This window comes from Coregonus lavaretus, assembly GCF_964263955.1.
Source record: "Coregonus lavaretus genome assembly, contig: HAP1_SCAFFOLD_316, whole genome shotgun sequence".
In the NCBI taxonomy this organism is placed as follows: Eukaryota; Metazoa; Chordata; class Actinopteri; order Salmoniformes; family Salmonidae; genus Coregonus; species Coregonus lavaretus.
The window spans coordinates 233,912-299,234 of record NW_028156444.1 but is presented as its reverse complement, the minus strand read 5'-3'; the positions used below and the strand labels follow the sequence as shown (position 1 = coordinate 299,234).

At 43.5% G+C, this 65,323-nt stretch overlaps 1 protein-coding gene and 1 pseudogene across 2 annotated transcripts; one reads left to right on the top strand and one right to left on the bottom strand.

Moving 5' to 3' along the window:
- Window positions 1-13,857: 13,857 nt before the first annotated feature.
- LOC311126329 (ferritin, lower subunit-like) lies at window positions 13,858-30,136 on the bottom strand (annotated as a pseudogene). Its single transcript has 5 exons — window positions 30,077-30,136; window positions 25,844-25,947; window positions 25,474-25,619; window positions 14,397-14,522; window positions 13,858-14,106 (listed from the first exon to the last, which is right to left on the bottom strand). The product of its transcript is annotated as a ferritin, lower subunit-like (transcript).
- Window positions 30,137-46,440: 16,304 nt separating this feature from the next.
- LOC311126323 (rho-related GTP-binding protein RhoN-like) lies at window positions 46,441-49,917 on the top strand. Its single transcript, XM_084200331.1, has 3 exons — window positions 46,441-46,787; window positions 47,244-47,331; window positions 49,045-49,917. Exons 1-3 carry the CDS (start codon window positions 46,686-46,688, stop codon window positions 49,146-49,148), a joined length of 294 nt encoding a protein of 97 aa, XP_084056457.1. The 5' UTR covers window positions 46,441-46,685; the 3' UTR covers window positions 49,149-49,917.
- The last annotated feature ends 15,406 nt before the right edge of the window (window positions 49,918-65,323 follow it).

Sequence of the window (65,323 nt, the reverse complement as noted above, 5' to 3'; positions counted from 1 at the left end):
CTATTCAATGTTTGGAACCACGATTCTCCAAGTGGGTAGCTGCAGCCCAATATGGCAACTGGAGTATGGGCAAGTGGGTGTGTCGAAAGGAGTGGGTGTATGGAAAGCGAATCAGACAATTGGGCAGGTTTGTTGCCACTCAAGACAGTTTGGCGTGGCTGATTGGGCTGCACGACGAAATAAGCCGGTGACCAGTGCACTGGTGTTGTATAGACGTGCCTGCCGACTTGAAGTGCTTCTTACTGGGTATCAGGGTCGTGTCGCTGGCGGTAGCTAACGTGGCCATTTATTTTTCTCTCACATGATTTTATTTCAAGTAGGATAGCAGCCTACACAATAAATAACTAATATTGGTAACCAAGGTGATAGTCACCTTGATCCATACAGTCTACTACTCAATGGGGAGGGCATGAAAGGCAACAACACCAGGACACTGTGCCCTTCGCTCACGCTTGACAAGCACTACTGTCCGGCAACGGCGTGGGAAATAGCTACCTAGTAGCCAATATCAGGGTGACAGTCACAGTAAGCATACGCATACAACGCATGAAGCAACAGTACACCCATCATAAATACTTTTAATCAAAACAAACAATCGTCAGTTTTATAACAGAAAATGTACAATTATTTGTGTAAAACTAACAGTGAAATTTGACTCAAGATTCATCCTCTCGCTTAAAAACAGAAGTACAAACTCTCGCGGTATGGTAGCTCAATGTACGGTAGTTGCCAGGTAAGAAATTGAAGAAAAACAACACCACTCAATAAAAACTGCCTAACCTACAGCAGAGCGCTTTCGACACACCCACTCCTTTCCACACGCCTACTACTTTCCTTACGACACACCCCGGTCGCCATATTGGGATGCAGCCTCCGATTACCAGCGTGTTCTTCTTTGTCTTCGGTGAGGTTTATCGGCGGTTGGCATCCAACGTTATGGTGCATTACCGCCACCTACTGTACTGGAGTGTGGGCCAGAGACAGGGAGAAACTAAATCCTACCTGCCAGCCCCGTTTCTCTTAAAAAATAACAAAATATTTGACGTTTTACTCAATATACTCTTTAAACTAATTGCCTGTATCCCCTTCTCCCTCATACTCGATCTCATCCTCTCTCTTTCCCTCTGATACTGCCCACACTGTAGCAATACATGCTCCACGGTCTCTGTTTCCTGAGAATAATCACACTTTCCTGTTGGATGCTTTCCTATCACATTTAATGTTTTATTCAACTGGCTGTGTCCCACCCTTAATCTTGTAAAAATAGCCTCCTCTCTTCTTTTTATTTATTTTTTATTTCACCTTTATTTAACCAGGTAAGCCAGTTGAGAACAAGTTCTCATTTACAACTACGACCTGGCCAAGATAAAGCAAAGCAGTGCGATAAAAACAACACAGAGTTACATATGGGGTAAAACAAAACAAAGTCAAAAATACAACAGAAAATAAATATACAGTGTGTGCAAATGTAGCAAGTTATGGAGGTAAGGCAATAAATAGGCCATAGTAAAAAATAATTACAATTAGTATTAACACTGGAATGATAGATGTGCAAGAGATGATGTGCAAATAGAGATACTGGGGTGCAAATGAGCAAATAACAATATGGGGATGAGGTAGTTGGGTGGGCTAATTTCAGATGGGCTGTGTACAGGTGCAGTGATCAGTAAGGTGCTCTGACAACTGACACTTAAAGTTAGTGAGGGAGATAAGAGTCTCCAGCTTCAGAGATTTTTGCAGTTCGTTCCAGTCATTGACAGCAGGGAACTGGAAGGAATGGCGGCCAAAGGTGGTGTTGGCTTTGGGGATGACCAGTGAGATATACCCGCTGGAGCGCATACTACGGGTGGGTGTTGCTATGGTGACCAATGAGCTAAGATAAGGCGGGGATTTGCCTAGCAGTGATTTATAGATGGCCTGGAGCCAGTGGGTTTGGCGACGAATATGTAGTGAGGACCAGCCAACAAGAGCGTACAGGTCACAGTGGTGGGTAGTATATGGGGCTTTGGTGACAAAACGGATGGCACTGTGATAGACTACATCCAATTTGCTGAGTAGAGTGTTGGAGGCTATTTTGTAAATGACATCGCCGAAGTCAAGGATCGGTAGGATAGTCAGTTTTACGAGGGCATGTTTGGCAGCATGAGTGAAGGAGGCTTTGTTGCGAAATAGGAAGCAGATTCTAGATTTAACTTTGGATTGGAGATGCTTAATGTGAGTCTGGAAGGAGAGTTTACAGTCTAACCAGACACCTAGGTATTTGTAGTTGTCCACATACTCTAGGTCAGACCCGTGGAGAGTAGTGATTCTAGTCGGGTGGGCGGGTGCCAGCAGCGTTCGATTGAAGAGCATGCATTTAGCTTTACTAGTGTTTAAGAGCAGTTGGAGGCTACGGAAGGAGTGTTGTATGGCATTGAAACTCGTTTGGAGGTTTGTTAACACAGTGTGCAATGAAGGGCCAGATGTATACAAAATGGTGTCGTCTGCGTAGAGGTGGATCTGAAAGTCACCAGCAGCAAGAGCGACATCATTGATATACACGGAGAAAAGAGTTGGCCCAAGAATTGAACCCTGTGGCACCCCCATAGAGACTGCCATAGGTCCAGACAACAGGCCCTCCGATTTGACACATTGAACTCTATCTGAGAAGTAGTTGGTGAACCAGGCGAGGCAGTCATTTGAGAAAGCAAGGCTATTTAGTCTGCCAATAAGAATGCGGTGGTTGACAGAGTCGAATGCCTTGGCCAGGTCGATGAAGACGGCTGCACAGTCCTGTCTTTTATCGATCGCGGTTATAATATCGTTTAGGACCTTGAGCGTGGCTGAGGTGCACGCATGACCAGCTCGGAAACCGGATTGCATAGCGGAGAAGGTACGGTGTGATTCAAAATGGTCAGTGATCTGTTGGTTAACTTGGCTTTCAAATACTTTCGAAAGGCAGGGCAGGATGGATATAGGTTTGTAACAGTTTGGATCTAGAGTGTCACCCCCTTTGAAGAGGGGGATGACTGCGGCAGCTTTCCAATCTCTGGGGATCTCAGACGTTCCGAAAGAGATGTTGAACAGGCTAGTAATAGGGGTTGCGACAATTTCGACGGCTATTTTTAGAAAGAAAGGGTCCAGATTGTCTAGCCCAGATGATTTGTAGGGGTCCAGATTTTGCAGCTCTTTCAGAACATCAGCTGTCTGAATTTGTGTGAAGGAGAAGCGGGGGGGGGGGGGCATGGGCAAGTTGCAGCGGAATGTGCAGAGCTGGTGGCTGGGGTAGTGGTAGCCAGGTGGAAAGCATGGCCAGCCGTAGCAAAATGCTTGTTGAAATTCTTGATTATTGTAGATTTATCGGTGGTGATAGTGTTTCCCAGCCTCATTGCAGTGGGCAGCTGGGAGGAGGTGCTCTTATTCTCCATGGACTTTACAGTGTCCCAAAACTTTTTGGAATTAGTGCTACAGGATGCACATTTCTGTTTGAAAAAGCTAGCCTTTGCTTTCCTAACTGCTTGTGTAAATTGGTTCCTAACTTCCCTGAAAAGTTGCATATCGCGGGGGCTATTCGATGCTAATGCAGTACGCCACAGGATGTTTTTGTGCTGGTCAAGGGCAGTCAAGTCTGAGGAGAACCAGGGGCTATATCTGTTCTTAGTTCTGAATTTTTTGAATGGGGCATGCTTATTTAAGATTGAGAGGAAAGCACTTTTAAAGAACAACCAGGCATCCTCTACTGACGGAATGAGATCGATATCCATCCAGGATACCTGGGCCAGGTCAATTAGGAAGGCCTGCTCTCTAAAGTGTTTTAGGGAGCGTTTGACAGTGATGAGGGGTGGTCGTTTGACCGCGGACCCGTTACGGACACAGGCAATAAGGCAGTGATCGCTGAGATCCTAGTTGAAGACAGCGGAGGTGTATTTAGAGGGTATGTTAGTCAGGATGATATCTATGAGGGTGCCCATGTTTACGGATTTAGGGTTGTACCTGGTAGGTTCCTTGATAATTTGTGTGAGATTGAGGGCATCTAGTTTGGATTGTAGGATGGCCGGGGTGTTAAGCATATCCCAGTTTAGGTCACCAAGCAGTACGAAATCTGAGGATAGATGGGGAGCAATCAATTCACATATGGTGTCCAGGGCACAGCTGGGGGCTGAGGGGGGGCTGTAGCAAGCGGCAACAGTGAGAGACTTATTTCTGGAAAGGTGGATTTTTAGAAGTAGGAGCTCAAACTGTTTGGGCACAGACCTGAATAGTATGATAGAGCTCTGCAGGCTCTCTACAGTAGATTGCAACTCCACCCCCTTTGGCAGTTCTATCTAGACGGAAAAAAGTTGTAGTTGGGTATGGACATTTCTGAATTTTTGGTGGCCTTCCTAAGCCAGGATTCAGACACTGCTAGAACATCAGGGTTGGCGGAGTGTGCTAACGCAGTGAATAACTAAAACTTAGGAAGGAGGCTTCTGATGTTAACGTTCAGAAAACCAAGGCTTTTACGGTTACAGAAGTCAACAAATGATAGCTCCTGGGGAGTAGGAGTGATACTGGGGGCTGCAGGGCCTGGGTTAGCCTCTACATCACCAGAGGAACAGAGGAGGACTAGAATAAGGATACGGCTAAAGGCTTTAAGAACTGGTCTTCTAGTGCGTTGGGTACAGAGAATAAAGGGGGCAGATTTCCGGGCATTGTAGAATAGATTCAGGGATATAGTAATAATAATAATAAGCCATTTAGCAGACGCTTTTATAATATGGAAGGATATGAGTACAGTGGAGGTAAACCTAAGCGATGGGCAACATTGAAAGAGATAGCATCACTGGAGGCACCGATTGAGCCGGTCTCGGTGTGTATGGGGGGTGGAACAAAGGAGCTATTTGAGGCAGTTTGAGAGGGACTTGGGGTTCTACAGTGAAATTGTATAATAAGAACTAACTGGAACAGCAATAGGCAAGGCATATTGACATAGGAGAGAGGCATAAAGCAATCACAGGTGTGATTAGAGAGAGCTAAGACAACAACTGGTAATGGCGATGAAAGTTTGGGCTGAGGCTAAACAGATAAACAGGACAGGGTACCGTGTAAAGGAACAGTCCAGCAGGCATCAGCTGTGCAGCTGAGTGATCATAAGGTCCAGTGAACAGCAATATGTGAGTTCGAGAGCAGTTCGAATTGGTGCTACAGCACAGCGAGCAGGAAGTACGGCTGTTGTTTGCGTGTGCTAGCGGTCTGGGGCTAGCAGATGGATCTTCGTGGTCGTCGCAACGGGAAGCCTGTTGAAACCACAGACGATTACGTCGGCAGACCAGTCGTGATGGATCCGCGGGGCTCCTTGTCGACTCTAGGAGGTCCCGTCCGGTTGACAGAGAGGTAGATAGCCGGGAGATGTGCCTGACTCGAGGCTAGCTCAAGGCTGATTAGCCAACAACAACATCCATTTGGTTGCAGCTAGCTAGTTGCGATGATCCAGTGTTAAAGGTCCAGTGATTCAGTGATTCCGGCAGAAAATCCAATATGTTCTGGGTCGATAACGCGCTGTGCAGACAGTGCAGACTGGCCGATAATAGTCCAGGCTAGAGCTGGCTGGTAGGTAGTGCAGGCCACGGACAATGGTGAAAAACCGCTAACGGTAGCTAATAGCAAGTAGCTAGTTAGCTGGCTACTCCCGTCCGGTAGACAAAGAGGTAGATAGCCGGGATATGGGCCTGGCTCGAGGCTAGCTCAAGGCTAACTGGTGCTTGCTTCGGGGGCAGTGGTGATTAGCCTACAGCAACATCCATTCGGTTGCGGCTAGCTAGTTGCGATCCGGTGAGCTAGTTGATGTCCAGTGATTCAGTTATTCCGGCAGAAAATCCGATGTTCTGGGTGAAAACCGCCAACAGTGGCTAATAGCAAGTAGCTAGTTATCTAGTTAGCTGGCTAGCTATTTTCAACTGGAGATTCTAGATTCAGTGATTCCGGCAGAAAATCCTAAATGCTCTGGGTCGATAGCACGCTGTGCAGACTGGCCGATAATTGTCCAGGCTAAAGCTGGCTGGTAGGTAGTGCAGGCCACGGACAGTGGTGAAGACCGCTAACGGTGGCTAATAGCAATAGCTAATAGCAAGTAGCTAGTTAGCTGGCTAGTTTCAGCCGTGGGTTCTTGATAAAAGGTATGAAGAAATAATAGAATCTGTTCCACATTGGGTGAGGCGGGTTGCTGGAAAGTATATTTAGTTAAGGATGGAAAGTGAGAGAGGATGGAAAGCAAGGAAGCAAGGAAGCAAGGAATTCCCTACAAGATGATAGGCAAAGGTATTGAACAGGAATATATGATGGTGGAGGTGTGGCTGAGAGGAGGGGTGCTAGTGGTTGTGAACTACTATAATCCGTGTCAGATATTGGACATGGAAGTGCTGGAGAGGGTGGAGGGCCAGGAAAGAAGTAAGGTAATGTGGTGTGGGTATTTTAACGCCCACAACACGCTTTGGGGGTGGAAATGGGTGGATGGAAATGGCCAAGTGATGGAAAATTTGATAGAAAATAAAGATCTGGTGTGCCTGAATGATGGCAGAGGGACCAGGATTGATGTAGCCACAGGGAAAGAGTCTGCCCTGGACCTCACTTTGGTATCTAGTGCGATGGCAGGAAATGTGTGTGGGAGGTATGAGAGGAGTCGAAAGTAGGGAGTGATCATTACCCCATAGTATGCACAGTATGCTGGAGGGAGGAGGAGGTGTCAGTGGATGGAGTAGGCAGGTGGGTGTTTGGAAGGGCAAAGTGGGATCAGTTTCAGGAGCTGAGTGAGCAGGTGATGGCTTGGGTGGATATAAGAGGGGATGCGGATAGTATGAATAACTGGGTGAGAACAGCGTTAGTGGGGGCAGCTACTGAGGCTATACCTAAGAGTTCAGGGAGGAGGAGGAAAGCAGTCCCATGGTGGATGGAGGAATGTGGGGCAATGGTGAGGAGTAGGAACAGGGCATTTAGAGTACTGAAAAGGACACATAACTTCCAACATCTGATTCAGTATAAGCAGGCCCAGGCCATAGTGAGGAGAACTATCCGTCGACCTCCACAAGTCTGGTTCAGAACCAAGTCTGGTTCATCCTTGGGAGCAATTTCCAAATGCCTGAAGGTACCACGTTCATCTGTACAAACAATAGTATGCAAGTATAAACACCATGGGACCATGCAGCCGTCATACGCTCAGGAAGGAGACGCGTTCAGTCTCCTAGAGATGAACGTACTTTGGTGCGAAAAGTGCAAATCAATCTCAGAACAACAGCAAAGGACCTTGTGAAGATGCTGGAGGAAACAGGTACTAAAGTATCTATATCCACAGTAAAACAAGTCCTATATCGACATAACCTGAAAGGCCGCTCAGCAAGGAAGAAGCCACTGCCTTAAAACCGCCATAAAAAAGCCAGACTACGGTTTGCAACTGCACATTGGGACAAAGATCGTACTTTTTGGAGAAATGTCCTCTGGTCTGATGAAACAAAAATAGAACTGTTTGCCATAATGACCATCGTTATGTTTGGAGGAAAAAGGGGGTTGCTTGCAAGCAGAAGAACACCATCCCAACCGTGAAACACGGGGGTGGCAGCATCATGCTGTGGGGGTGCTTTGCTGCAGGAGGGACTGGTGCACTTCACAGAATAGATGGCATCATGAGGAAGGAAAATTATGTGGATATATGAAGCAACATCTCAAGACATCAGTCAGGAAGTTAAAGCTTGGTCGCAAATGGGTCTTCCAAATGGACAATGACCCCAAGCATACTTCCAATGTTGTGGCAAAATGGCTTAAGGACAACAATGTCAAGGTATTGGAGTGGCCATCACAAAGCCCTGACCTCAATCCTATAGCAAATTTGTGGGCAGAACTGAAAAAGCGTGTGCGATCAAGGAGGCCTTCAAACCTTACTCAGTTACACCAGCTCTGCCAGGAGGAATGTGCCAAAATTCACCCAACTTATTGTGGGAAGCTTGTGGAAGGCTACCCGAAACGTTTGACCCAAGTTAAACAATTTAAAGGCAATGCTACCAAATACTAATTGAGTGTATGTAAACTTCTGACCCACTGGAAATGTGATGAAATAAATAAAAGCTTAAATAAATCACTCTCTAGTATTATTCTGACATTTCACATTCTTAAAATAAAGTGGTGATCCTAACTGACCTAAAACAGGGTATTTTCACTAGGATTAAATGTCAGGAATTGTGAAAAACTTAGTTTAAATGTATTTGGCTAAGGTGTATGTAAACTTCCGACTTCAACTGTACATGACTCCACCATCGGCTGATTGAGGTCATCACGAACCTCTTCCCATGTCAACCCTGTCATACTCAAATGTCTCCCAGCAGCTTTCACTATTAGCTTAATCCTCTGTTTTAGACTACTTTATCAGTGCTACTGATAGTTCCTGCTTTGAACGTCACCAGCTTTCTCTTTTCTTTCTATACCATATCGCTGCCCACCTGCCCCGTAATCCCCGGTCTAGATGCTCCTACCCATCTCTCCCTTGAACCTGTATCTCCCTGGACCTGGACCACCCTCACTGCCTCAGCATATGACACCCTTCTCTCCACTCTCACTTGTTGCACCTCCACTGCCTGCTTCATAGCCTCACACACACTATATGCCACACTATGAGCACCCCCACAGTTGAAGCACTTTGGTTGTACACCATCTCCACACTTCCCATACTCATGCTCCCCTCCACACCTGGCACACCTCTTTTTCTCTTTACAGACTGGTGCCACATGCCCAAACCTCTGGCATTTATAACATCTTAAAGGCTTCTGTACATAAGCCCTCACATAATAACTAATATATCCTATTGTTACTTTATTTGGCAGTACCCGGTCCTTGAAATGTAACAGAATAGACGTGCTATCTACCCTAACTCCACCCCTTGTTGCTTGCAATCTTTGTACATTCACTAGAACGCCTCCTCTCAAATTGTCCCTTACCTCTTTAGTGCTAACACTCACAGACCATCCTGTTATCACCCCTTTAATCCACTGATTCCCTGCTTGATCAGTCCAGCTGCTCGACCTTACACTTCCCTATTTGCTTCACTCAGAGCTTTTTCCCTCTGCGCCATGTCCTTACAGAACACCAACAAGCTCCCATCTCTTAACACTTTAGCATTGACAACTTCCCCAATCAACTCTTTTATCACAGCCGTCAACCTAATCGGACTCATCGCCCCAACTCCACCTTCCTCCCTAAACTTCAGAATCACTTTATGCTCCTCCTCACCTCCATGCTCCCCTTGCATCTTATCTTGCCATTCCTCTGCACATTCTACCTCCGAACTTCCGCTAGCGTTGGAAGCTAAGTTGCGCTCCTCAAACATCCTTTTCTGCCTCCATAGACCTCTCGCTCCCCTTCATACCCCTACTCCCGTTCTCTCCCGCTTTCTTTTTCTCTTTCTTACTCCCTCCTTTATTTGTACCGCTATGTTCCATACTTGCTTCACTTTCTTCTCCATCACTATATCCTACCATCTCTGACCCATTCACAGCACAGCCGTGCCGAACCACCGCCACAGAGTAAAGTTAGTTTGTTTTTCAACGATTTATCCCACCTACTCTTGTAACCTTCTCCAAACACAACCTTCTTCGACCGCGCAAGCTAGCCTGAACCTGAAGTTACGACCTTGTCAACAGCCAGACTGTCTGGTTAGCTGTGCTGTTTTTCAGACAGACAAATACCTCCTAGAAAAATCGACCCTACCAGCATGTTGCAGAAATGTGTATGCTAAAACTGAGTGGGGTGTCAGTTACGGAACCATAACTGTGGGAAGATGGGCGCGGCCCGTCGGAGCCCTATTGGCCATCATTTAATTTGAGCAAATCACACGAATGAGAGGCGTGGCTCCAAATGGAGGCAGGACCCGGGCAAGAACTTGTTGTGTGCTAGCAAAAACATTCTTCCTGACCTCAAAGGGAGAAAAAAACAATACCTTCCAGCTAGCTAATGGCTTCCCGAGAAGAAAAAAGCCTGATACACCTGTAAAATCTGTGGTCGATGTGTGTCGCCCTTTTGGTGAAAACTATCCCATAAGAAGTACAAACGCCATCTCTTTATTGTTGCCAAGACGTCGGCCTGATACGATTATACTATAGGGCACTAAAGGAGATAACTGGTCCCATCGCTGAGGTGGATGATCTCGCTAAATCAGTCAGTTAACAAGGCACTACAAAAGTAGTGGCGAGACTTGGGAGTTTATTTCGGGAGAGAGCCAATACTGTGCCGAAAATACGACAGACGAGGTGCTCCCTCACAACGGGCATACAGGAGGAACGTAAACAGAGGTGCACAAGACATGTACGGGGAGGGTCATTTCCGACTTGAAAACTCGTTGTAGGAAAATGAGCTCAGTTGCCCACTTGGAAAATATCAGAAATTACCAATAGGAAGCTCTATGCAAAAAACGTATGTAAATTTTAACTCAGATGTTCCGAGTTGTCTTGAAAGCACCATATGGCAAGTTACACGCTCCTACGTCATATTTCAGTGTTTATGTTCCTGGTCTTTTGGATGGGCTTCAAGATTATTTCAAATTCATGAAAATGCCCTCATAAGATATACACAATTATGTTTGCGTTTGAATTTACTTCTGCCAGATGCCTTTTATTACGTTTTTGCCATTAAAAGCCTACAAAAGTTAAACTACAAGGCTACTTGCCGAGTCACTTGCATGGCGTATTAAACTGGCATACGAAATGCAGTGTATGTAAATTAACGCTCATACGCACATTTCACACTGATGTCTCCTCCCCGTGTAATTTGGGTTTTAGGGGGAAGGTGTTGTGGGAGATGATTGGTTGGTAGATTAAGCCAATGAGGGAATTCTATTAAGCTGCCCTGGGTTGAACCGGGCTATGGCCTGTCACGTGACCAGGCGAAGTCAATGAGGGAGGCGCGCCCTGCTCAAATCGAACTGTAATGAGCGCCGCTCGTTCATATTGGTCGTGTTCCCCTGCTCAGACGTTGCTGACGCATGCCAGATGTTACAACGTTTGGATTTGTATTTTACGTATCAGCTAACAACATGTTATAGCAATGTGGATTATGTGGCACGCAACCATTGGTTGATGCATGGGACAAGACCATCATCAACAATGCAGCATGGTGCATCATTCAGAAACATCTCTTTTCCATAAAACATGTTTGAATTTTCAAAATAGTTTTCATTAGGGAGGCAGAAAGCGATCACTTTTGCATGTGAAAACACAGATTCCTACGTCACTTTTGTTTTGGGACGACTGCTGTCAGCCAGAACAGGCACCTGACTCAGCGGCCGGGAGGCAGGCCGGTTCGAAATAGAATACAATCAACGCTAACTCTGTTCACCGGGGGCATTAATAGAATCCCCTCACTGCCTATGCGTCGGGTAGATCCTCACAATCTTTTTTATTGGCTAACGAAGGCCAAGTTTGACACGTTGGTCCACCAGACCTTTCGGGCATTTGGGCAGAATTAGCTGGGAACGAGATTAGTGCATAGTTGGAACTTAAGGTGATCTTCTTGTCAAAAATTGTGCTGAATAGGTTTTGACTCACAATTTTCCAGACCTACAGTACCAGTCAAATGTTTGGACAAACCTATTCATTCCAGGGTTTTTCTTTATTTTTACTATTTTCTACATTGTAGAATAATAGTGAAGACATCAAAACTATGAAATAACACATATGGAATCATGTCGTAACCAAAAAAGTGTTGGCACTCTTGCCATTCTCTTAACCAGCTTCACTTGGAATGCTTTTCCAACAGTCTTGAAGGAGTTCCCACATATATTAGCACTTGTTGGCTGCTTTTCCTTCACTCTGCGTTCCGACTCATCCCAAACCATCTCAATTGGGATAGAGGTCGGGGGATTGTGCAGGCCAGGTCATCTGATGCAGCACTCCATCACTCTCCTTCTTGGTAAAATAGCCCTTACACTAGCCCTTACACAGCCTGGAGGTGTGTTGGGTCAATGTCCTGTTGAAAAACAAATGATAGTCCCACTAAGCCCAAACCAGATGGGATGGCGTATCACTGCAGAATGCTGTGGTAGCCATGCTGGTTAAGTGTGCCTTGAATTCTAAATGAATCACAGTGTCACCAGCAAAGCACCCCCACACCATAACACCACCTCCTCCATGCTTCACGATAGGAAATACACATGCAGAGATCATCCGTTCACCCACACCACGTCTCACAAAGACACGGCGGTTGGAACCAAAAATCTCTCCACCGGTCTAATGTCCATTGCTCGTGTTTCTTGGCCCAAGCAAGTATTTTCCTATTATTGGTGTCCTTTAGTAGTGGTTTCTTTGCAGCAACTCGACCATGAAGGCCTGATTCACACAGTCTCCTCTGAACAGTTGATGTTGAGATGTGTCTGTTACTTGAAATCTGTGAAGCATTTATTTGGGCTGCGATTTCTGAGGCTGGTAACTCTAATGAACTTATCCTCTGCAGCAGAGGTAACTCTCGGTCTTCCATTCCTGTGGCGGTCCTCATGACAGCCAGTTTCATCATAGCGCTTGATGGTTTTTGTGACTGAAATTGAAATGTTCCATATTGACTGCCCTTCATGTCTTAAAGTAATGATGGACGTTTCTCTTTGCTTATTTGAGCTGTTCTTGCCCTAATATGGACTTGGTCTTTTACCAAATAGGGCTATCTTCTGTATACCACCCCTACCTTGTCACAACACAACTGATTGGCTCAAACGCATTAAGGAAAGAAATTCCACAAATTAACTTTTAAGAAGACACACCTGTTAATTGAAATGCATTCCAGGTGACTACCTCATGAAGCTGGTTGAGAGAATGCCAAGAGTGTGCAAAGCTGTCATCAAGGCAAAGGGTGGCTATTTGAAGAATCTCAAATATATTTTGATTTGTTTAACACTTTTTTGGTTACTACATGATTCCATGTGTTATTTCATAGTTTTGATGTCTTCACTATTATTCTATAATGTCAAAAAAAAATTAAATAAAGAAAAACCCTTGAATGAGTAAGTGTGTCCAAACTTTTGACTGGTAGTGTATATTTTCTTTGCGGTTATACTTAAACATTTTTTATAACAATCTACCACAGGCTGTATGGCAGTCGCAAGTAAAACAAACCTTCGCTCGACAGTGACCCAGGAATACCAGGACCCCCCCAAAATAAGACAACGCCATCTATACCAGTAGTGTTACTTTTATTCAAATTCAACTAGATTAAATCCTTCAGAACATATTTAATGATATGCTGCTTTTTAAAAATGAAACTAGGTGTAACACAGCATTGATTCATAAATATGTAGGAATGCACAACACAATGAAGCATATATATTGCTGGAATGCTTGATCAACTACGGCAGAAACCAAGTTGACTTATAGCACCAGGGTTGTTTAGGTGAACAGACACCTGGGGCGGTTGATTTGTGAGTTGCCCTTCATGCCCGCTCCCATACCCTATAATTCTGTATTTCTTTGTGACTCATTTGTATACAAGTAGGCCAGAAAAGCCACATCCCTGATTGGCAGATGAGTGGCAACCCTGATTAGAAGCACCTGCTGCTCATCGTTTGTTCTTTAAAAATGCTGTTTTGAATTAAAAGAAAACTGTACCTACACACTGAAGGATGTAAAGCCGAAACGTCTGTGTACGCTATCCCTGATGCAGTGAAAATAATTTAGAACATCAAATAGTAAGCTTTATGTGAAAAAGATTTGAGTGCGAACCCATTACACCTTTTGTCAGTGGTAACCACTGTTCACATCAGAAGTGGTAAATGGGTGTTATTGAGGTATTCAACTGTTCCATTATCTTGCATTGTTCTCTGTACGTATTGTAAAAGAGGTATGTGGTTCTGTTGCTAAATCACACTTTTGTGCTACTTGTAACGGAAATGCATGCACAGTTAGGACGTTCTGCCCAGCACAACTCTCCAGACTCCAGTCCCTGTTTGAAAGCTGTGCTCTCTTCTTGCTGTGGGTCTTACAGGGTGTGTTTGTCAAACAGGTATTCTCCCATGGAGCCATGGGTCTCAGAGGAAGTGAGGCGGGTCAGGCTGCCCAGATGGTCGCCCAGCTTCTTGATGGTGTCGTGGCTGTCGGACAGGAAGTGCTGCTCTAGGAAGTCAGACAGCTAATGAGGAAGTAAATTAAAAGTAAGATTGTATTGTAATGCCCGGTTGCAACAGACACAGCACAGCATTGATATCATACTGGTAGATGCATCCTGCAGGTATTCCTTCAACATTTGATCTGTTCCTCCTTCTCCATATTTGATCTGTTCAAATCACTAACAGACCAACATAGCTGTTATGAGCTTCAGTTATACATAGCTATCATATACATCTGATCTAATAACACTGTAAACATCCATTAAAATATGCACAGCAGTTAATCACAATGGGATAATTATCATGGACTTACATGGGGGTCAGTGTGAGTATTGGCACCACGGTGCACCTCGAGGAGGGACGTGTTGAGGGTTTTCTGAAACTCCAGGGAGAAGGTGATGGCCGCCAGGCCACTTCGCCAGTCCTCCCTGCTGGGTTTCTGAAACAGAGAGACAGACAGCGCATTTCAAGGAATCAGTTTGAGCAAGGCAAGGCCCAGAACCGCTAATCTAGATCACAGAGTAGTTATTTGGGATGCATCAAGCAAAGTTATTTGTATATTAGTGATTCTTCACAGTTCTCCTGCAATGTAGTCAAACAGGCACAGTGACTTGGGTATCACAATTGCATGTAGGGCCCTGACAAATCCGCGTTGAGGAACACGCTGACGAAATAACGGAATCCAAACATTAAAACGGAATACAGTCAATGCATTCTAGCACCTTCCACATTCCATTCCACTTCATAAGAGGTTTTAAAAATAGGTTATATTTGACTCAACATTCCATTACATACATTAAGGCATTGTTGGCAGAATAGATGGATGCAGCTCAATACATTTCTTGATAGTCCCAAAAATATTGCTATCAGGTTGTAAATCCCAGCTGGCCTGGTACCTTGTTTGCTGCCTCCATTTGGGATGCACTGATCAACAGGACTAAAGTTCCCAAAATGTAAGAGGACTCCTGTGGTATTGACATACATGCAGAAATCCAGTCGCTGCACAGCTATTTTCAGGTCTCTCCAGAGATGTTCGATCAGGTTCAAGTCCGGGCTCTGGCTGGGCCACTCAAGGACATTCAGAGACTTGTCCCGAAGCCACTCCTGTGTTGTCTTGGCTGTGTGCTTAGGGTCATTGTCCTGTTAGAAGGTGAACCTTTGCCCCAGTCTGAGGTCCTGAGCGCTCTTGAGCAGGTTTTCATCAAGGATCTCTCTGTACTTTGCTCGGTTAATCTTTCCCTAGATCCTGACTAGTCTCCCAGTCCCTGCTGCTGAAAAACATCCCCACAACATGATTCTGCCACCACCATGCTTCACCGTAGGGATGGTGCCAGGTTTCCTCCAGATGTGACGCTTTGCATTCAGGCCAAAGAGTTCAATCTTGGTTTCATCAGACCAAAGAATCTTGTTTCTCATGGTCTGAGAGTCCTTTAGCTGCCTTTTGGCAAACTCCAAGTGGGCTGTCATGTGCCTTTTACTGAGGAGTGGCTTCCGTCTGGCCAATCTACCATAAAGGCCTGATTGGTAAAATGCTGCAAAGATGGTTGTCCTTTTGAAAGATTCTCCCATCGCCACAGAGGAACCCTGGAGCTCTGTCAGTGACCATCGGGTTCTTGGTCACCTCCCTGACCAAGGCCCTTCTCCCCCGATTGCTCAGTTTGGCCGGGCGGACAGCTATAGGAAGAGTCTTGGTGGTTCAAACTTCTTCCATTTAAGAATGATGGAGGCCACTGTGTTCTTGGGGACCTTCAATGCTGCAGAAATGTTTTGAAACCCTTCCCCAGATCTGTGCCTCGACAAAATCCTGTCTCGGAGCTCTACGGACAATTCCTTCGACCTCATGGTTTGGTTTTTGTTCTGACATGTACTGTCAACTGTGGGACCTGATATAGACAGGTGTGTGCCTTTCCAAATCATGTCCAATCAATTTAATTTACCACAGGTGGACTTCAAGTTGTAGAAACATCTCAAGGATGATAATTGGAAACAGGATGCACCTGAACTAAATTTCGAGTCTCATAGCAAAGGGTCTGAATAATTATGTTAATAAGGTATTTATTTATTTTTATACATTTGCACACATTTCTAAAAAACGGTTTTGGCTTTGTCATTATGGGGTATTGTGTGTAGATTGAGGACATTTTGATTGAATCCATTTTAGAATAAGGCTTTAACGTAACAAAATGTGGAAAAAGGGAAGGGGTCTGAATACTTTCCGAATGCACTGTATATGGAAAAATACACGTTTTAAAATGTAGACCAATCGATTGGTCGAAAGAACAGACTACTTTCGTACAACCAATATATTTTTGGGTCAGGGAAAGCCCTACAGAGAAGTAACACTAAGCTAGCTAGGATAACATTAGATATTTGCATGTTATGTACTGGACGAGGGCTAGCAAGCGGTTTTCAAAACAACGGGATTACCAACTTGAGCAATAAGATCTCAGCTTGCTAGATAGCAAAGCCAACCGAATATACACCTTAGCAAACAATCATTTTGTAAACTAATGTTAGCTTCAACTAACATGACAAGTACATAGACCTATTTCTTTGTAAAACAATGTTAGACAAAGTCTATGATATTAGCCAGAAGGCTCTGCTGCTATCTAGCTAACCAGTCAAGTCTTTTGAAGAAGCTAGCTATCTAGCATCATCTTTGTAGTGGTTATAATATATGCTGAAACACTAGTTTTCAAATTTCTAAATTTTCACAAGAGCATTGCTGTAGCGTTTAAATTCTGTGAATGCCATTTAGTAATTTTAACGAATTCTATCCATATTTAACGAGATCTCCCTGTTGGCAATGCCTGACAACGCACTGGAAATGGCTCCCCTGATAAGAAGAGGGCTTGGAACATTAGAGCGTGAAATTTGCATTGAGGGATCTCGACAATATTCAAAAATGTATTGAACTTAGTAGGAAATCAACTAAATGTATATATAATAAATCATGAAATTTGCCCAAGTTAACCCTATCAGTCCCTAGACCGCAGCAAAATTGGCTTTTGATTTATCTGACTTTCATTTATTTGCATGTCCAGCCCTTATATATTTTTTATTTTACCTTTATTTAACTAGGCAAGTCAGTTAAGAAAAAAGTATTATTTACAATGACGGCCTACACCGGCCAAACCCGGACGACGCTGGCCAATTGTGCGCCGCCCTATGGGACTCCCAATCACGGCCGGTTGTGATACAGCCTGGAATCGAACCAGGGGGTCTGTAGTGACGCCTCAAGCACCGAGATGCAGTGCCTTAGACCACTGCGCCACTCGGGAGCCTCACAATGAAGTGTTTTAACATTTATTTTCAGGACAACCTGGGCTACAAGTAGAACACAAAACAATGACAAACATTTGCATTCATGAGTTTTAATTGACAAATGTCAATTTAAAAAAACAAGGTCCGCCAAAGCAAAAACACGAAAAAAATGAATTTATTTGAGTGCTGTATGTATTGAAATTGTTTGCTCACTGGAAAATGAATATCCAACTAGTCAGTGACAACTGTGTGGAGTTTGTGACAGCAACTAAGTGAGCTTATTACAGTATTATAGACACTATGTCCTTGGATTTCCTATGATCTTCTAACGTTTCTTGTGTAGCTTGTGAACGTCAGAGCAAAACATGTTACATGTGCGTGTTTGTGACAGTCTCAGTTTTTCATAGATAGCTACAAACTACTAAAAGAATAAACCATTCGGACTCTGTAGACGTTTTTGTAAAAATACCTGGCCCTGGGCCCCTTCGGGATCCACCCTTGTTTTACAAACACCGCTCTAGCTCAGCCCCCGTTATTTACACGAACTAATGGTTGGTACCAATGGATGCAGAAGATGTTTAAAAGGGGTTAGAAGTCAAAATCGTGCCAGCGTCACGGTGGGACTCATTTGGTTAATAAGACATGAACAGAAAGCATGTGATTCTGTGTGTTGTGTGCGGTGCGAGCATATGCCTACACAGTAAATTTTGAAGTGTTAAAGTAACACTTAAAGAGTTAAATTTAACACTATTTCTGAGTGTATATGGTCCCACCCTGAAATAGTGTTAATTTGACTCTTTTCATAGTGTTAACATTTTAGAGTTAAATTAACTCTAAATAGAGTAAAAATTTAACACTCGCTTACACTGAATAGTGTTATTTTAATTTTACACTAAAGGTTAAATAACACTGGAGAGTGTAAATATTACCCTTGGAAGAGTTAATCATTTACTCTTCTAAAATAACAAATCAACTCTGATTGAGTTTGATTCCAGTCCAGTTTAACACTGCATGGAGTTGACACTCAAGGTTAAAATAACTCTGATAAGTGTTGATGTTACACACTATTGTGTTGATAATTGACTATCTTGCAGTGAAAAACAAGCTCAAATAGAGTCAAATTCTAACACCGTATAGTGTCACGGAAATAAATCTCAGCAGTATTCATTTTACACTTTTTTAGTGTCAAATTACACCAAATACTCCATTAAGTGAGTAAAAATCACAACTTACCACAAAATAATGCATTTCAAATTTTTATTAACAGCTCAACTATGTCAGGCTAAAATATATTAAGAATACAAATCCCTTTTTAAAACATTGACCTTAGGTTTCCATAAAATGGCAATAGGGAACAACATACAAGGAGGAATCTGTCGTTCCATACTTCATTTGAACATCAAAAGGTTTAAAGTAACACAGTTCAGTAATGTTGATCACCTTTTGAACCCTGTCTGGATGCATCCTGACCTTAAAGGCATAGTAATGGTAATCAAAACACACTGTTTCCATCAGTTTTCCACAGAGCAATACACAGTCATCTTTCACAGCAATAATTTTGATTTTACAAAATACAGGCATCTCAAATGCTACCTCAGTACAGATAATGAAGTCACGGCGGTACTCTGTACCATGATGTTTGATCCACTTGGCAGAAAACACACTGGTAGACAATACAGACCCAAATTTTAAAGCAATCTCGGGACCTTCTTTGAGCTCACTAAGTGTTACCATCTTCCCCGAACCTAAAGTTAATCTTTCCTTGCTAAAGGACTCTCGATACATTGCCATACAACTTTGGTGCTTTTTGGCTAATGTTTTTGTTACATTTTTAAAGCTTTTTAATTGCTTCTTAAAAAAATTATGTTTAGCTTCATAACGCATGCACCACATGTGCAGAACTGGGCCGATGTTTTTTATATTACGAGGGTAATGAATCATGAAGTGATGCTTTGGTAAGAGATTGATTGCAGGAAACAACTGCTTGAAGAGCTGATGATGATCAATGATTAAATGTTTGAGGTAAATGGTCATGCCTTCTGTAAGGACTGGGGAAAATACAATGTTAACAATGTGTAGAAGCAAAAGTAGAAGATGCCAGTGCTGGTCATCTGACTGTATTAAATCACCAAATAGCAAAGGCATATTACGTAATAAGCACCAAGACTGTATAGCATTCAACCCCAAATCATTACTTCCATCAAACAACTTTACTCTAGGTGGACGGTTTCGCTGCTGATTGTATCCATAGTCAAAAGCATGTATTCTACCAGCCAGTTGTTCAGCATTTAGGAAGTTTTCCTTAATGTACTGCAGGACAAGTTTGACTTCAAACTGAGCAACTCCTTCTAAAATATCGTGCATTATATCTACAGAAAAATTGTTGGCTGTATTAAAATACTGTAGTGAATTCAGCAGACAAATGCGTTTGACACCATAGATATGAGGTAGTGTAGGATCTGTTTGTAAAGTTTGACAGTGCAGTTTGTGCATCTCGATAGTTCGTAGTACAACTTTTGGATCATCTTCACAGAACACAGTTTGAAAACAATCTTTCTCAAGGAGACAGAAACGACAACAATACCTTGCCCCAAATGACTCCACAAAGCCAAATAAACCATGCAACCCAAGATTATCACCAGTGACCTGAACTATGGTACCGTGAATCACATCTTTCAATCTGGGAACTTTAAGTCCCTCTGTCTCGAGTACTTTAAGATCACTGACAAGTGGCTCAAGTATCAAATTAAAACCATAACGCTTGATGTCCTGCGCATGGAAAAGAGCACCCAAATGAATATTTATCAATGATGAATTAAAGATTGGGGGAAAATTCCTTAATGTAAAGTATATAGCACCTAATTTGTGTATACCCTTTTTAGACCCCAAGGGGTTTGCTGTTTCAAAGTCGTCATAAAATAGCTGGATCTGTATGGCATCTTTTTCTATAGAGAATAAGGGACTTTTTTTAAAATAGGCGGCATCTCTCAAGTCTGCATACACACCTTCCTTGGGCATGTGCCTGGGCTTGAACATGTCTGCAAGTTCTGGGTTTTGAAAAATGGCCTTTAGTGTTTCTAAAATAGGAATATATGCAAACTTGTCAGTTACAACGACCTGATCGTATGTCCCAGTTGTTTTGTTTCTTCTGCTGTCAAATCTTGTGCCAAGCACCTTTTCAACAGGATACGATTCCCCATTTCTCTTTGAAGTGTTTATTTCGTTTAGCTTCTGAATTTAAGGGTGTGAAAGGGTTTTCCAACTTTTGCAAAGATTGTTCTATTCTGTTCTTATTTTCAGTTTCCTGTGGAGATAAGCACTGCAAAGCTGCATCTGTAGCTTGACTTTGAATCTCAAAAAACACTTCTTCCATGGAGGAAACAAAACTATTTACAGTAGATTGACTTAATCCAGCTGCTTTTAGTTGTGCAACAGCAGAGGCACACATATCTAGAGTGCTCCTGTTGGACTTTTTCAACAGAGTAGATGTGGCTACCTCGTGTTCATTAACTGTCCGTGACGTTGTAGCTGTCTCCTCTACATTAGTGGTCACTGCCTCTCCAATGCTGCTTAAATAAACATCAGGGTCAACCTGTTGGTCAATATACTCAGTGTGTTTTGTGTTTAAATGTTTCCTAAAACCAGAAAACGTACCAAACGCACAGCCACATCCAGTCTGAGCACATTTAAGCCGGAGATTTTTTCCAGGCAAGTAACCGTGAACTAATCGTAAATGCCTAACAAGCATATTTGAACTCGATAACTCAGCCTGACAAACAAAACACTTCATGTTCGAGGAGAAACTTCAAGCACTAATGAAGTAACCTCGCCCTGATTTCAGCAACACGAGGGCTCTCTTTGACCTTGCCAGCATCGATGCTGTACACTGTAGTTTGGATGAAAGTGTACATGTTGTGGAGCATGGTGTTGTAGGATGTGCCAAACACAAAATGTGCCTTAAATAGTTCGTCAAAAGCAACAAGAGAAGAGGTTGACCTGCAAGGTATGGCATTCTTGTCGATAATGATGAAGAACTGGTGGATTGCATTCTTCTTAACTCCAACAGCTAGGAGATAGGGCTGAGCGCTAGTAGTGATGGCATCGAGATGCTCTTGAATGTTTGTTCCGGTCTGCGAAGACAAATGAGGGAAAACTGTAGTTAATGGCCAAGTAGTTGTAGAATATGCAGAAAGAGCCAATACACTACTCTTATTGAATATGAATATTGAATGAATACTTGTAGCCTAATATTAGGTGTTCATACCACAAATTAGAAAAAATACAAACCTTCTTGAATACCACAAGATGTTTCTCTGCTTGGGATGCGGAAACCTTTCCTGGTCTCTTCCGACCCTGAGCGGAGGGTGGAATCAGGTGTATAAGCAGTAAAACCGATGACAGATCACTGTCCCAACCTGTAACAACACAAGTTCAATGTTAACACACTTCAGTTACGTTGTTTTCTTTACAAAAGACCCCCCAGACAGACAGCAGTTCTACATCACAAGAAGTTCTCTAACTAAAACATCCACAGGGCTGAGTCAAATCTCAAAAGTTTTGTTCAATATACTGCTACAGAACGTACTCGTAAATCTTTCACAGATCCAGCTTCTTAGTATTATGTTGATATTTAAATGTTTACACATAATGTTGATATTGCAATACAACACAAAAGGTAGGCTTACAAGCATCTTACCAAAGTCAACATCCAATTCAGTGCCATCCTCAGGAGGATCAGCTGCCGGCAAGAGTTCTTCAAGCTCACTTGTGGATGGAAGCTTTCTGCATTGTTTGATGATCTTTTTCTTGAACGTGACCGGCCACCTTTCCAGAAGCTTGCTTGAGGTATCCTCTCCGAACATTAGAACAAAATCCTGTTCAACCTGGAGTGGGGTGGTGTTGGTGACAATTTCAGTTATTTGACAGCCAATCAAATTGTATTGCGTGCTAGTTTAGCTAGCTAGTATCACTACAATGTCTTACAAAACAATTCACTTGTCATAGTATTTTCAAAATAACATAATTACCAAGCTTTTGACGTCTTTAAAACGTGGAAACTCAGACAGTATGTTGCTTGACTGCTGGGGGTCGAGGATCATTTTGCGGCGATACACAAACGTCAGTTCCATTTTCTTCTTGATTGTGTCTGCATCAGCAGAATGTTTCATCAGTGAGATTGCTTTGTTGCACTCATCATCAGTCAGGGCAGTCTCTGGAACAAACTGGGATTCTCGTCTGACAGTCGGTCCTCCAGACATGTCTTCACCAGTTGATCCTTTGGCTGATTCTACACAACACGGGAAAATTTCAATCATGTCAAAAGTTTTAGTAGCCTGGCTAACTTTTAAAGGAAGTACTCCACTGTAAAATATACTTTTTGAGCTGTAAACTAAATGATATGAATGATATGTTTGATGCTAGGGAGTGTGGCAAGCTGGTTTAGCCAAGGCCAAATGGGAAGAAGGCCAAATTACAGGTGTTGGCCATCTGAGGGGCAGAGGACAGCAAAGGGGGGGGGTGGTTACATGATATATATGAATGTATATGGAGCGTGATAAAAAGGTGACCTTGAAATTGTGGCGTTAATGGCGACGCAAGGAAAAAATGTGGGTGCACCTACATTTTGTGCTGGTGCACCTAAATAAAAAAGTTAGGCGCACAAGTGCAACCAAGACAAAAAGTTAGTGTGGAGCCCTGCATCAATGCTGGTGTTAATATTGACATTATTTCTTCACAATTTATGAAATCTGCAGTTTGTGGGTTGAAAAATGTATGAAAATGCCATCTACTGGTTTAAATCACCCTAAAGTTTGCAAGGCCAGTTTGCCAGGGGTTGCCTCGACCAGTCAGTGTCGAGGCAACCCCCCCTTATGTCACAGTCCTTTGTAGGTCTCTGATGCATATTTTCTTTAAATTTGCTAAGAGGGAGGGAGCTAGCAGAATTGAAGGATGTAGTTACACATTATACTATATGTCTGAGAAATAGTGCAACAAATGCAATTATTGATCTAGCAACTGTTTTGTTCCATACATTTTCCAGTATTACCTCCGAATGATGATCGCCTGTCTTTGGCGGTGCCTCTCTGAATAGTTTTAATCCTCCAGGCCAAGTACCCAGTTCCACTCTCGCCATCATAATAATGCTCCTTGAAGGATGAAAGGATAACAAAAATGGATACTTCATTTAAAACAACATGGTCTGGTAGGATTCAAAAACTTCCAATAGCATTTAACATTACAACTATTACTGTGTGCAACTCACATAGCCATTCTTAGAGAATGGGTCACTGAGGTACGGGAATAAGGTCACTATTCCTTTGGCATACATTTCTTTCACCTGTCTGGGTGGAGATGTACTGCAAAATTGAAGAAGAAAGGATTGTGCAGTCATATTCACTTAGATTCAGATTTAGATTTACAGATTGAGAACACAAGGACTATTAACAAATTACCCATTCTTTTCTGTCATGTCAGCTGCCAGCATGTTCACCATTTTGCGTCTTGTTTCATCCGTCAAGGACTTGGTTCGGTTGTATTCATTTATTATACGTTCCCCACCGGTTTTGTTGGTAAGAGCTGATTCCACCAACTTAAAACAAAATGCTAACGTCAAGCTAACGTAGCTAACTGTAGCTAGTTTAGCCAACTCCCCTTAGTCTTTGCTATGTTCCTGTAATATCTGAACGTTAACAAGAAGTACACAATCCCCCCTCCACGTTGTATTAACATAACTTACAATAAATCGGGCTGACATTGTCTAGTTTGAACGTTATGTTCGTCAGTTAATGTTAATTAACGTTAGCTTAATACTGCTGGCACATGGACTGGACAGAAGTCAGTCACAACATGTTAACGTTAGCCTTTTTAAAATTCGACATTTTAAGACCTAAAACCAACTAGAGTGCACTGTTAGCAACGATATAAAGTAATTCTTAAATGCTGCTTCTGTTAAAATGACAAATAATGTGTGTATAGTCGCTTAGGATAAACTTACCGCAGTCATTCCACATGAAGAAAATGGCGCCGTGAAAATGTGTGGTCCGTTTGAGACGAGTCGTAGGTGGGCGGAGCTTTCCAGAGTACGTCTGACACTGCGTCTTTTAACACCGTACTTTAACACCAACACTGGGCGGTATCTTACTCCAACTGTTGTAGTAATAACTCTGTAAGAGTCAATGTACTTTGACACTGCATATTTAACACTATGGAATTTACTGTGTAGTCTACGCTTTTCATAGCCATTAGCGATAACGCTAATTGTCTGCTGGTGGATGGAAAGGCTTTCCCAAAAACCTTATCAATTAAATGTTAACTACAAAGTTGCCAATGCCTACCTGGCAGAAGGATATCATGATTATTTTCATTAATCCCGTGGCCATTTGTTCTGCAAACCCTGCAATCACATGAGCACTACAGAAACACTGGTAACCAAACAATGGTCTCTGGCTGGTGGGCATTGCATTTACGTCATTTAGCAGACGCTCTTATCCAGAGCGACTTACAAATTGGTGCATTCACCTTATAGCCAGTGGGATAACCACTTTACAAAATGTTTTTTTTTTGTGATTTTTTTTTGGGGGGGGGGGGGGGGGGGGTAGAAGGATTACTTTATCCTATCCCAGGTATTCCTTAAAGAGGTGGGGTTTCAAGTGTCTCCGGAAGGTGGTGAGTGACTCCGCTGTCCTAGCGTCGTGAGGGAGCTTGTTCCACCATTGGGGTGCCAGAGCAAGGCCAATGCCTACCTGGGTAACTACATTTCTTACATTTTTCTCAGATCTCAAAAGTGGTCTCCTGATGTGATTTAAGCATTGTTGTAGACTTAGAAAAACAACAAAACTGGATGTTCTATAAAAAAAAATAGATTTTGCGATCAAACCTGAAAACAAAAATGGAAAAAATGGTCCTGGGAAAACAAAAATGGAGAAAAGCGGAATTTGGGAAAAAACTGAATCAGGCCAAACATTTAACTGATTTTATAGGGCCCTATACATGGGTAAATTATGATAGTGAGGGAGAGGGCAATTCCAGGACAGTAAATTCAGCTGCCAGTCTCAGGTACAAAGGCCTTAAAAGCAAAATAGGAGTGAGCATGTTTTGTAGTTAACCGGGGAGAAATAGTGACTTACAGCGATGGTCTGAAGGAGAACGCGACCACCTCTCATATTCTGGTATTCCAGCAATTTCTCTGCTTGCACCCTCTCCTTCACAGAGCACTCCAGGAAAAACTAGAGAAGCTGGGCAAAGCCACGTCGTCCCTGTCGAAATACATCCCCTAGGAGAGAACAGAGAAATAAAACATGAAATACACATTGGATAAAAACAGGTCAGTAACATCAACAGATCACATGTTTTTATAACATGCAGGAGCACAGAGGAGAAAATAGCCAGTGACATCAATAAGGGATCATTGCTTTCACCTGGATTCACCTGGTCAGTCTGTCATGGAAAGAGCAGGTGTTCTTAATATTTTGTATATACATATTATATAGATCATACCAGGGAGAGGTATGTGTAGGATGCAGTCAGCTTGATGTTCACCAGCTTGTTGATGTTCACCTCACTCTCTGGGTGGAAGTTGTGATTTACCTGCGACTGCATCTCTGAAATGGCAAAATAGACATGAAATTAACTAAAAGATAAATAGGTCACTGGTATGAAATATATATTGACTAATTTAATAAACCATATGTTCACCCACACCATTACTAGTAACTAGCAACTTTCTTTTCTGCAATGAAACAAAGGCATCGATTTTAAATAATAAGCGTAGTCTTTGGAGTTATGAAATCATAGCTAATATAACTCATGTCTACATGAAGCGGAGTCCGTGCAGCTGTATGTATAGCCTACTCATTGTAAATGTTGCAATTACACTAGGCAGCCCTAGTATTTATATATCATATCAGGGTTTCCGGCAGCATTTTAATTTAATGGGCATTTGAGGAATTTACTGGACCCATAACCCAATTAGGGTCGCACCCACGGTGCTCAGAATGACAGAAATCACATTTACATTATGGTTATTCATCTTAACAGAACATGCAACTCAAGGATGCAACGGTGTGTGTCCTTCTTACCGAATTCCGATGCGCACTTTGACGATAGAATAACTGCCACATTTACTTTTCCTCAGCCAACAAGACGAGTAACGAACAGCAAAATCACTAGCCTATGTCAATCTAATATCCCCTATAGTAGAAAAGTTGACATTCTATTGGTCAGCTTGTCGTTTTGTGCGAGAAAGAAATGGCCTATTCCAAACAGACTCTGGGACAGTTGTGGGACGATAAAAGCAATAAGGCTGATGCAATAGATCAGAACGATTAGCTTAAAATGTTGATAAATTTATTTATTCACGTTATAAGCGCATCAATGAGCACAGGCAGTAGGCTACGTGCAACTGTTTGTTCCATAATACAATTGGCGGGAAAACACCGGGCAAAAGCGCACCAACACATTGTCAAAAGCGCACCGCACTGCAAGCGGTTTCATGTGACAGAGATGAAAATATCCGTTAGAAATTTTGAAAGAGGGGAGATCTAAAGATGCAACAACTAGCGTGGGTTGCTAATATGACTATTACATACACTTGAATGGGAAGCACACTTCAATTACCAGTTGAGAAATAAATAGTAGGCCTAGCCCTTTTTAATTGTTGCCATCAAAACTGTTTTTAACCTCTTATGGATCTGACCCTTTTTTTTTTTCAATTTGCCTAAAATGACATACCCAAATCTAACTGCCTGTAGCTCAGGACCTGAAGCAAGGATATCCATATTCTTGATACCATTTGAAAGGAAACACTTTGAAGTTTGTGGAAATGTGAAACTAATGTAGGAGAATATAACACATTAGATCTGGTAAAAGAAAAAAGTGTTTTCTATTTATTTTTTTGTTCCGTCATCTTTGAAATGCAAGAGAAAGGCCACAATATAATATTGCAGTTTAGGCGGAATTTAGATTTTGGCCACTAGATGGCAGCAGTGTGTGTGCAAAGTTTCAGATTGATTCAGTGAACCATTGCAATACTGGACTATTTTGTATCAAGTCTGCCAAAATGTGCAGAATTGGTCAAATTATACATTCATGTACACAACTATAGAGAACATAGAAAAGTGATATGGTAATAGAAAATGTACGTTTACACACTACCAGGAATGTCATACATGATGGATCATTAGCTTATACACTAACTTTCACACATCTAGATGGCCGTGCAGGGTGGGTGGGGAGCCAGAGACAGCAGGGGTTCAACTGTACAACCCAGTTCCTACATTTGAATATAAAAATTGATTTTATCCAACAAAACTATGCTACATTTTATCTCTGGTGGTCCTCTGTAGCTCAGCTGGTAGAGCACGGTGCTTGTAACGCCAAGGTAGTGGGTTCGATCCCCGGGACCACCCATACACAAAAATGTATGCATGCATGACTGTAAGTCGCTTTGGATAAAAGCGTCTGCTAAATGGCATATAATAATGATAATCTCTGGGACCCTTAGGATGACAAATCAGAGCAAGATTGCTGAATGTAAGTACATTATTTACCTTCAGAGGTGAATGTATCAAACCAGTTGCCGTTAGAATTAAATAGAAATTAAACTAAAAATGACTTATGAATTCATTTTTAGAAACACGAGTTTGGCCAGTCTGTGGCTTCAGGCTCATGCAATGGTGCCTTGAGAGCAGCGGAGAATATCCTCGCCACACTTGCAGAGCCACTGGGAATGCTAAACACCCTTTTGGCCACTATTGCCAGGCTGGGCAGAGATGTAGAGTTGTTTTTTTATTTTTAGGTAGGCCTAAAAGGTTTTTAGGCTAAATAACCCAATCAAAACAGAAAGCTCCTTGAACGTGGGAATATGCCAGGCCAATTGGGCCAAAATCAATGATGGCCTATTGTATAGATAATACAAAAATGAATGAAACGTTAAGAGCTCTGATTAATTTGTCTATAAATAATTTGCTACAATGACACACTTAGTTATCTACCCACCTCATTCCTTTATTTTAGCATGTGCATGTAGTAAGTACACCATCATGCTTTTGGGATACATGTCTTTTCACATTCCACAATGATTTTTTAGTTGTGGACACTAGATCACTGCACTACCTCTCTTGGTCCTCATCTTTGTAAGTCACCTTGATTTTGCACCTGTGTGTTTTATCAGTTTCTTTATGAAAACATTTAGCGAACTCCATGACAGTAGCTAAAGCAAGGGGCTATAGCAGCACACAAGTAGACTACAAATGCATGCTGGGCCGGGCATGCCCTGAGCCATGAAGTGAGCGCTACTGGAACGAAATTGGAAAGGGTGAGAAGACCGACGTTCCAGCCTTTGGGAATCTCGCTCCGTGCTACAGTGAAATTGGGCACGCTCCGCTCCAGCTTCGCTCACATACTCTGATAGGTGGATCGCGGTCCGTATTCTGACCCAGAACGGACCGCGGGTCCAGATAAAAAAAAAGGAACAAAATGTTTTTTTTTGGGGGGGGTTACTCAAGTATATCAATACACAAGACATGGCAGGAAATGTGCTTTAAAGTTGCTAAATGTTCTCTCAGCCCCATGGCAAAATGTGAAACTGCTGGAAATTAGTTTTGAAACTGCATAAAAATAAAATCAGCCAACAAGATGTGTTAATAGTGAACAGTTTGGGGTCGCATTGTTGCGAGGTGGGGGTTTCTTACTACACTGATAAATTAAAATATCCATCTGGACCTTTGCCATCTAGCTAACCCAAAGGCCGGCAGATGGCCACATTGAGTCGTTTCATCTTACCGTCCACAGAGAATGCATGCAGCTAGCTATACATGTATCAACGTGGACCGGTTCGTATTGAAAAAGCATTCTCCATTCAGGCTGCAAATCCGACGATTTCCTCGTTAATGGCGAGAAGGCAGAAAAAAAGCGGGAAATAAGCCTACCATTCCACCACCATGGATAATGGGTTATGCCTAGGAATGCTAGTCCCGGATGTTGCTATTGCGTTCAGCCAATCAGGTTGCAGGAACCTGTTTACCCCAGGCTGAATGTGGGGCGCAAAATCAGGATTTAGCATGGTGGTGGAAAATCGTGTTTCGCAAAGAAAATACGCATATTTCCCGCATTCTTGCCATTAAATCGAGTTAAGGAGTAAGTCGACGCATTTGCAGTCTCTATGGAGAACGAAAACCGGTACACGGGGGATGTGAGTGTATAGCCGGCTGCATCTATTCCCTTTGGACGGTTAGATTAAACGTCTCGATATCTGCCGGCCTTTGGGCTACCACTTAGCTAGGATAAGAGTGACCGGGCCTTCTAAAATAGTACTTAAGTACCCCTGGTCTAACATATCTCGAATCCTGGACTTAACAAATAAAGGCATGCCCATACATTGCAAAGTTTGGCAGGCTGGCACTTGCCAAGCAGTCTAAGTAATGCGCGACAGTGAGTGTAGTGACCTACAGTACAGTAACGGTAGCTCGCTAACAGACAAAAACGAGGAATGCAGATCAAGACAAACTAGCTTTCTAACTGGCTAGGTCACCAACACGGGTGTACTTCTCTGATAAGGAACGTTAAAGATAGTCGTTAGCTACCTAGCTAGCTTGTTGGTGTTACCCAAATCAATATTAGCTATCCACAGTAAACAACTTAAATAATGTCTCACAGCTAACGTTAGCTTGTAAACCTCCAGCTAATTGCATTGACGTATCAAATACTGAAGTACCAGAATGTTGTACTTACTTTCTCCCTTTTGTTTCTAATCACTACCAGAGCAGCTAGTTAGTTGACCTGAGAAACAGCGCTTTCCTCTTCGATTAGGTTTCACAGCAGTTGGCATCCAATAAATGTTGCATTACCGCCAACTACTAGACTGGAGTATAACTCCCTTATACTTTGCTTAATTTTTTTATTTTAAATACCATACCATCTAACACTACACTAAAAAAAAGAAAAAATAACAATAATAATAACTACCATACTCCATAATTTAAAACTATTTATTCCTACTTCATGCCAACAGCCTTACTGGGCTATCAGTTACTTGTCAACAACACTTAAGATGTACTTCTGGGTCACATTATGTCATACATTTTCCTAATAAAAGTCATTAACCTGTATTTATTAATGATGTATGAAAAATAATTGTCTAAACATGAACAATTATTCAAATTTTTTCATATTTAGGTGACATTTGCATAAATGTTTGGTTTTAAAACATGTTCCGAGGTCAAATAAATGCCCCCAATGCAAATCACTGTATATCAGTGGAGGCTGCTGGCGGGAGGACTGCTCATAATATAGGCTGGAACAGAGTGTTCTGTCTGGAAAGAACACTCCGTTCCAGCCATTATTATGAGCCGTCCTCCCCTCAGCAGCCTCCACTGCTGTATTGCCATTACATATTGGCTTATAGAGAAAAAACTATTATTTGTGCCAATGTAAAAGTGGGCTGGAGTGTACTCGGTAAGGTCTGTAGAATCTATATATGGTGTCATTTCATGGGGCTCTGAATAATATGGAGTGTTGCTGGCCTGGTCAAACAGCTTAAAAATGGGTGCCTGGACACTACAGTGGGGAAAAAAAGTATTTAGTCAGCCACCAATTGTGCAAGTTCTCCCACTTAAAAAGATGAGAGAGGCCTGTAATTTTCATCATAGGTACACATCAACTATGACAGACAAATTAAGAAAAAAAAATCCAGAAAATCACACTGTAGGATTTTTGATGAATTTATTTGCAAATTATGGTGGAAAATAAGTATTTGGTCACCTACAAACAAGCAAGATTTCTGGCTGTCACAGACCTGTAACTTCTTCTTTAAGAGGCTCCTCTGTCCTCCACTCGTTACCTGTATTAATAGCACCTGTTTGAACTTGTTATCAGTATAAAATACACCTGTCCACAACCTCAAACAGTCACACTCCAAACTCCACTATGGCCAAGACCAAAGAGCTGTCAAAGGACACCAGAAACAAAATTGTAGACCTGCACCAGGCTGGGAAGACTGAATCTGCAATAGGTGAGCAGCTTGGTTTGAAGAAATCAACTGTGGGAGCAATTATTAGGAAATGGAAGACATACAAGTCCACTGATAATCTCCCTCGATCTGGGGCTCCACGCAAGATCTCACCCCGTGGGGTCAAAATGATCACAAGAACGGTGAGCAAAAATCCCAGAACCACACAGGGGGACCTAGTGAATGACCTGCAGAGAGCTGGGACCAAAGTAACAAAGCCTACCATCAGTAACACACTACGCCGCCAGGGACTCAAATCCTGCAGTTCCAGACGTGTCCCCCTGCTTAAGCCAGTACATGTCCTGGCCCGTCTGAAGTTTGCTAGAGTGCATTTGGATGATCCAGAAGAGGATTGGGAGAATGTCATATGGTCAGATGAAACCAAAAAAAGAACTTTTTGGTAAAAACTCAACTCGTCGTGTTTGGAGGACAAAGAATGCTGAGTTGCATCCAAAGAACACCATACCTACTGTGAAGCATGGGGGTGTAAACATCATGCTTTGGGGCTGTTTTTCTGCAAAGGGACCAGGACGACTGATCCGTGTAAAGGAAAGAATGAATGGGGCCATGTATCGTGAGATTTTGAGTGAAAACCTCCTTCCATCTGCAAGGGCATTGAAGATGAAACGTGGCTGGGTCTTTCAGCATGACAATGATCCCAAACACACCGCCCAGGCAACGAAGGAGTGGCTTCGTAAGAAGCATTTCAAGGTCCTGGAGTGGCCTAGCCAGTCTCCAGATCTCAACCCCATAGAAAATCTTTGGAGGGAGTTGAAAGTCTGTGTTGCCCAGCGACAGCCCCAAAACATCACTGCTCTAGAGGAGATCTGCATGGAGGAATGGGCCAAAATACCAGCAACAGTGTGTGAAAACCTTGTGAAGACTTACAGAAAACGTTTGACCTGTGTCATTGCCAACAAAGGGTATATAACAAAGTATTGAGAAACTTTTGTTATTGACCAAATACTTATTTTCCACCATAAATTGCAAATAAATTCATTAAAAATCCTACAATGTGATTTTTCTGGAATTTTTTTCTCATTTTGTCTGTCATAGTTGACTTGTACCTATGATGAAAATTACAGGCCTCTCTCATCTTTTTAAGTGGGAGAACTTGCACAATTGGTGGCTGACTAAATACTTTTTTTCCCCACTGTATATGGTACAAATATAGCACTGTACAGGAAAAACAATCCATTGTGTGTATATAAAACCTGTGTCCAGTCTACTCACTTGAGTCCCTAGAATACAAAACAGATATGTTTGAACAAAAAGCTAGGTCATAAGAAGTGTTGCTGGACTTTTACTGTGTTCAAACAACTTAAAGTGAGGTGCCTGGACACTACAGTGCCTTCAGAAGGTATTCATACCCCTTGACTTATTCAACATTTTGTTGTGTTACAGCCTGAATTCAAAATGGATTAAATAAATAAAAAATTCACCCATCTACACACAATACCCCATAATGAAAAAATGGAAACATATTTTTATACGTTTTTGTAAATGTATTGAAAATGAAATACAGAAATATCTACCAGTCAAAAGTTTTGACATACTTACTCATTCAAGGGTTTTTCTTTATTTTTACTATTTTTTACATTGTAGAATAATAGTAAAAACATCAAAACTATTAAATAACACACATGGAATCATGTAGTAACCAAAAACTTGTTAAACAAATCAAAATATATTTTAAATTTGAGATTCTTCAAATAGCCACCCTTTGACTTGATGACAGCTTTGCACACTCTTGGCATTCTCTCAACCAGCTTCATGAGGTAGTCACCTGGAATGCTTTTCAATTAACAGGTGTGCCTTCTTAAAAGTTAATTTGTGGAATTTATTTCCTTCTTAATGCGTTTGAGCCAATCAGTTGTGTTGTGACAAGGTAGGGGGGTATACAGAAGATAGCCCTATTTGGTAAAAGACCAAGTCCATATTATGGCAAGAACAGCTCAAATAAGCAAAGAGAAACGACAGTCCATCATTACTTTAAGACATGAAGGTCAGTCAATATGCAGTCGCAAAAACCATCAAGCGCTATGATGAAACTGGCTCTCATGAGGACCGCCACAGGAATGGAAGACCCAGAGTTACCTCTGCTGCAGAGGACAAGTTCATTAGAGTCATCAGCCTCAGAAATTGCAGGCCAAATAAATGCTTCACAGAGTTCAAGTAACAGACACATCTCAACATCAACTGTTCAGAGGGGACTGTGTGAATCAGGTCTTCATGGTCGAATTGCTGCAAAGAAACCACTACTAAAGGACACCAATATGAAGAAGAGACCTGCTTTGGCCAAGGAACACGACCAATGGACATTAGATCGGTGGAAATGTGTCCTTTGGTCTGGAGTCCAAATTTGAGATTTTTGGTTCAAACCGCTGTGTCTTTGTGAGATGCGGTGTGGGTGAACGGATGATCTCCGCATGTGTAGTTCCCACCGTAAAGCATGGAGGAGGAGGCGTTATGGTGTGGGGGTGCTTTGCTGGTGTCACTGTCTGTGATTTATTTAGAATTCAAGGCACACTTAACCAGCATGGCTAACACGGCATTCTGCAGAGCTACGCCATCCCATCTGGTTTGGGCTTAGTGGGACTATCATTTGTTTTTCAACAGGACAATGACCCAACACACCTCCAGGCTGTGTAAGGGCTATTTGACCAAGAAGGAGAGTGATGGAGTGCTGCATCAGATGACCTGGCCTCCACAATCCCCGACCTCAACCCAATTGAGATGGTTTGGGATGAGTCGGACGGCAGAGTGAAGGAAAAGCAGCCAACAAGTGCTCAGCATATGTGGGAACTCCTACAAGACTGTTGGAAAAGCATTCCAGGTGAAGCTGGTTGAGAGAATGCCAAGAGTGTGCAAAGCTGTCATCAAGGCAAAGGGTGACTATTTGAAGAATCTCAAATATAAAATATATTTTGATTTGTTTAACACTTCTTTGGTTACTACATAATGTGTTATGTCATAGTTTTGATGTCTTCACTATTATTCTACAATGTAAAAATAAAGAAAATCCCTTGAATGAGTAGGTGTGTCCAAACCTTTGACTGGTACTGTAAGTATTCACACTCCTGAGTCAATACTTTGTAGAAGCACCATTGGCGGCGTCTTTTTGAGTAAGTCTCTAAGAGCTTTGAACACCTGGATTGTACAATATTTGCCAAATATTATTTTTAGAATTCTTCAAGCTCTGTCAAGTTGATTGTTGATATTGCTAGACAGACGTTTTCAAATCTTGCCATATATTTTCTAGCCGATTTAGGTCAAAACTGTAACTAGGCCATCCAGGAACATTATGCAACTCCAGTGTAGATTTGGCCTTGTGTTTTAGGTTGTTGTCTTGCTGAAAGGTGAATTTGAAAACGATTCCTTTCAGAAAATAAAATTCCCAGTGTCTGTTGGAAAGCAGACTGAACCAGGTTTTCCTCTAGGATTTTGCCTGTGCTTATAGCTGTATTCAGTTTATTTTTATCCCCCCCAAATATCCCTAGCTGATGACAAGCATACCCATAACATGATGCAGCCACCACCATGCTTGAAAATATGAAGTGTGGTACTCAGTGATGTGTTGTGTTGGATTTGTCCCAAACATAAGACTTTGTATTCAGGACCAAAAGTTCATTTCTTTGCCACATTTCTTGCAGAATTACTTAAGTGCCTTGTTGCAAACAGGATGCATGTTTTGAAATATTTTATTCTGTACAGGCTTCCTTCTTTTCACTGTGTCATTTAGGTTAGTATTGTAGAGTAACTACAATGTTGTGGTCCTCTGTAGCTCAGCTGGTAGAGCACGGCGCTTGTAACGCCAAGGTAGTGGGTTCGATCCCCGGGACCACCCATACACAAAAATGTATGCACACACGACTGTAAGTCGTTTTGGATAAAAGCGTCTGCTAAATGGCATATTATTATTATATTATTATTGTTGATCCATCCTCAGTTTTCTCATATCACAACAATTAAACTATGTAACTGTTCACCATTGGCCTCATGGTGAAATCCCTGAGCAGTTTCCTTCCTCTCCTGCATCTGAGATGGAAGGACACCTATATCTTTGTAGTGACTGTGTGTATTAATACACCATCCAAAGCCTAATTAATAACTTCACCATGCTCAAAGGTGCAGTATATTCTGTTTCTGCTTTTTTTATTTTTTACCCATCTACCAATCAGTGCCCTTCTTTGCGAGGCATTGAAAAACGTCCCTGGTCTTTGTGGTTGAATCTGTGCTTGAAATTCAATATTCGATTGAGGACTTTAGCAGAGACGGGTAGCACGTTTTTCTCTCTACTGTCCAATATGTGTAGGGTACAGAGATGGTGTAGTCATTTAAAAATCATGTTAACCACTATTATTGCAACTTTTTATACAATTTGTTAAGCAAATTATTTAGGCTTGCCATAAAAAAGGGGTTGAATACTTATTGGTTCAAGACATTTCAGCTTTTCATTTTGTATTAATACAAAATAAAATAAAATACAAACAAAATTCCACTTTGACATTATGGAGTATTGTGTGTAGATCAGTGGCACATAATCTCAATTTAATCACTTTTAAATGTAGGCTGTAACACAACAAAACGTGGAAAACATAAAGCAGTTTGAATACTTTCTGAAGGCACTGTAGATCAGATTCAATGAGTATAATGGTGAACACCTTGAAATAAGGTGTTCACCATTGTACATTGTCAAAAGAAGATAAATCTGCAATGATGTGATTAATTGGTGTAACCTGCACATGTACTATGGTTCTGAGATTGTTTGGTGTATTTCATGAGCTGATATCCTGAACCCTGATCATGCATATAATTTGAAACTTCTGTGTAACTGTTGATGATCAATTTGATTAATTAACTTCATTGTGATATTTGTTATGAATAAAGTATGCTTTTTGGGCCAAATTTAATTGCATCTCTCTTTACTTTTTGAATAAACATATTGTACTATGTTGTATATTTTTGGTATGACAATGTGTCCTATGACACATTGCTATATTTCAGGGGTGTCAAACGTCCGGCCCGCGGGCCGCATCAGGCCCGCAAACGGGTTTAATCCGGCCCGCGAGATGATAAAAAATAAAAAGAATAATAATAATAATAATAATTTTGTAAAGTATAAAAATGCGCTGCAATTTTTCAATAAAATAAACTGCTGTTCCAATTGCGTCCACTGGATGGCGCAATAGCAATTGTGTTAAGCAAGCAAACTGTTTATACCGGGGCAGAGCAAGTAGGTCAAGCACGTGCAGCCAATGAGCTACTTTGTTTTGCCCGCGATATTTATTACGGCTTCTACTTTTAACATGATGTGCTTTGGCACCCTTATTGCCCATATATCTCTGTCAAAAAAGAGAAAAGTGGACGCAGAGTGCAGAGTGTTCCAAGAAAAATGGTCATCCTATTTATTCACAGAATTGAATGGGAAAGCTGTATGTTTGGTGTGTTCAGAGCATGTTGCAGTGCTGAAAGAATATAACCTTCGTCGCCACTATGTGAGTCTTCATGCCGACAAATATGACAACTTTCAAGGACAGCGGAGATGAGAGAAGGTGAATGAACTGTTGGCGGGTCTGAAGAAACAGCAGTCTGTGTTTACTCACAGCCGAGACATCAGTGATGCTGCAGTGAAAGCTAGCTACCTCATTGCTAATGAAATCGCAGTGGCTTCAAAACCATTTAGTGAGGGTGAATTTGTAAAAACATGCATGATGAAGGCAGCGGAGATTGTGTGCCCTGAAAAGCGGCAGGCTTTTGCAAATATCAGCCTGACAAGAAACACAGTTGCAGACAGGATTTCCGATCTTTCAGTGGATTTGGACAGCCAGTTGAAGCAAAAAGTAAAGTCATTTATTGCGTTTTGGTTGCAATTGATGAAAGCACGGACATTACAGATGTTGCACAACTGGCCATTTTCATCCGCGGAGTTGATGACACATTGACCGTCACCGAGGAGTTCGTGGAGTTGGTGCCGATGACAGATACAACGACAGCAGCTGATATTTTTACCGCACTCGTCGGCGCGCTGGACAGGGTCGGAGGGGACTGGTCCCGCGCTGTCAGCCTGGCTACAGATGGTGCGCCCTCAATGATCGGGAAAAAAGCAGGTGTTGTGACAAAGTTCAGAGAGAAAGTGCAATCTGCAAATGGAGGACGGGATTTTTTTACTTTTCACTGTATTTTGCACCAGGAGGCTTTGTGTTGCAAGTCATTAAAGATGGATAACGTCATGAAGGTGGTTATCCAAACTGTTAATTTCATCCGATCCAGAAGCCTGAATCACCGTCAGTTTGACAGCCTTCTCAGAGAGAAAGACCACATCAAGACCACATCTATGGCCTGCCATACCACACTGAGGTAAGATGGTTAAGCCGAGGTGCTGTGCTGAGGCGTTTCTTTGATTTACGAGAAGAAATTGAACAGTTCATGGAAGAAAAGGGCAAACCAGTGATAGAATTTCATTCCGCAGAATGGATGCAGGACCTTGCATTTATGGTGGATGTTACAGAGCACCTGAATAACTTGAACAAACAGCTGCAAGGGCGCAACAAAGTTGTCACGCAGTATTATGACAGCATACGTTCTTTCAAGTTGAAGCTGTCATTGTGGGAGACGCAACTTGCCGGTGGTGATGCAGCTCACTTCCCCTGTCTGAAAAATGTGTGCGCGACCCAACATGTGGCAGACATGAAGCGGTTCAAAGATAAAATAACGGGACTGTTACGGGAGTTTGAGCAACGCTTTCAGATTTATGTTTATATGTTTTTATGTTGATGTGCTATTGTTTTTAATTGATTTTATTTTATTTGTATATTTAACCTATTCTTGACTCTGTGGTTCTTGCACTTGTTTGGGGAACAGGATTTCATTATTTTTATCTACATTTCTGCCTGAGAAATGACACCCTGATATAGTTCTGTGATCTGTGAAACAGTTCTGTTAATCACTGAGGCATTGTGTGTTTGTGTGTTCTTTTTCTTTAGAATTTTCAAATAAACTTGACGTGTTTTATGATTAATAGTGATGTTGTGCTTGTACTATTTTGGACACACTGTCCTCAGGCTCCAGCTTTATGTTGTATGTTGATCGTATTAAAACAAAGAAAACAATCTGACGTTGTTGTTTTTAAGTTATATATACCATGATTTTTCCGGTCCGGCCCACTCGGGAATAGATTTTCCTCCATGTGGCCCCTGAGCTAAAACGAGTTTGACACCCCTGCTCTAAGAGCTTTGCACACCTCGATTGTACGAAATTTGCGCATTATTATTTAAAAAAATCTTCAAGCTCTGTCAAATTGATTGTTGATCATTGCTAGACAACCATTTAAGTCTTGCCATATTTCTTATTTTATTTGTAAAAAAAATTAACCCCTTTTTCTCCCCAATTTCGTGATATCCAATTGCGATCCAATTACAATCTTGTCTCATTGCTGCAACTCCCCAACGGGGTCGGGAGAGGCGACGGTTGAGTAATGTGTCCTCCGAAACGTGACCCACCAAACCGCGCTCCTAACACCCGCCCACTTAACCCGGAAGCCAGCCGCACCAATGTGTCGGAGGAAACACCGTTCCTTGCCATAGGTTTTCAAGCAGATTCAAGTCAAAACTGTAACTCGGCCACTCAGGAACATTCACTGTCTTCTTGGTAAGAAACTCCAGTGTAGATTTGGCTTTGTGTTGTAGGTTATTGTCCTGCTGAAAGGTGAATTAATCTCCCAGTGTCTGGTGGAAAGCAGACTGAACCAGGTTTTTGTCTAGGATCTTGCCTGTGCTTAGCTCCATTCCCTTTCTTTTTTATCCTGCAAAACTCCCCAGTCCTTAACGATTACAAGCATACACATAACATGATGCAGCCACCACTATGCTTGAAAATATGAAGAGTGGTACTCAGTAATTTGTTGTATTGGATTTCCCCCAAATATAACGCTTCACTATGCTTGAAAATATGAAGAGTGGTACTCAGTAATTTGTTGTATTGGATTTCCCCCAAATATAACGCTTTGTATTCAGGACAAAAAGTGAATTGCTTTGCCACAGGATGTACAGTGGGGAAAAAAAGTATTTAGTCAGCCACCAATTGTGCAAGTTCTCCCACTTAAAAAGATGAGAGAGGCCTGTAATTTTCATCATAGGTACACGTCAACTATGACGGACAAATTGAGAATTTCTTTCTTGAAAGAAACAAGATGTTATGTTTTTAGACTCACGTTTCTATCCGTCACCTCTTCCCCTAAGGCTTCAATCACGCCCGAGCATTCCATCCCGGGCGTGACGGGCGGCGACGGCAGCAGCTCATACAACCCCTGTCTCCCCAACAACTCGGCGAAGTTCAGACCACACGCCTTGACCCGCACCAGCACCTCTGCGCTCTTCAGGCTTTCCCTTTTTCATCTGGAGCTTCACTTTGTCATAGCCTCCATAGCCCGTTAGGAACAAAGCACGATAGGTGAAAACTTCCTCCTCGGGAGCCACAGGCGCTTTGTCCGGGGTCGCCGCCGCAGGCTCGTCTACTGGCTCTTCCGCGGGGGATGGCTCACCCTCTTGGGCTGCCTCCGATGGAGGTTCCTCAGTAGGTGGGTTCTCTGTCTTCTCCTCTGTGGGTTCTTGCTGCTGTTGTACCGGTGCCTCTTCGCCAGACATGATCGGGATCACGAAAATAGCCTATTTTTCTCAATGCGCTTTTCTTTTTTTATAGTTCTGTTTCTAAGGTTTACCTGATAGCCTAAAAAAATACCTTACAGAAGAAGTTGCGGTACAATTATATAATTTTCGTAAACTAGCCTATTGCAGTGCACAATTCCACTGTAAAAATATAGATAGCCTATTACAACAGGTTAAACCAGGAGGTGATTTTCGTGCGTACACCCTAGCCAGGAAAGTGACAGACCTCTACTTCGCAATTAGAGCAGTGTGCAGTCAGACGGGATGTGGCCACTGTTAAATGCCGGAAAGTGGATTTTTTGTCAGAGGAGGGGAGCGAAAGAAAGAGGTCGTCGGAGCTCGCTTAGCAACAGGTGGCGTTGCCATCAAGGTGCATGGGGCTCACAGGCCTATGTCAACAGTGATATAGAAAGGATGATGACCAAAATATAGCCTAGAGATAGAACAAGAAGACCAATTTTCAACAAGCTTAAACATTTTGGTCTACTTTTGCAATCTATTATTGATCTCAAGACATTCGGTTCTCTGGAAACAACAAGAGGCCTACTGCAGAAACAGGCACATTTTCAATGACATTGTGTAAAAAGACAATTAGAACCAGTGTGGAACCATTGACATAATGAAACCCGTAGTCAGGAAAGTTGTTGTGTTGTCCCAGTCTGTGAAACAGGAAGTCACTATATGGGTGATAAAGATGTGGCCAAGGGGGCATGGCAGGAAATGCCTGAGTTAATAGAGAGCTGCCATCTTTCACTTCCATCTCCTCTGGTTTGTAGGGGTCTGATTGAGGGGCAAAATATCCACCACAAAACACCAGAACATTGCCAAAAAGAGTTGAACCAGCTCACCTGCTTTTACACTATGGTTTGACTATTATATGTTCAATGTTCATTTTGAAAATATATTTTAAAAAGGAATAGTTTCACCATATTAAAACGAGAGTTCAGTTCACATAACAGGGTTGACCTTAAAATGAGGGACAGACATAAATTAATCATTAATCACACGAAATAAACAATAATCTTCAGAAATGACTTTGTCAAAGCAAGAACATAACTAGGGGGTTTGCAATGATGGTGAAAACTTGGGAGACGTTTTGGGATTAAGTGGGTCAAAATTCAAAAGGCACTCGCTGTCTTTGTTGCAGGTGCATGGTAACAATTGAATAACATGAGAGAAGAAATAAGAAAACCTCACACTGCTCTTGCTAGTATCACTTCTCTTTATTATTAAGCTTGCTTTTGGGCTTAAAATTAGTAACAGTTCTTTGTTGGGTTTCTAAGCCAGAAACAGTATTTTGGGAAAACACATGTTTAAGTTTAATTTTGCGAAATAATTTAAACAGATCTACTTTCGTATCAAAGGGTTTGTCTGTACATATAGGTACAAAAGAGAGGCCCATAGATAAGACTGAGACTTGTGCGTCAGTGAGCTCTTTTTTGGAGAGGTTAATCACCGCGTGCTGCTGTAGCTCCGTGTCCACCGCCTGTGGGTAAAAATATTCCTAGATGTCTGAAAAATATGACGAGTGACATGTCAGAATGCAGATGTTTGGCACTTTAGCAAATAAAATCGGATTTATTGAATTTATTTATTGACGACAACATACACTATATATAAATAAGTATGTGGACACCCCTTCAAAGTCGTGGCTTCGGCTATTTCAGCCACACCCGTTGCTGACAGGTGTATAAAATCGAGCACACAGCCATGCAATCTCCATAGACAAACATTGACAGTAGAATGGCCTTACTGAACAGCTCAGCGACTTTCAACGTGGCACCGTCATAGGATGCCACCTTACCAACAAGTCAGTTCGGCAAATTTCTGCCCTGCTAGAGCTGCCCCGGTCAACTGTAAGTGCTGTAATTGTGAAGTGGAAATGTCTAGGGGCAACAAAGGCTCAGCAGTGAAGTGGTAGGCCACACAAGCTCACAGAACACGACCGCTGAGTGCTGAAGCGCAGAAATTGTCCTCGGTTGCAACACTCACTACCGAGTTCCAAACTGCCTCTGGAAGCAACATCAGAACAAGAACTGTTCCTCTGGAGCTTCATGAAATGGGTTTCCATGGCCGAGCAGCCGCACACAAGCCTAAGATCACCATGCCAAGCGTTGGCTGGAGTGCTGTAAAGCTCGCCGCCATTGGAAATGAGTTCTCTGGAGTGATGAATACATGTAGTGAATATTGTGTACATTGCTTTGTGCATTGTCTTGTGCTGCCACCTGCAGCTGAATGGATGTCATGGCATTCTCTTTGTGCAGGATGCGCACCAACAAGTCAATGGAAAGAATGGCCTTTGGAAGAAAATAGCTCCATGTAGCTTATCGCCTCTCCTCGAGTGTGATATTACAATGTCTGTCTACACGAGATGGAAAGTATTCTTATCCCTTTTCTCAAAACACATTTAACTCATGTATGTCCTGGCCTCTATGGTGTAAACTACAATGTGGGACCCAAGTCTGACAGTCCAAGTCTGACAGTCCAGGCTTGTTCTGTAATAGGCCCATATAAAAATGTATGCACGTACTACTGTAAATCGCTTTGGATGAAACCGTCTGCTAAATGGCATATAGACAAGTTTTTGAGCCGTTTCCGCTCTACTTCCTGAACCCCTCCCGTCGATGCAATCCACTTCCGTTCTGCCGGGCTGGGTTTGTTTTGCTAGCTAGCTCCGTTGTGCCGACAAAGCACTGATATCGCAGTGACAAAGAGGATATAAAAATTACAATTACAACATGAAGAAAAGTGGTTCGGGAACGACGTGTGCGGTAGTTGGTTGCAAAAACTCGAGAAAGCACCTGAACGAGTGGTTAGATAGAGAGTGCTACGACCACAAACCAGCTACGAAGAGGCAATGTCCATGCGCTCCATTGTTTACATTTTTTCGCAAGCCTGATACCGACTCGGAATCAAGGACCTGGCTGAAAGCATTGAATCTAAAGAAACCACCCCTCAACGTTTTTGTTTGTTCCTATCACTTTGTTGACCAAAAACCTACCAAGGATAATCCTTTCCCAGAGTTGTGGTTGGGATACAATCGCCCTCCCCAGCCAAAGAGGCTTCAACTCACCCAGCGGACCACTGCCTCCCCCCAGATAAAGAAACGCAGACTTGAATCTGAGGGTAAGTTCAGCAACTTTAGCTATGAAGCTGACAATACTGTTAATTATGAAGAAGTTGTCATACATTAACATTGCTACCGGTATTTTGCTAAGGCAGTTGATTGTTTTGGAGATGGGACAAACAATGCCCACGATAGCTACATCATTAATTGTGTGTGTGTGTGTGTGCCTGCCTGCGTGTGCCTTAGTCTACATCATAAATACAATGCAAGGTGGCAGGCTGTTGTGATGATGATTGTGTGTGTGCGTGTGAGTGCAATGTTGTAGTACACATTTTTCCATTGTGATGTTTGTTGTGAGAGGACTCTATGCCTGCATTAATTTTGCTCCATCCATGTTTTCTCTTCCCCTTTTTAGATGCTCCAGAAACCTGTCAGCCTGTCTGTGAGGCCGAGCCTGCTACACCAAAATTTCGAGATGCCCAGACCCAATGGGAGGATCCGTCACATATTGATCACATTTACTGTTCAACAACACAGTCTGTTAAAGTAGACAAGGCCACACAGTGCGAGGCAGAAATGGGTCCTACTGTGACCAGCACCACGGTCATTGATGATGCTAGGTCCCGGCTGTATACAGGAGTGCTTATGGTTCAATTCTTCACCCTGGTGACGGTGTTGTTGCCTTTCAGTAAGCCATCAATTACCCTTCCTGTTGTTGACCAAATAATTATGACGTTGATGAAACTAAAAACTAAACCTAATATTAGGAGATATTGCTCATCGCTTCAATGTGTCTACATCCATGGCAAGCATTGTGATTAGTCACTGGATTGACGTGATGGGTGAACAGTTCAAAGTCCTGATCCCCTGGCTTCCAAGAGAGACCATTCGTGCCACCATGCCCTTGTAGTTTCAGAGGAACTACCCTTGAACCACCTGCATCATTGACTGTGCCGAAAGTGCCATGCAGAGAGCCACAAACCACGACTCAAGGAGTGACACTTTCAGCCAGTATAAATCACGCAACACTGTGAAATATCTCGTCGCTGTGGCCCCTAATGGGCTAATCATGTTTATATCTGATGCCTATGCTAGCAGAAGCAGCGATAAGTTTATCACCATGGACAGTGGGTTCCTAGACTATCTGAGGGCTGGTGATGAGGTCATGGCGGACCGTGGGTTCACCATTCGAGACTTGCTTGATGAGAGAAGGGTCAGTTTGAACATCCCTGCTTTCACCTACAGGCGCAATCAGTTGACCAATGAGGAGACGACACGCACCAGGCGAGTAGCCAATGTCCGCATACATGTGGAAAGAGCAATCCAGAGACTGAAGGTGTTTAAGATTTTATCCCAGAATGTTCCCATCAGCATGGCCCCGAAACTGGACAACATCTTAACCATCTGTGCTGGCCTAGTTAACCTGAAGAGTCCACTGATCAGTGAGGTTTAGAATCTTGCCCTGTGTCCCTGTCTACCAACACCCAGCCATGTTGTTCATTAAATACAGATAAACACAACAAATACTGCATGCATTGTATTTTTTAATATTATATATGAATATTTTCATAGTGATGTAATTGTGTGGGCTGCTTTTGTATTTTACTTTTTAATACCTGTTAAGATTAAACACGCAATCTTTCTTGTTGAAGCCATTTGTTTAGTTTCCTCAAAACAATTAATTAATCCAGTGTTATTTATGTACAGTATGAGCTTACTATGAATTATGAACCGTGTTAAAATAAATTGTAGCACTCTAAGGATTGAAATTACATCAAACTTTATTTTCACTCAAACAGTAGGCACACTGATATATTGCACAGCATAAAGAGATCATGTAAACAATGGACATCTGTTGGCTCCTGTGGGCATGACCTAAATAAGGCCGTTTATTTTGGTTTTAAAATGCTGAGATATGTACTGCAGAACTGTAACCTTCCCTCAACAAAATCATCAACAATTTTCGGGAGCATGTGGGCAAAGTAGAATGTGCGCAGCCTTATGATATGCCCCTGGACAAAGCCTTGGTCGTAGGGTACTTCCGATTTCTAGGTGCTCAGTTTTGTTCCAGATCACCAACTTGGAGTGCTGAAGCCCTGTGCAGTGCATCCCAATTTGTACCTGCATGTAGTAGCCTTTTGGACCATTGCAGGCAATATGGTAATCTATCTCCGTTTGCCACAGTTGTGATTTCGCAGTTATTTGTTGCCAAAAATTCTGCAAGTGACTTGTTTCCCATCACAGGTGATTTGATCTCCAACAGAATGTCGTTGTTTATCACTCCATCGGGAGATGCTGCAAGCCACGGTTCCTTTTCGCACACCACTAAGCCTTTGGTTTCAATGCTGTTGCCCAGAGTTTCCAAATAGTCCCTTGCAAGTTCCTCCCCATCCGCTCCTTGACGGGTTGCGGCATTGCCACGGAAGGATGGGTGTAAGTGTTCTGACAAAAACTTGTCAGGCGCCGTGGTTGAGCGAATGGGCACCTTTCTAGCTGTGCTCGCTGTCAAAGTAGTAGAACCGTGTTCCCAAACTAGCGTCGACATCGCTGTGTTTACACCGGCAGACGTTGTGCAAACAACTTCCGGCGGAAATGAAATGCATTTGTGTAGAGTTATGGCGCCACCCGGGATACAGCGCGTAAACTTGTCTATATAATATAATACAAAGTAGGATTTGAGTTGGACGCTCAATATTCTTGTATGCCCTCTCTCACCAGAAGATGGCGATAGAAACCTGGTCATTGTATCAATGCAAGACCAGTGCAGACGTGTTGCGTCTGACCATGATCTCAGAACACGGAACTAAATCTCTGCAGATGTTTGGAGAGATTGCCCTGTAGACCAGAGGTGTCATGAAGGGAGCACTGATGAAGATAATTGTGTAGATATTAATTTTATAATCACAGAATACTAAACCTCTACTGGATTCAGTATGCCACTCCTTTTTCACGGCATGGCATTTGTGTTAACCACAACGAGCACCAACCACTACTGCCAAGTACGGTAAGGTTTAGTCAACTCTTAAAAAGAGAAATCGCCAGGAGATTACAGTATGAGAGAGAGAGGTGAGAGAGATAAGTGTGTGTGTCTGAGAAAGAGAGTGTGTGTGTCTGAGAGAGAGAGCGAGAGATAGCATAGGGGTATGTGTTCTTGTAAAGGGGGGATTTATTTCACAAACGGGGGAAAAAACTATTCTACAGATTTGATCGAAGGTGTTGTTGATGGATGATTATGACATAATCCCAAACAGTTGGCATGCAAATAAACATTAGCTCCTCAGTCCTTCCCATTGGGTGTTAGTGGCTGATGGGCGGATCTAAAGAGGAAAGTGAAAACACAAACTCAAACTCTGTCAGCATCCAGCCGTGGCAAGCAGGCACATTGTGGAGTAGGTTATGCAGCCGCGCTAAAGAGTTATTAAAGTTCTGAGTCTGACAGTCAAAGCTTCCGGAAGGCATACACACGGAGGAATACAACTGAAAACAGGGAGGAAAATCTCACCTCACCGGTATCTGCTTTCTACACTTTGACTTTGGGACTATTCTGGAGTGTAGCTAAATGAAAAGGAGGCGACGTATCATAACCACATAGACCGCACTATGGAGAGCAAGGGCAGCCGCTGTAAAATCGTGGTGGTCGGCGACACGCGATGTGGCAAAACGGCATTACTTCATGTCTTCGCCAAAGACTCGTACCCAGAGGTAAGTTATGGCGGTTGTATTACGAAGTTTGTACGATTGTAATAAATAAGTCTTTATTTTAATTTTAAAAAATATTTGTGTAGCCTACGCGCCATGCGCTCATCAGCCTTCTCCATAAATGATGTTATAACAATTAAAGGATTCTAAAGTTTTTAGGCTTGAGATCCTGTCTATAGCCTAGGATCAATAGCCTCAATCTATGGCACATCTTTTTAATTAATGACACAAATTTTGCCTTAGCCCTATACATTCTAGCTGGTCATGTGTGCTTTAGAATTGGCTCAGAATTAATCTGATGCATGCCATATGCACATAGCCTACATGTGATATGTGATAGAGGAATAGGTCTAGACCAGACTTTATCCGCCGAGATGAGTAGGAATGGAACATGGTATCATTTTGAATCATTGGGCAGATATAGGTTTTCATTGTGCCATTTGAAATGTTTCTTTTCAGAATTATGTCCCTACTGTCTTCGAGAACTACACGGCCAGTTTCGAGATCGAGAAACAGAGGATTGAGCTGAACATGTGGGACACATCAGGTAAGGACTGTGGCTTCAAGCGGGACTAATTTAATAAATAAATGTTGACACTTGGACTCGAAGATGTCACAACTTGCCCAAGTAATGTGGGCAGTGAGCCAAGTCTCTTTTAGTCTGGGAGGCTCCGTTCAAGGTGCAGAAATTGGCAAAGATGGGACAGTTTTTAGCATTCAGCAAAATCCAGGCACGTTCAAATTAATTATATTTATTCGGATTATAATTCTGGATTTTCCCAACAAATTACGCACAGCAATTTGTGGTTTTTGCCCACAAAACTATGCAGACAAATTACATATTTTCGAGGGAGGCTACCTTTCTTGGACATTTTTTGTTACTTCCTTTGACAGTTGAGTACATATTGAATGTCTAGCCTTTAGGCCTCCTGCACAGTTGACCTGGTATTTTATTGCACCAATTTGTCTTTTTGCGGGATTGCCGCTTTCACGTGCAATCGGAGTTATCAGAAAGCCTAGTTCTCAGTGGGAAATTTCACTTGAATCCCAGCTAACAACAAACGTTCCCACAACTTTAGAGAACGTTCCCTTAAGAGTCTCATTAGGTCATTAACTAACGTTTTCATAGGAATGTTCCCGTGATGTGCAAGGAATTTTTCCAAGAGACCGTTCCCTTAATGTAAAATAGAATTTACCCAGAACGGGTAACCATGTTCTCAGAACTGAAGGTATTAATGTTCTAGACACGTTTCATGCGAACGTTGCAAGAACATCAGTGTGTCCAGTTTTCTGTGGGTTAGGAGAATATTCCATTAACGTCCTACCAAACATACACAGAACATGGTTACCATGTTCTCAGAAAATAAGATATTAATGTCATAGACATGTTTTATGGGAGCGTTTCAAGAAAATTAATTTGTCCAGTTTTGGGAGGGTTAAAATAATATTCCATCAATGTCCCACCAAACCTACACAGAATATAGTTGCCATGTTCTCAGAACATAATATATGTTTCATGGGAATGTGTCCAAAACGTTTGTGTCCCCCCCCAAAAAATCATTACACATCATGTTACTGTTGCCAAGCCAATCAAGGCCCTGATAGGTGAACCATTGATCCATTCACAGCTCTTTGTCTGTTGGCAAGGTTAGGGATACTCACACACACAGTGCTTTTAAGACACAGTGTTTTCAATTTACATATTTGACACACTTTGACATACATGATTACATTGTGCTTGTTCAATTAATAAGTAATTATTATTCAACATGACCTCACCTGGGATTTGGACTCACAACCTCTCGGTTCATGATATTCTGATATTCATGTTACGCCAACATGTCTGTGTAAGGTATCAGTAATTAATATGACTATTCTATCATTGATTTTATTTACTTATTTCAGCAATTTAATGGCTTTCTGTATAGTTGTCCAATGTTGGTGGGGCAAATTAACCTGTTTTAATGATAGTCCTGAATCACTATGATCAATAAAATATACAGAGCAAAAATATAAACGCAACATGCAACAATTTCAAAGATTTTACTGAGTTACAGTTCATATAAGGAAATCAGTCAATTGAAAGAAATTCATTAGGCCGTAATCAATGGATTTCACATGACTGGGCAGGGGTGCAGCCATGGTTGGGCATAGGCCCACCCACTGGGGAGCCAGCCCCAGCGAATCAGAATTAGTTTTCCCCCACAAAATAGCTTTATTACAGACATAAATACTCATCAGCACCCTCACCCCTCCTCAGACGATCCTGCAGGTGAAGAAGCCGGATGTGGAGGTCCTGGGCTGGCGTGGTTACACGTGGTCTGCGGTTGTGAGGCCGGTTGGACGTACTGCCAAATTCTCTAAAACTACGTTGGAGGCGGCTTATGATAGAGAAATGAACATTAAATTATCTGGCAACAGCTCTGATGGACATTCTTGCAGTCAGCATGCCAATTGCACACCCCCTCACAACTTGAGACATCTGTGGCATTGTGTTGTGTGAAACAACTGCACATTTTAAAGTGGCCTTTTATTGTCCACAGCGCAAGGTGCACCTGTGTAATGATCATGCTGTTTAATCAGCTTCTTGATTTGTCACACCTGTCAGGTGGATGGATTATCTTGGCAAAGGAGAAATGCTCACTAACAAGGATGTAAACAAATGAGTGCACAACATTTGAGAGAAATAAGCTTTTTGTGCGTATGGAACATTTCTGTTTATTTTTTCTCCAGCTCATGAAACATGGAACCATCACTTTATATGTTGCATTTATATTTTTGTTCAGTGAATTTTCTTGAGTGTACTTTTAACAGAGCTGAGATTTACTTCAAAGTGCATTCACTCTATTGCTTACACCTATCAAGTTGTTTCAGATCTACACAAGTGCCTAGGGAGGAGGGGTTAGGGTTTCTTCTGGACAGGGCCTAACTATACTGGTCCAATAAGAACATACTGTAGAGATATCCCTTATTGGGACAGTGGTTAGGTTGTTTGTCATTGGTGCTAGTGGCCTGGGTTCGAGACCCGCTAGAGCAGTTACCCTACTGTCCCATTCTTAGCAATATGTTTTAATGTCATTATTTGGCAACAGTTACACACTTGTCTGATTTCATTAAAATGAGTTTCTCATTGAAAGACGGGTAACATTACAAAAACGTTCTCTCTCCATAGAATAGTTAGCTGGGATGATCCTCCAAGTCAGATCAGATAACATTTTGTTACCCACATTGTGAAGTTTCACCACTGACCTTTTCAACCAAAAGATGACAACAAATCTGTTTTTGACAATTACAACCTCATCAATATGGATAATGTAGCTAGTCTGACCATATTGTCAATGTTAAGCAAGCTATCTAACTTTATTATTAGCAATGTTAGCAAGCTTTATCAAGCTAGCTAAAATCTTATTGGTTGAAGAATTGTTCCGACCAAAAAGCACATGAATGAAGGGAAGTTGTATTTCCAACATCACAACTGTGAAATAGGAAGTTCCGACTAGCACCTGAACGTGGCACTAGTCCCTGTGACTGTCCCATCTTTTTCCTCTTATGTAACAACAACGCCTCTAAACATGTTTTCACACTCACTAGAGTGACAAGACGTTGACAATGAAGACAGACAGACCAGCTAAAGCCTTAAGACCAAGAAGCTTGTGTGCTTGTTTAGATACTGCTTGGTGGTAATGGTTGTTGTTAAAATGCAGTTAGAGAACTCACTGAAATGGGTGTTGCTGAAATGTCTAACTGCATTTCAACAACAACCATTTCAACCACCCAGGTGCTATTCGGCTGGCTTTTAAACCACTGTTGTGGATAACAAGTTATCTCAGACAACTGTCTAAATGTTTTCTCCTACCAGTGATCCTATACTGAACTATACTTGCCCCAAGCCTAAAAGAAAATGGCCTCAATTGGTTTAAATCACAACTTCAGAAGATGGCCCTGGCAACTCCAGACATTTCTTTGGGGGCCCTAGGGAGCCGCCTATACAAAACAAATCAATGGGAAACAGATGAGAGGCCGACTTGGTGAAAGTGAAAGCAGATGTGGCTAAGTGGATTTCTCCCACCTATACAGAAGGAAGGTACTATATGACCCACCTCTGACCCTACCTAGCCTCCAATTAGTTGTATAAATTGTTTGTTGTTCGGAAGAGGCAGGTCCTAATCTGGGTATATCTCATTGGACAGGTGTATTTGCTCCCACTCACACTACAATAGCATCAGTCCCCTGGCACCTGTCTTTTGTTGCTAACTGGCTAAATGAGGGTTAGCGACTCGGCGCATGTAGACAGGGCAGTGTGTGTGTGTGTGCATGTGTGTGTGTGTGGAACATTGTTTCTGCTATTTTCTGCTAGGAAGCGCTTTGCCTCTTTGTGTGTGTATTGTTAGGTATCATAACAATAGGATTTGAAAGATAAACAGGATTTGTGAGATCATGTTTGTGTGTGTGACCCTGTGAGGTATAGACATCCTACCTGCAATACCCAGGAGTGTTTATTTCTATCCCTGCACTGTTTGTTAGCAATAGATTCTTTGTTTTGTGTGTGTGTGCTCACACACAGGCATGTGTGAGAGACAGCCAGCCAGGCAAATGTGAATGGAAGTGGATAGATGTGCTAGCCTGTCACGCTAATGTGTTAGCTTTGCATGGCAGCAGGTGAGCAGATGAACAAAAGCAGTGAGTGTTAACAATGACTGAGGTCGAGAATTAATGAATGAGGATAGCTCCCCTGTCCTGCTCTCGCTCTCTCTCGTTGTCTCTTTCACTCTCTCCCCCCCCTATCCCTCTCATAGCTCATTAGCCAGAGAGGCAGCTGCGGGCTGGGTGTAGCTGATAGGGCGGGGACTAGTGGAGTTGAGGAATAGAGTAGAGGAGAAAGAGGAGGAGTAGTGGCGTGAAGACCGAGGAGAGGAGGAGGAATCGCGGAAGAGAATTCAGTGGAGGAGTAGCAGAGAAGTAGAGAGGAGAAGAGTGGAGGAGTGGAGAGGAGGAGGGAGACTAAGTAAAGACAGAGATGAGAGGAGAGGAGAAGTCAAGCAGAGAGACTAGGGGTTGGGAAGTGAAGGAGACTGACACAAGGAGGGGAGGCTAGAGTGGCCAGCCACTCCACTGGAGCCCGAGCTAGTCGCCTGCTTGCTGACAGAAACAGTGGCAGTAATTAACCATACACTTATCCCCACGCTCGCTCAATGACCAAACACTTGCCCCCTGTCTCTTTCACTCACACTCACTCTCACTCTCTCTCTCTCTCTCTCTCTCTCTCTCTCTCTCTCTCTCTCTCTCTCTCTCTCTCTCTCTCTCTCTCTCTCTCTCTCTCTCTCTCTCTCTCTCTCTCTCACTACCACCCACCCTCTTTTTCATCACCTTCTCCCTCTCTCCCTCTCTCTCCTCTTTTGATTGCACTCATGCACTCTCTCCTTCATCCTACTCTTTTCTCCACCTCCTGATTGGTCTCTCTATCTTTCTCTCTCTCTTTTTATCCCCCTCTCTCTCTCTCTTTTTATCCCCCTCTCTCTCCTCTCGCTCAGTCAAAACAAGGTCAGGACTCCCACTCTGTTGCGCTAATGCCTCTTATGATCATTGCGCTTGATTAGCCTAGCATCTCTGCTAACCCCTCTCCCCTCTTGATCCTCTATCCTCACAGCGGTATAGATAGCAGAGATAGCTGATCCACACTCTCTCTATCACGGCACATCAGCCATATAAGGCTCAACATAATCTGTTTATGCAGTGTGACAAAAGAGCAACACATAAAAAAACACAGGCGGATGAACTGCCGAATGAGTGGGGGGATTTGGAAGGGAGAGAGATAGAATTTGTGTGTATGTGTTGTTGTTGTTTTGGGAGGGAGGCTCTGGGATTTTCTCCTAAATCTGTTACACTCTAGTGTTTGGTTGTATTTCAAAAGCAGCACATAGAATTCAATCATCAGTTTGTCTCTCATCAGATGCCCCAAAATAACAGTATACAATACCAGAATAAGTAATTAAGTTAAGTATCAGAAGAGGTAAAGCATGTACTAGCGCAATGCTTACAATTCTCTTTTCCTAAAAGTGTTAGCTCTAGCTTTCAGCTGTTCTCAATTAAGGCCAGGGTATTCAAATCTGACCGTCAAGATCTGGTAGTTAATGTATTGGTTAATGCCATTAAATAACCAGAGAGTACACTAACCGGACTGTCCCAGGTCTGAATCCGTCCCTGTAGATGGAAATATGAAAAATATGAAAAATAGTAGCAGTGCTGTGGAGCTTCAGGCCTGTATAAGTCTGCTCTAGGCCAAACCTAATGCATCAAACAACTTGCCTGCCTCAAAGTCAACCGTGTGAAAGGTAAGAGTCCATAGAAACCTGCTCAACCTGCAGTGTCATACACACACAAAACAGCGTAACACCAGGAAGGAACTCGACAGGGAGTCTGTCCCTCAGGCAAGTTCCTGCTCAGGAAGACATTGGCACAGGTTTGATCTCAGCACTCAGCTCAGTGAAACCTCTCTAGAGACCTGATTTTATTCTCTCTCTCTCTCTCTCTCTCTCTCTCTCTCTCTCTCTCTCTCCTCTCTCTCTCTCTCTCTCTCTCTCTCTCTCTCTCTCTCTCTCTCTCTCTCTCTCTCTCTCTCTCTCTCTCTCTCTCTCTCTCTCTCTCTCTCTCTCTCTCTCTCTCTCTCTCTCTCTCTCTCTCTCTCTCTCTCTCTCTCTCTCTCTCTCTCTCTCTCTCACAACCACACAGTTTAGACTGTAGATCTCCACCTCCATGCTCCCTGTTGCATTTCTCTCAGATTGAAATGGAGTCCCACTCTGGTATTGCCACAACAGGCTCTCATTAATTCATGAGGAGATTTTATGACCTCTATCAGATGTTGGCTTCTTGAAAGCCTGCCCAGATGAGATGAGAGAGAAGGACACCTAGCTTGGGTTCATGCTCAAGTCTAAAAGTGAGTGAGAGTAGGTAGAGTTAAAAGCAACAGAATGATAAATGAAACTCAAAAGCGCTATGTAGTCGGTGTGTGTGTGTGTGTCTGGTTGGCTTGATCTACTCCTGGTCGTGGTGCCCATTAAAAACACAGGGAACATTGAAAATCAATGGCCTAGATGCTTCTCCGCCTCATCCCCATGGGAAACGCATCCATCTCCTCCATACTCACTCACTTTCACTGATAGACCTCAGACTGTTTAGTAACCCATTCCTAGAATGCTAGAACACACACACACACACACACGCACAAACACCACGCCAAAGAGGGTCATGCAAGGCTCCATTAATCTACCCCCTAAGCCAATTCTATCCCTCATTTATAATTCAAGATATTTGCTATGACCGCACAAGTCTATCCTCACAATAGCCAGCCATTATTGAGTGGGGAGCGACCCCATGTCTTCCATGATGTTGTCCAACTGGAAATGAAGTGTCCCTGTTTCAAAGTTCCTCTTTCCTGTGTTCAGTGTGAATTACCTCTATACTGTATGACTGTAGGACTAGGGATGTAGTGGAGGGTATTTATTTAAAGGTGAATCATTGAGAACACATTATATTTTACAAACAGTGCTTTTACAAGCACTGTGTACTCTCAGTGTTGCAAATAGCGTTTATGCACCTACTACGCTAGTAGTAGTAGTACTGTAAGTAGCACTTATGTGGAGCGCCACCGTATCTTGATCGTCGTTCACCATTTACCTTTATATTTACCAGTACTTCCCAGAGTAGGGCCTTGTAACATGACGTCTTATCAGCTGTAAACTGTATCATCTGGATATTTTTAAACGTTCAATTCAATAGAACGACGGAAACTGCAATGACAGGTAAAACATTTTGTATTGCTCAAGTGCAAAATCATAATTGTGATTACCCAATAATATATAATGTCATGTTGCTCAACGATGTGTCCTCATTTAGAGCAATCCACACCCCTGACTGACTATCAGGCCTCAGCAGTGCCTGTACTTGCGGTGCCGGCTCTCTATTTACTGGCCTTTGGTGCTGTTCACTTTGGCCTGAGTGGTATTCACAGCAGCAACAGCATCAGGGTGTTCTTCAGGCGGGTCGACTGTCCATGTCCATCTCCTGAATGATCTCTGGCCTGGTGAAGCATTGGCCTGGTGAAGCATTGGAAGCATCTGTGATTTCTCCTGGCTAATGTGAATGTAAACCGGTATGGTTATTTATGCAGTGGCGATTTTAGCATGTTAATCTTGGTGGGAAAAAATAAATAGAAAATATTTGTTGCATGCCAGCAAAACCACTACACAACACAACTCTAAACAATACATTCATTGGACTATAACTGTGATTTCCAACTTGTTGTGTACTGTTTATGTCCAATAATGTTTTGTCTATCATTTCTGTTCATAATTGATCTTCATATTACAAGGATCGAAAAGGATTTGCCAGTAGATTCATGATGATGACTGCTAGCTAAGATTTTGAAAGTATGATGTTGACATGATCAGTCCAATCAAAGCTACGGTAGATATAACGTGATTTTATCTGTCCAATTTATCTTCTTTTTATTTTATTTTATTATTTTACCCCTTTTTTGTGGTATCCAATTGTCCCTTCGCCTCTCCCGTACGCACTCGGGAGAGGCGAAGTTCGAGAGCCGTGCGTCCTCAGGAAGCTGGAAGCCAGTCGCACCAATGTGTCGGAGGGAACACCATACACCTGGCGACCGTGTCAGCATGCACTGCGCCCGGCCCGCCACAGGAGTCGCTAGTGTGCGATGGGACATGAATACCCCTGCCGGCCAAACCCTCCCCTAACCTGGACGACGCTGGGCCAATTGTGCGCCACCCCATGGGTCTCCCGGTCGCGGCCGGCTGCGACAGAGCCTGGACTCAAACCAGGATCTCTAGTGGCACAGCTAGCACTGCGATGCAGTGCCTTAAACCACTGCGCTACTCGGGAGGCCTGGATGGGCACTTCTAATGTAACTCTATGGCAGCACCCAAGGGGCTTGAATTTTCGAGGTCTCTCCGTAGAATTTGCGGTGACGTAGTGTCCCCATGAGTGACAGAACACTGAGTCAATCAAGGCACAACTAGAAAACATTACCAACCCCTACGCTCCATATTTTCCGTTGGCTGCCCCACCACCACAGAAAGCACTGAGCTAGGCTGAAACACCTGCATTTTGGAGCTGCCTTACTCAAGAAAGCAAAAAAGAGACCATGTTTGTATGCGGCTTTATTAACTAAATTATTATTATTTAATTTTTTTGCTAAACAGTTGTGGAGCCCACATCATTTTCCCTCTCCTCTTTCGGCCGGTGAGGCGGTAGAGAAGCCTGCAGAACCTCTCCCTGAGGGGGGCGGTGCGGGCCACGAGCAATGCCCAAAAGTGTCTCACTCCCCGGGTCAGAAAGCTCATAATGAGCTAGGTCATCGCAAGCACCAGCACCAGTGTAGATACTACCATGACCTGGTAGTATATGAGGAGCTGTAGGTCACGGGGGCGTTTGCCAAAGTTGTCTGAAAAAGCATGTCGGACGTGAGACCCGCCCCAGTTAAGGGACAGGGACTGCGCATCAAACATATTGCCAAATGTATCCATAGAAATAAATAAATAAATAAATTATAATGAATTAATGAATAAAATGAAGAGCGGGTTACAGAGTTGTTGATTGTCCACTGTCAACATTCTAGAACTCTTGTAACATACTGGGTCCATATAATATTATGTTTCATGACAGTCCCACTATCAACATTCTGGTAGTTGTGATGTCATAATCGATTCTTCTATTACATCATGTTGGGTCCATATCTTGTGTATGTTTGACAGTGAACAGTAAACCCAATTCACTTTTACAAAGCACAGCTAGCCAACTAGTAGTTTGACTTGTAATTTGTACTGCCTACTTTTGAAAGACGATTTCTTTAATCAAAATGGCACAGCTCTCCCAGAAGGGTGGGCTGTGCATCATGAAGATGTTATTGTTGGCTGTTATTTTCTGTCTCCTATCGTTTGTTGCTGCAAATGTGTTGGTGTCTTCAGAGCACAAGACTTTGATGCCAGTGAAGGACCACCCTATTCTGAACAACCCTGATGCTACAAAAGAGACCAATTTTAAGTCATTGCTGGAACAACTTGTGAGTTTACGGGTGAAAGACGATTCTTCTCCAGGTAACGTGGGCCAGTTGACAAAAGGATATTCCTCAAAAAATGTCAAAGACCCCCCGGACTTTGTAGAGTCCCTGCCCCTGAATTATGTTACAGAGCACAAGCCGTTGATGCCAGTGAAGGACCTCTCTGTTCAGAACAACCCTGATGCTACAGAAGAGACCAATTTTAAGACATTGCTGGAAGAACTTGAGAGTTTATGGGAGAAAGACGAGTATTCTCCAAGTAACGTGGGCCAGTTGATAAAAGGATATTCCTCAAAAAATGTCAAAGACCCCCCGGACTTTGTAGAGTCCCTGCCCCTGAATTATGTTACAGAGCACAAGCCGTTGATGCCAGTGAAGGACCTCTCTGTTCAGAACAACCCTGATGCTACAGAAGAGACCAATTTTAAGACATTGCTGGAAGAACTTGAGAGTTTATGGGAGAAAGACGAGTATTCTCCAAGTAACGTGGGCCAGTTGACAAAAGGATATTCCTCAAAAAATGTCAAAGACCCCCCGGACTTTGTAGAGTCCCTGCCCCTGAATTATGTTCCAGAGCACAAGCCGTTGATGCCAGTGAAGGACCACTCTGTTCAGAACAACCCTGATGCAACAAAACAAAACCTGATTTTGGGGCCCGTTTTCTATAGCTTCATCGTACTAGTGGTTCTCTATGAGGCTGTGAGAATCTCCAAGGAGGCTAGAAGGCGATCTGATGCTATTGCCACTGCCAGGTTGAAGAAAAGGGAACCAGCCACCGCTGAGGCATCCAACTACGAGGCAACCGAGAAGCCCTGCTACACACAGTCTTGGCTCACTGAGGTTTGCGTCAATTAAGACTGAGGACTACTTCTTAAACCAAGTGATATTGAATAAAAGCTGCAGATATTAAATCTCCAAATGAGATCACATGGAGACTGCCACCTTTGAAGACTTCCATTGTCTGTTTGTAATTGAATGTCTTCAGAATAGTAATAAAAATACATTGCATTTAAAACATATGTTTCAAGTTATTTTGGGGGTATTTTGATTTGTTGTTGTACTGTTGTGTTGTAAATGCAATAGGCAACATTATTTAATTGATAAAATAATATATTTTTCAGAGAAAAAAAATAGTTAAACATTAAAGAGATTCTTCTGTACCTTTGTATACTTTTTTGCCAGTAGTTCTGAAAGTAGCACTCACGAGCCAAAAGTGTTCCCCGAGAATTGCGTACTACGTCACATATGTGCAGATACAGTGCCTTCAGAATGTATTCATACCCCTTGACTTAATCCACATTTTGTTGTGTTACAGCCTGAATTCAAAATGGATTAAATAGATTTTTTCTCACCCATCTACACAACATACAGAAATATCTAATTTGCATAAGTATTCACACCCCTGAGTCAATACATGTTATAATCACCTTTGGCAGCAATTACAGGTGTGAGTCTTTCTAGGTAAGCCTCTAAGAGCTTTGCACACCTCGATTGTACGATATTTGCACATTATTATTTAAAAAAAGCTCTGTCAAATTGATTGTTGATCATTGCTAGACAACCATTTAAGTCATGCCATATTTCTTATTTGTAAAAAAAATTACCCCCTTTTTCTCCCCAATTTCGTGATATCCAATTGCGATCCAATTACAATCTTGTGTCATTGCTGCAACTCCCCAACGGGCTCGGGAGAGGCGACGGTCGAGGAATGTGTCCTCCGAAACGTGACCCACCAAACCGTGCTCCTTAACACCCGCCCACTTAACCCGAAAGCCAGCCGCCTCAATGTGTCGGAGGAAACACTGTTCCTTGCCATAGATTTTCAAGCAGATTTAAGTCAAAACTGTAACTCGGCCACTCAGGAACATTCACTGTCTTCTTGGTAAGAAACTCCAGTGTAGATTTGGCCTTGTGTTGTAGGTTATTGTCCTGCTGAAAGGTGAATTAATCTCCCAGTGTCTGGTGGAAAGCAGACTGAACCAGGTTTTTGTCTAGGATCTTGCCTGTGCTTAGCTCCATTCCCTTTCTTTTTTATCCTGCAAAACTCCCCAGTCCTTAACGATTACAAGCATACACATAACATGATGCAGCCACCACTATGCTTGAAAATATGAAGAGTGGTACTCAGTAATTTGTTGTATTGGATTTCCCCCAAATATAACGCTTTGTATTCAGGACAAAAAGTGAATTGCTTTGCCACATTTTTTGCAGTATTACTTTAGTGCCTTGTTGCAAACAGGATGTATGTTTTGGAATATTTTTTATTCTGTACAGGCTTCCTTCTTTTCAATCTGTCAATTAGGTTAGTATTGTGGAGTAACTACAATGTTGTTGATCCATCCTCCATCACAGCCATTAAACTCTGTAACTGTTTTAAAGTCACCATTGGCCTCATGGTAAAATCCCTGAGCGGTTTCCTTCCTCTCCAGCAACTGAGTTAGGAAGGACGCCTGTATCTTTGTAGTGACTGGGTGTATTGATACACCATCCAAAGTGTCATTGATAACTTCACCACGCTCAAAAGTATATTCAATGTCTGCTTTTTCAATTTTTACCCATCTACCAATAGGTTCCCTTCATTGCGAGGCATTGGAAAACCTCCCTGGTCTTTGTGGTTGAATCTGTGTTTGAAATTCACTGCTCGACTGAGGGACCTTACTGATAATTGTATGTGTTGGGTACAGGGATGAGGTAGTAATTCAAAAATCATGTTAAACACTATTATTGCACACAGAGTCCATACAACTTATTATGTGGCTTGTTAAGCAAACGTTTACTCCTGAACTTATTTAGGCTTGCCATAACAAAGGGGTTGAATACTTAGTGACTCAAGACATTTCAACTTTTCATTTGTTATTAATTTGTAAAAAATTTGAAAAACATCATTCCACTTTGACATTATGAGGTATTGTGTGTAGGCCAGTGACACAAAATCTCAATTTAATCAATTTTAAATTCAGGGTTTAACACAACAAAATGTGGCAAAAGTCAGTGGTGTGAATACTTTCTGAAGGCACTGTATGTGCAACAAGTCATCTCTCTCTCTCTCTCTCTCTCTCTCTCTCTCTCTCTCTCTCTCTCTCTCTCTCTCTCTCTCTCTCTCAAAACAGTAATTCTTCCCTCAGATTATGCATGTATGAACTAGACATTGAAGCATCCAGCCCAAAGTGAGAGGTTTAAAAAATACTTTCTTAGTCACCAAAGTACCATGTCTTTAAACATTTGGTTTCCAGGGGGGCAGTGCGGGCCATGAGGAAGGCCAAAAAGTGTCTCACTCCCTGGGTCAGAAAGCTCATAATTAGCTGGGTCATCGCAAGCACCAGCACCAGTGTAGATACTACCATGACCTGGTAGTATATGAGGAGCTGTAGGTCACGGGGGCATTTGCCAAAGTCGTAGGAGAAAGCAGTTTAGGGACAGGGACTGCACGTCAAACTAATTGCCAAATGTATCCAAAGAGATGAATTAATGAATTATCTGAATTAATTAATACAATGAGGAGCAGGTTACATCATTCAGGAACTCGTGATGTTATAATCAAATTCTTCTATTACATCATGTTGGGTCCATATCTTGTGTATGTTTGACAGTAAACAGTAAACCCAATTCACTTTTACAAAGCACAGCTAGCCAACTAGTAGTTTGACTTGTAATTTGTACTGCCTACTTTTGAAAGACAATTTCTTTAATCAAAATGGCACAGCTCTCCCAGAAGGGTGGGCTGTGCAACATGAAGATGTTATTGTTGGCTGTTATTTTCTGTCTCCTTTCGCCTGTTGCTGCAAATGTGTTGGTGTCTTCAGAGCACAAGACTTTGATGCCAGTGAAGGACCACCCTATTCTGAACAACCCTGATGCTACAAAAGAACAAGTTGATAGTTTACGGGTGAAAGACGATTCTTCTCCAGGTAATGTGGGCCAGTTGACAAAAGGATATTCCTCAAAAAATGTCAAAGACCCCCCGGACTTTGAAGAGCCCCTGATTTCTGTTCCAGAGCACAAGCCGTTGATGCCAGTGAAGGACCACTCTGTTCAGAACAACCCTGATGCTACAAAAGAGACCAATTTTAAGTCATTGCTGGAACAACTTGAGAGTTTACGAGTGAAAGACGATTCTTCTCCAGGTAACGTGGGCCAGTCGACAAAAGGATATTCCTCAAATAATGTCAAAGACCCCCCGGACTTTGTAGAGTCCCTGATTTCTGTTCCAGAGCACAAGCCTTTGATGCCAGTGAAGGACCACCCTGTTCAGGACATCCCCAATGTTGCAAAATGGACCAAAATGGTGCAAGTGGACCAGATGCTGGAACAACTTCAGAGGATGAAAGATGATACTTTCCCAGGTAAAGCTAAAGTCCCACAGATGATTGTGGAGAAACGTATTCCTTATCTACAGGCTTACAAGCAAAAAGCATTGCAAGGTGACAACAACGTCTTCAAAGAAAATCTTCAGGCTCCAGCTCCAAAAGCTCAGAAGAGCACCCTGAAGATCAAACCCAGAGTCAACATATTGACTGACCCTTCTTACTCCGAGCCACTTGTGAAGGTGAACCTGATTTTGGGGCTCGTTTTCTATGGCTTCATCGTAATAGTGGTTCTCTATGATGCTGTGAGAATCTCCAAGGAGGCTAGAAGGCGATCTGATGCTATTGCCACTGCCAGGTTGAAGAAGAGGGAACCAGCCACCGCTGAACCACAGACACTGGCATCCAGAGTTCGGGAGAGCATCTCTTCACGGTTTGGTTTGAAACAAGCATCATCCACACCACAGTGTGCCCCCATTTCTGACGATTCTGCAAAAGAGTTGCAGAAGTCAAAGGAGTTCATCTCCACTAAGGACAAATCTGAGTCGGAAAAGAGACCTGGAAAGAGTGCTGTCAGCCTGAGAGAGTGTGAGCCGCCTCTGCCTAGCATCCCAGATAACTTCCTTGTGCCTGACTCTGAGCCTGCCATCCAGGTGGCATTGAACCCATTCGAAACTAAGCTAGCGAAAGTTGTATCTGAAAATGCTGAGGCATCCAACTACGAGGCAACCGAGAAGCCCTGCTACACACAGTCTGGGCTCACTGAGGTTTGCGTCAATTAAGACTGAGGACTACTTCTTAAACCAAGTGATATTGAATAAAAGCTGCAGATATTAAATCTCCAAATGAGAACACATGGAGACTGCCACCTTTGAAGACTTCCATTTTCTGTTTGTAATTTAATGTCTTTAGAATAGTAATAAAAATATATTGCATTTAAAACATATGTTTCAAGTTATTTTGGGGGTATTTTGATTTGTTGTTGTACTGTTGTGTTGTAAATGCAATATGCAACATTATTTAATTGATAAAATAATATATTTTTCAGAGAAAAAAAATAGTTAAACATTAAAGAGATTCTTCTGTACTTTTTTATACTTTTTGCCAGTAGTTCTGAAAGTAGCACTCACGAGCCAAAAGTGTTCCCCGAGATTTGCGTACGACTGTCACGATCGTCGAAGGAGGAGGACCAAGGTGCAGCGTGACATGCAAACATACTTTATTATCAATAGTGATAACACGATAAACAAAACAACAAACGATAACGTGACGTCCTAGGTATAACACAACCAACACGGAACAAGATCCCACAACTACTGTGGGAAAACAGCCTGTCTAAATGTGGTTCCCAATCAGAGACAACCAGCAACAGCTGACACTCGTTGCCTCTGATTGAGAACCACTCTGGCCAACATAGAAATAGAACAACTAGATAATTAACATAGAACACAAAACACATAGAATCTACACACCCTGGCTCAACATATAGAGTCCCCAGAACCAGGGTGTGACAGTACCCCCCCCCCAAAGGCGCGGACTGCGACCGCGCCTAAAAATAAACAAAACAGGGGAGGGCTGGGTGGGCATTCCTCCTCGGAGGCGGTTCCGGCTCCGGGCTTGACCACCACCCTCCAACAATCCCCCCGTAGCGCCCCTGGTCCGGTCTGGCCCCGCTGGCTGGAGCTGGACTGGACATCGTAGGAGCGGATTGCTTAGGCTCCGGTGTAGAGCAGCTGACCGGTACCTGACCAGGCACCGGTGACCCAGGCACGGGTTGTGCCGGACTGACGACGCGCACCCTTGGCTTGGTGCGTGGAGCAGGAACGGGGCGGACCGGGCTGACGATGCGCACCCCAGGCTTGGTGCATGGAGCAGCAACGGGCCGTACCGGGCTGACGATGCGCACCCCTGGCTTCGTGCGTGGAGCAGGAACGGGCCGTACTGGGCTGACGACTCGCACCCCTGTCTTAGTGCGAGTGGCAGGAACAGGCCGTACCGGGCTGACTACTCGCACCCCTGGCTTAGTGCAAGTGGCAGGAACAGGCCGGGCCGGGCTGGCGACGCGCACCGTAGGCTTGGTGCGGGGAGCAGGAACTGGCCGGGCTGGCGACGCGCACCATTAGCTTGGTGCGGGGAGCAGGAACAGGCCGGGCCGGCGACGCGCACCGTAGGCTTGGTGCGAGGGGCAGGAACAGGCCGGGCCGGGCTGGCGACGCGCACCATTAGCTTGGTGCGGTGAGCAGGAACGGGCCGGGCTGGCGACGCGCACCGTAGGCTTGGTGCGAGGGGCAGGAACAGGCCGGGTCGGGCTGGCGACGCGCACCATTAGCTTGGTGCGGGGAGCAGGAACAGGCCGGGCCGGGCTGGCGACGCGCACCGTAGGCTTGGTGCGAGGAGCAGGAACAGGCCGGGCCGGGCTGGCGACGCGCACCGTAGTCTTAGTGCGAGGGGCAGGAACGGGCCGTACCAGGCTGGAGACGCGCACCATTAGCTTGGTGCGGGGAGCAGGAACAGGCCGGGCCGGGCTGGCGACGCGCACCATTAGCTTGGTGCGGGGAGCAGGAACAGGCCGGGCTGGCGACGCGCACCGTAGGCTTGGTGCGAGGGGCAGGAACAGGCCGGGCCGGGCTGGCGACGCGCACCATTAGCTTGGTGCGGGGAGCAGGAACAGGCCGGGCCGGGCTGGCGACGCGCATCGTAGGCTTGGTGCGAGGAGCAGGAACAGGCCGGGCCGGGCTGGCGACGTGCACCGTAGGCTTGGTGCGACGGGCAGGAACGGGCCGTACCAGGCTGGAGACGCGCACCATTAGCTTGGTGCGGGGAGCAGGAACAGGCCGGGCCGGGCTGGCGACGCGCACCGTAGGCTTGGTGCGAGGGGCAGGAACAGGCCGGGCCGGGCTGGCGACGCGCACCATTAGCTTGGTGCGGGGAGCAGGAACAGGCTGGGCCGGGCTGGCGACGCGCACCGTAGGCTTGGTGCGAGGGGCAGGAACAGGCCGGGCCGGGCTGGCGACGCGCACCATTAGTTTGGTGTGGGGAGCAGGAACAGGCCGGGCCGGGCCGGCGACGCGCACCGTAGGCTTGGTGCGAGGGGCAGGAACAGGCCGGGCCGGGCTGGCGACGCGCACCGTAGGCTTGGTGCGAGGGGCAGGAACAGGCCGGACCAGGCTGGAGACGCGCACCATTAGCTTGGTGCGGGGAGCAGGAACAGGCCGGGCCGGGCTGGCGACGCGCACCGTAGGCTTGGTGCGAGGGGCAGGAACAGGCCGGGCCGGGCTGGCGACGCGCACCGTAGGCTTGGTGCGAGGGGCAGGAACAGGCCGGGCTGGCGACGCGCACCGTAGGCTTGGTGCGAGGAGCAGGAACAGGCCGGGCCGGGCTGGCGACGCGCACCGTAGGCTTGGTGCGAGGGGCAGGAACAGGCCGGGCCGGGCTGGCGACGCGCACCGTAGGCTTGGTGCGAGGGGCAGGAACAGGCCGGGCCGGGCTGGCGACGCGCACCGTAGGCTTGGTGCGAGGAGCAGGAACAGGCCGGGCCGGGCTGGCGACGCGCACCGTAGGCTTGGTGCGAGGGGCAGGAACAGGCCGGGCCGGGCTGGCGACGCGCACCATCAACTTAGTGCGGGGAGCAGGAACGGGCCGGACCGGACTGGTGACACACACCACTTGCTTGGTGTGAGGAGCGGGACTGGGTTTCTTCATAACCCTCTGCTCCCTCAGCTGCCTACACAGTTCCTCTCGCCGTGCCTCTACTTTCTCCTTCTCCCTTATCGCCTCCAGTAGCTCCTCCCTCTGAACCACTAACTCCTGCTCCCTCTGGACCAATAGCCCCCTTAACCTGGTGGCCTCCTCACCTAACCTCCCAATACGCCCTGTAGCTGCCTCCTGCTGCCCCGTCGCCCATGCCGTGTGCCCCCCCCTAAAAATATTTTGGGGTTGCCTCTCGTTCGTCCGCCGACAACACTGTTGACGCCGTTGCTCCTCTCCTGCCTGGGTCTCCCCCTTCATAGCCTTCCGATACCGGACGGCCTCCTCCTCCGTAATCTGCCCCCAACCGAGGAGGACATCCACTAGAGTTACCTCCTGCGTGTGTTCCTGGACACGCTGCTTGGTCCTGGTATGGTGGGATCTTCTGTCACGATCGTCGAAGGAGGAGG

What these genes read in the sequence shown, in the direction of transcription:
- LOC311126323 (XM_084200331.1), top strand. Translation starts at nt 46,686, where the DNA reads ATGGAGAGCAAGGGCAGCCGCTGTAAAATCGTGGTGGTCGGCGACACG. An exon ending in CCAAAGACTCGTACCCAGAG is followed by an intron (nt 46,788 to 47,243) that starts GTAAGTTATGGC and finishes GTTTCTTTTCAG; the next exon opens with AATTATGTCCCTACTGTCTT. An exon ending in GAACATGTGGGACACATCAG is followed by an intron (nt 47,332 to 49,044) that starts GTAAGGACTGTG and finishes ACCCCTCCTCAG; the next exon opens with ACGATCCTGCAGGTGAAGAA.